This window comes from Strix aluco, chromosome 12 (assembly GCF_031877795.1).
Source record: "Strix aluco isolate bStrAlu1 chromosome 12, bStrAlu1.hap1, whole genome shotgun sequence".
Taxonomy (NCBI): Eukaryota; Metazoa; Chordata; class Aves; order Strigiformes; family Strigidae; genus Strix; species Strix aluco.
The window spans coordinates 12,610,122-12,662,474 of record NC_133942.1 but is presented as its reverse complement, the minus strand read 5'-3'; the positions used below and the strand labels follow the sequence as shown (position 1 = coordinate 12,662,474).

General features: G+C 51.5%; 1 protein-coding gene across 1 annotated transcript; it reads right to left on the bottom strand.

The window, feature by feature from the left end:
* Window positions 1–3,278: 3,278 nt before the first annotated feature.
* Window positions 3,279–51,466, bottom strand: ITGA11 (integrin subunit alpha 11). Its single transcript, XM_074837105.1, has 30 exons — window positions 51,328–51,466; window positions 43,912–44,023; window positions 30,440–30,549; window positions 27,895–27,986; window positions 27,486–27,600; window positions 25,819–25,946; window positions 24,971–25,119; window positions 24,140–24,284; window positions 23,539–23,704; window positions 22,415–22,485; window positions 21,481–21,625; window positions 19,580–19,728; window positions 19,200–19,340; window positions 18,008–18,211; window positions 17,414–17,544; window positions 16,552–16,718; window positions 15,088–15,230; window positions 13,852–13,962; window positions 13,552–13,637; window positions 12,001–12,208; window positions 10,216–10,314; window positions 8,810–8,886; window positions 8,070–8,159; window positions 6,701–6,791; window positions 6,475–6,588; window positions 5,920–6,006; window positions 5,583–5,693; window positions 5,063–5,158; window positions 4,568–4,681; window positions 3,279–4,282 (listed from the first exon to the last, which is right to left on the bottom strand). Exons 1-30 carry the CDS (start codon window positions 51,377–51,379, stop codon window positions 4,211–4,213), a joined length of 3,576 nt encoding a protein of 1,191 aa, XP_074693206.1. The 5' UTR covers window positions 51,380–51,466; the 3' UTR covers window positions 3,279–4,210.
* Window positions 51,467–52,353: the final 887 nt, after the last annotated feature.

Sequence of the window (52,353 nt, the reverse complement as noted above, 5' to 3'; positions counted from 1 at the left end):
CTGTAGATAATAATAAGGTGAAGAAAGCTGCTCCTCCCACAATTCTGCTTTTTTAATAAGAAAAAAATGTTACACCAAATGCTCGTGTGGAAAAGCTGCTGCTTCTTCCCTTCCTGTAGCTTTGTCCTGATCCTTTCCCACTTTTGGCTCCATTGCAGGATATTTGCTGACGTTCTGCTTTGTTCATTCTGTTCCTGGGATGATTTCAGTATGTGAAGACCTGAAGAGAGAGGATGCTGTTACCCAGAAGCAGCAATAAAACTTCCTGACAGTAGATTGCAAAGCACTTTTTATAAAAAGAGGGGAAGGTCTGTGCTACAGAAGGAGCAGCTCATGCTAAAGCCGCTCTGCTCTCAGGTGTGGTCCCTGGTCTTTGTCCCGGTTCCTGGGGAAGATGACGGGTTTCTGCTTGTCTGCAGCCCAGGAAGGTGGCGTCATGGATGTGCTGTTCTGCTGCCTTTGCTGCGGCAGTAAAAGCTCTTGGCCAAACTATAGGGGGGAAAAAAAAAAAAAAAAAAGTGGGTGCCTGTTTCTGCACGCCTGCGGACGCAGCAAAGTCCATCACGGCTCTTGCTGTCCCAGGACCTTCCCTCTCCTTAGTCTGGAAATTCCTTTTTCAAGCATTAAAAGCTGAAAGAGTGCGCTTGCTCTTTTTGTGGGAGTTATTTAAAGCTCTTGATAAAAATCTGTGTGAACCCCACAGGTGCTTCTTCCACTGGGAAAAGGGAGCGGTGTGACATCCCCCCTGCCAGGGCCAAGGCGTGTGTGTGCCCGTAGGTGGTGGTCTGTTATTTATAGAGCTGGCTCAGCACAGATTGCTGCTGTTGGAGAGCAGACTGGCTTTTAAAAATATACCTTCCCGAGGCCAGCCCACGCTCGGTGGGATGCAAACCCTTGGCAGATCCGGAGTCTCAGTCCCTCTGGCCTGAGGGATGCGCTTGGGGAGGTGAGCCCTGGCAGAAGGGCAGCGCCACGCACACGCAGGGAGCTGCAGCTGGCATTTCACGTGCTTGTTTTTGGGTCAGCTACGCTTCAGCCGTGGTCCTTGGGTGGTGCTGAGAGCCCTGGGTGCTCCCAGCATCGTGTAGCTGCGAGAAAAGCTGAGTTTTTTGCTTATTCCATAGGCTTCTGCATCTGCGGAGGCAAACACCGCTCAGCTCTACCCCAGAGCAGGAGCAAGCAGGGGAGAGTGCTCAGCCGAGTAAAGAAAACCTGTCATTTGAAAACGGGTCACTTTTTTTTTTTTTTTTTTTTTTTTTTTTTTTTCCAAATGACAGGACCCCAGTTTTGTCTTTGGCAGGGATTGCATGCTGTTTGCTCTGCTCCCCGCTGCGCTCACAGCAGGGTTTGCCGGGTCAGGCCCTGGCTGGGACTGCGCCGCTCTCTTCAGGATATGTCAGGGTGCAGAATTAATTTCTGAGTTTATCTGATACTGGTGAGAGCTGCTTGTCGATGCAGGTAGACTGGGCAGGTTAGGAGAGCTCGTTTTACCGTTTGTGAACCCAAGTACCCGTGCAGAGCAGCTCAACTGCTTTGTCTGTGCTGTTTGGAGTCATAAATTGATGAAAGCTGTCGGTGTAAGTAGCTTTTAACCAAGCTCTCCTCAGAAGCTGCAAACCCTCTTTACATTTTAACCCACAGACAGAGAAGCACTGATGCTTTGATGCCCGGTTTCAGTCAGAAGCAGCCCGTGGTGGGGAATGGGAATTTTGTTCCTGGAGTGTTTTGGCTGAATGGCAATAAAAATGCAGTTTTCCCTCCCGTGAGGCGGCTGCCACACCGAGGAACGGCCCCACACCTCAGCCGGGGACAGGCACTGGGTACCGGTGGGTGACGGCTGCAGCTCTGGGCCCTGGGACACTGCTGGGCACGGGTGTGTATACAGGGACAGTATAGAAATATATATATCTGTATATATCTACACACACATACATGTGCACACATATATATGCCTAAACATACATACAGACACACTTTTTTAATATATACACATATTTAAGCATATACAGACACATGTATACATACACATATTTGTATATATCCACACATATTTGTATATACACACCCACACTGGTCCCAGCTGGTGCACAGTGTCCCCTGTGACCACGGCTTCCCAAAGCTGGAGATGTTCCTTCTCTCTCAAGCACACACACACTGATTTTATTTATATATATATATATACACACACACACACACACCACACACACATATATATATTTATGCATGCATGTACACATAAATACACATTGATACACAAACACATACATGTACACACATACACACCCCCTGTGTGTGCACCATCTTTCCTGGGAGCATGGTTTCCCATGCATGGAGGATGTATGCAGACATATATATGTGTATATATAGAGAGAACACATAAAAATATATACACACATATATGTGTGCATGCTTATACATGGCTCTGGAGCCGGATGGCAGCGGGAGGGCCCCCCACCCTGCTCCCCATCCCTGGGGATGCCCCACTGAAGGGTCCTGCCCAGCCCTTGCCGACCTTCAGCTCTTTTCCTCGCACCCAGTGCCACAGGTATCTAAAGCGTGGGGAGGGAGGGAGCCGAGCAGCTGCTCTGTTCATAGCACCGAGCGCTGAGATGCTTTTGGGCAAATCTTTGAAAAGCAGTTATTTCTCTCCTAGCAATAAAAGGTTGGACAGATGCCATCCGTAGTCCTTATGCCTATGTGATTTCAGTGGCAGTAAGGAAAATTGGTTGAGCGTGAAGAGGGAGAACGAATAAATCTGCACACTTTGGTCTCTTTGGGGCCATGGGAGCGCAGGTAGTGCCAGCGTTGCCCTGGACTCACAGAGCCCCAAGCACCCACCCTGGTACCTGCAGGGGGATTTTGGCTCTCCAGGGTGGCCCTGCACACCAGCCGGGCCCCATGGGACAGCAGAGACCTAAATCAGCCAGAAATTCCAACATTAACAACTCCCATTCAAGGTGAGGATGCTAGCAATGAAAATCAGATTTCCCCCCCCCCCCCCCCCCCCCCCCCCCCCCCGTTTTATAGAATGAGCAGAGCTGATTCTGCAACATACCTGTCTCAGGGCTCGCGAAGACTGCACCCCCGGCTGCTTGTCCCACCTGGCAGCATCCCTTTAAAACCAGGCTGCAAAAAACTTGCATCCCACAATAAATAAGTGGAGGAAAAAAGTCTGAGCCCTGTCCTCCTCCGCTGCATCCCAGGGGGTGTGAGCAGCTCCCGCTTGTACCCAGCCAAGCCATGGAAGTGGGCTAGCACAGAAGGGGAGTAGAGGCTACTCGTTTTTAAAATACTGTATTTTTAATCCTTAAAAAATACTAGGACAGTATTTAACAAACTTCATTACACATCCGGCGACATATGCTTTCTTTTCATCCATAAAATTAATATTAGCATAAATAATTCTGTTATGCAAAAAGAAAGATTTTTGTCAAACAGCACCGATCCTCCGGTTTCGCGTGACACCGAGTATGTACAATTATAATACACGTGCGGACCCTTGCTGGACACAAGCTCTTCAAAACTGCTCAGTTTGTAGAAAACACTTCAAACTGGTTCATGATTTTTTTTGTACATTTTTTTGAAATTTTTTTTTCTCCTTTGCTTAAACAGGTAAGTATTTTTAGAATAACTATGTACAGCTGGACACTAGAGATTTGCATTAAGGTGCTTTAATTTGCTATCATTTGTATTTCAGTGCATTAAGAAGAAGGCAAATTAAAATCTCCACCCAATTGCTCCGGTTAACGAATGCAGTTTGAGAGCTGTGGCCAGCAAAGCCCAGGGGTTTGCTACAGCTCAGCCGCGGGAATGAGCAATCCTCATCTTTTTAAGGATATTATTTTTTACAGATTTTTGCAGCCCCGTAGTTTGCCCCAAGTTACGGGGCCCGTTGCTTCGGTGGCCCCTCTACCCTTGCGCTGCTGCCACCTCCTTGCAAACCCAGTTTGAAGCTCCTCTTGCCGTGGCACAGGGCCAGGAGTAGGGGTTGGGGATTTTTGCTATGTGTAGTGTTAATTTTTTTTTTTTTTTTTTTTTTGGCTTTTGGACCTGTTTAGGTGATTTCACACAAAGGGCTGTACTCTCATCTCGATGCAAACCCAAGTTCAGCACCCAAATCCCTCGGCATCGAGGTGAACCTCTGCTCCATAACCGGCGAGGGGCTGGGAGGGGGTGTGGGGAGGGGGGGACCCGACGACCCCCGGCAGCATCACTCCAGCCCCTGGGCGCTCCGCTCCCGCTCCGCCGCTCGCCTGCGGCTCCCGCTTTTAAAAAATCCAAGCTGTAGGGTTTAAAGAGAAACAAAAGAAAACCCCACCATTACTTCAGCGGATTGCTGGGAAGCGCCTTGCTTTTAACGGGATATTGCCGGGAGGTTTAGACCCTGAATATAAATAATACGTAAAGCAGAAAGAGGTCAGAGGAGCTTTTTGTGATGTCTGACGGTGCCGAGGGGCTCGTGGGGCTGTGGACATGGAGCTGGGGGGCCAGGGGGTCCCTCCACACATGGGGGGGTCTCCACCGAGCCGCAGCTGCCCCCAACGCGCGTGACTTAAGGGCTGCTCACCTTCCAGAGCACCAGGACAAGCAGGGCCAGGAGCAGGAGCCCTCCCAACGTGCTCCCCAGGATGATCCAGATGGGAATCTGTGACTCCTCCGGCTTGGAGATTTCAAATGTTATCTGCAAGGAAAGAGCATCAAAATACACTGCTGCTGCCAGGTGTGAGAGTGGGGTGGGTCGGAACGGAGGGGATGGGGGGGGTGGCGTGATGGTGGGGGTGCTGAGCACCCTTGGGAGGGTGCCAGAGCTGCTGGGGAGGATGCCTACGCCACGCACCAGCCATTTGGGTCGGGTTTTCCCTGTGGTGCCAGAACTGGAGCTGCCTGGCTCTGGCCACAACTGCACCGAGTTGCCCTGGGCTCTGCAGAGCCGGTTGCCTGGTGCTGGTCACTGCAGACCTTCTGCCGGCCACAGGGTTTTTCCCGCTGGGGTCATAGCAGGCTTTTGCAGCATCCTCAAAGCTGCCGGGTCCGTGTGTGACTGTCCTGCCCGGGGGCTCACCTGACGGCTGGGGTCCTCCTCACGGAAGATGAAGGGGCTCCCGAAGCGTCGCTGGAGAGCGGCGTTCATGGTGAGCTTCAGTGACTTGAACTTCAGCTGTGCAAAGAGATGCTGGACATGAGCACTGGCCATGGGAGAGGACCCAGCACCCAGACCAGGTACCCCCCAAAGCTTTAATCCCCCCTCCTCAGCTTTGCATCCATGCCAGGGATGCTGCGTGTTGCATCCAAGGGGGAGAACAATGCAGGTCATGTAGGGAGAAAGGTTAAATTGCAACAAAAAAGAATTCCTTGGGTTTAAATTCCCCACAATGAGGTGCTGTGCAGGATGTTGGATGTACACACAATGGGCTTTGAAAACAAAAATCACCCTACACGTGCCTGGGCTTCCTGGGGCGGGTGGGAGGTGGGGAAGGCAATTGCAGGAAAGTTAAAAAAAAAAATAACATGTTTTTGTGGTGTGAGGGCTCCTGCGGGCGATTTCTCCTCAAAAGCCGCATGCCTGCTTTGGGAGGACTTACTGCTTTCAGAGACTTCATCCACAGATTGCCACGCAAGTGCAAATTCATCTCCTCGTTGGGGGCTAATTTCACATTGCAGTCAATCGAAACGATGTCAGAGTTGCTGTGGTTCTGCAAGGGGAGAAGTTTGTGGTGTAGGAGCTGCTGAGAAGGGGATAAAAACCCCCTGGACTTCTCCCCCCGAGCGAGATCCAAATGCCGGTGGAGGGGCCACGCACCCGTCCTCCCATGTGGCCACGCGGCATCCCCATCCTAGGGGCTTGCTCTCTGATTTGGTGGCTGCCTGGGCTGGCAGGGCTCAGCCAGGGGCCAGGATCAGGCTCACGGAGGTGCATACCAGGTGGGGGGTGCGGGAGAGGTCCTCCTCGGCTGGCGTCCTCTGGTAGTCGGTGGTGTTTCCCCAGATGTTGCAGGTCGTGTTCTCCTATGGGAGAAGCCGATGGGCTCCGAGCATGGGGACAGGGACCACGGGGGCCACCTCTCCACATCCTGCCCCGTGCTCAGCACCCATCCTGGTGAGATCAGGGGGGACCCTGCACCCCCTGGGCTTTTCTGGTGCTGGTGACTGAGCCTCTTCTCCCCAGCATGCCTCCAGTTCACTCCAGGCACAGCTAACGCTTCCAAGACCCTCAAGAATTAATTGTGTGCTGTAGGGAGGTCTAGCTCGGAGAAATATTTGGACTAAACCCTTTGGCCACTACCATTTTCCGTGTTTCCAGCCAAGTGAATGCAAAAGGGAGAAGCACGGGCAGGAGCCAAGTCTGTCCATGCAGGTGTGAGCACGGCGGGGGTTTGCAAAGGGATGGGGTGACCCACTGCCCAGGGCTCCATCCCCACCCCCCGTGCAGAAGGGACCCACATGTGCTTAATGGGGGTGAAACCCCTTTCCTACCTGGTCCACCTCGAATTCGGTCAGGAGCAGGAGGCGGTTGCCCGCCCGGGTGGCCACGGGGACCGTGAGTTTGATGGTCACCCCCTCCACAGGGAAGAAGCCCAGGTTCTGCAGCTGCGAGGGCAGAGGACAGGGGCGTGCCTGGGGTGCCAGCATCCCGTGGGGCATCCCACCTCTGGGATGACGCTCAGGGGGTCCCTCAGCCAGTTTAAAACCCCCTCCTTACCTTGAAGGTGCAATGAAAGGGGGGGCCGATGCTGTCGTATCTCTCCAGGGAGCTGTTTGACCTGATTTCGTAATAGTCCAGGCTCGACGCCCTATCGTGACAAAGGAGGACAAGTTGTGAGGTGGGCTCGGCGCAAACAGAACACGAAGCAGCCCCGTGCCCAGCTGCCCCCAGCACCAGGCTGGGCAGCCCCAGCCCCACTGCAGGCAGATTCCCCAAGATTTGGTCTCTCTGGCCCCATTTTGGATGGAAACCATCGTCTGGCTCCACCTTGTGCAAAAAAAAAAGATGGGGGATTTTCAAGCTGTTCTGCTTTTGCAGTATTTTCCCTTTCTTTGTAGAAATTTTCTCGCCTTTTTAATATAACAGAGACATCCAAGGACCTGGTTGGCAGTTTGAATGTCATGTGTAAATCGGAGGAGGGAAATCACATCTCTGTTTCACAGCTGGAGAGGAGGGGAAGGAGCCAGAAGCATCTCACAGGTGCCTGGCCGGGATCGTCTGTGGTGGGACACACGCTCACCACTGTCACAACACAAAGTGCGTGGCCCAAAACCCCCCAAAACGCTCTGAAATGATTTCCTCTTTTTTTCTCCCCAACGTGCCCAGATTTGAATTTTTTGTGCTGGCACATTTCCTCCAAGCTCTCCCTTTTCCCATAAGGGCAATTCTGATATTTGTTAAAAGTGAGAATCCTCCTACTCCTCCAAAATTTTAAGTATTAAAATGGTTTTATTTTCAGTGCCCTACTGCTGCTAGTGTAAAAAAATTAAAATGACTGAAGGTCTTAAAAAATGTGCTAAGAATTACAGCAAGAGGTGCCAGGGAATGTGCTTCTAGGGTCCACATTTTTTCTTATGATCAGGTTAATAAATTATTATCTGTGCCTTAGCTCCCACTCTTCTTGGAGTGAGGACGCTCTCTGCTTTAGTTACTGTTGATGCCCAAACCCTTCCACACACATCCCTCAGCTGAGCTTCTGGTGAGAGGATTTTTTTAGTGGGATGGCTACCGGCCCAGACACTGGCTAGTAACACATGTTATGAACATTATTGTCTACAATAAGTACTTTTTTCCCTTAAAAAAATTGCCCTCACACCTATTTAATACCACTTGTGCATTTAACCATTATGAGAGCACAGCACCTTGCTGCTCCTTGATGTTGACTTTTATAAGGACCCACTGAGCAGGATGTCCCTGATTTTACGATTCCTTCAGCCACTTTTCTAAACAAATTGCCCAAATTAAAGCTCAGTTTGCACTGGGCTCTGTTTGAACGCAGCTCCCATGGGACCAGCGCTGGTTTCCCCAAAGGACACCCTGTAAACCATGTTCCTCTGAAAGCTGTGTCCCCTTCCCAAACACCCACCTGGTGAAGAGCAGGTCAGCTTCGTACTTCAGGTGAAAATTCAGGTGGGCGAAGTTGTCCTCCTTGGTGCTCTCCTTCTCCTCGCTGTCACTGAAACAGCAGCGGGGCAAGTGGGGAGTGAGGTGGGAGCTGGCTCCCCTCTGATTTTTTGGGGGGGATCATAGGAAGCAGGTGGAAAAAGGCTGAACTTTTGCTTTTTGGCCGAAGTGTAAAGAGAAGCAATTTTATTCTCTAACTTTTGTTAGCCCAAAGACATAACAGTAGATCATTTGGAGAGAGGTTTCGCACCCAGCAGCCTTAAAGGGGTGCAGCAGCCCCGGCAAAGTGAATCCTTGTCTGCTCTAATCATTGATGAAAATGGAAAAAAAAAAACCCTAGTGAGATTTCACTTGGCTTAAAAAAACTTTACCTGTGCAGGGCAAATGAGTGAGGAGAATTTTGCGAAGCTGTTAGGAGTACTTGCAGTTGTGAAGGCGGGTAAGAAAGCAGCAGTGGCTGGGGACCCTTCTTCAACTGCACAGCCACCACATGTACAGAAAAATGATGAATATAAATATATAAATAAATAAAAATAGCCTGGTTTGTGAATACAGGGCTGCACACTCTCTAATAACCCATGGCAACCAGGTTTTCTTGTGGTTATTCCCCGAGTAAGGCCTCGAGCATCACCTACGGCTATGGAAGAAGGCAACCCTCTGTTGACCTCGCAAACACGCTCAAGGGAGAAAGCAACCATTAACCTGTTGGCGATCAAGTAGATCTCCATGCTTTGAAGGAAAATCGACTTGCTGAACTCAAAATCCAGGCGAAAAGCTACCTGTGGAGGTTGGAAACAGATTGGAGACAACATTAGGGGAAAAAAAGCCCCGAGGGCCGGCCAGGCGTGGTGAGGGGGCTGTGTGGGTGAGAGCATCCCCCTGATCCCACGGGGAGATGCTGCCAGGCTTTGGGCAGAGCCTCGGCTTTCCAGGGAGAAAAGAGGCCTTGCTGGGGATTTGCAGGATTTGCTCTCAGCCCTGCACGCTGCATTTTTTTGCTGTGAGATTTGGAGAAGCGAGCAGCCCCCCTTTGGAAGAGAAACCCTCCGGGGGACCTGCAGCGAGAGGCCGCTCGCTCCCATCTGCGGCACGGGGTCGGCTGGCGGGGGAAGGCAGCCGGAGAGAGGCCAACAACAATAAAATGTGATAAATGTCACATCTGCGAGAGCTGTGGCAATGACCTCAAACTGTCTGGGACTGCACAGCTGAGTATAATATTAAAGCTCCTGCTGCTCTTGGGCCAAATTTCCATTTCCAGCTTGTCTTTGTTTTGGCAGGACCTGGACTACCTGATGCCACGCAGATGCATTCTCAGCCCCTGTAGGTCATGGGGAGTCGGGCTGCTGCGCGCTTTGTACAGCCACAGGCATCTGAGAGGACTTTTTTGGGAGCTTTCAAGCCTTGTGAGGTGCCTGGAGCTCATCCATCATTATCAAGCTTATGACAAGGAAAGGCTTCAGACAGATACGGGGGTTAGAAAGATTTTATCTTTAGATCCCGCTTGTATTGGCCCCTTTTCCCATGGGGATGCAGGACTGGCTTTTCCTTCCCCACCTTAGTGCTGTGTCTAGCATTAGCAAAGGGTTTTATGGCATATAAAAAAATGATGCCCACTAGACCTGGGCTTACCCCACGTGTTGGGAACTGCTGTAAGCTGCGGTTTGGAGGATGCCACCAACCCGAGGGGGCTTGGGCAGGCTCAGAGGATGGTCTGGAGGGACCTTGGCTGTTCAGAGCAAGGGAAATCGCTCAGGCACGGAAGGGTGCCTCATCCTGCGAGGAAGGAGCTCGAGGAAATTACCATCAGTGGTTTGAAGCCAACATTAAAATGCTCCAAAGGACTGGAGACAAATTCTTTGACTCAGAGGAGCTGGGTAGGATTTTGGTGCTCTCCTAGCACCAAGGCAGTGTCCTAGCCATCCCAGCTCCCCTAACGTGCCTTTCAAACACCAGCGATGGACAGGGAAAGGGAAGAAACCAAATGTTTATCTTTAAAAATCCTGTTCAAAACCCAAAGATGGATGGATGCGGCCCCGTGGCAATGCGCGGGGCAGCAGGCTCCTGTCCCATGGATGAAGCCTCACTTGGGCAGGAGGGAATAGCTTTACCTTGGCTTTGGCTCGGAAGAACGGGTAGCTCACGTTGCACACTTTCTTGTTGGGGTGCTTGTCTTCAGTCATGCAGTCAATGTTGATGTCCGTGTCGTCCTAAAATGGGACACGAAGTGTCCACGACACCGGGCATGAGCCCCATGTCCTGGCTCTTTATAAAAGCAGCAAACACACCCATGGGGCTCAAAACAGGCTTTAACTTTTGGAAAAAACAACCAAACCAACCAACCCCGCTTGTCACAGGCTGGGAATCCTTCCCATGCAGGCAAATTTCTAGGGCAGTTCCTGGAGAGGGGCATTTCTAATGAGCAGTTTCCAGCTTTCTGATTTAAATCCTTTTTAGAAATGTAACTACAGCAGTAAATGAATGAACTTGATTATTCTTGGCACTGTAATTGGGAAGAGGAATATTTTTCTGTGATGAGGAGTCACAGGGAAGCACCAAGAGATAACACGTGCTATTGTTCTACATGGCCGCTAGCTAAACAGTAATATTTAATTTCCTGTCTCAACAATTGCGTTTCTGCTGCTTGAACACCTTCCAACTCACCAGCCAGGCTGAGGAAGCTCCTGCCCACTGCAAAGCCCAAGCACAGGCTGTGGTGGGATGGGGTGCTGACCCTGCTCTGCTCCTCCTCTGCCAAGCTGTAGCAACCCTACAAGAGGTTGTAGCCTGGTTGTATGCAGGTGCCCATCCCCACCACGAGACAATGAGCTATTTCAGTTTTTGGCCCTGTGTTAGACCCCCACAAGGGTATCAGTTCGAGCTGCTGCCACCAGACAAGTCCTGCCCAGGAGCTGAAAGATCCCAGTACCAGCCACAGGGAAAATGCCTTAACAACTGCCAGCAACAGCCCAGAGCTTTCTCCCTGCTGAGATGATGGACTTTCTGGGGCTACAGCTAATTTTCATTTGGGTCTCTGTACAGCCTCCGACACAAACATCCATCCTCTCCAGTTGGCAATTTGCTTTTTTATAAGGACCGGCAGCCAGGAACCCATTAGCAGTGACGCTTCTATAACCAGCTACAAATATTTCCTGCAACCACTGCTGCACGGTGCTTTCTGTTACTGAGCAGCGTAGGGTTTTTCCCCCTCACTTAATTTGGAGTAATCTCTCAGAAAATACATTTTTCTTATTTTGTGGGCAACGTGCCCCACAATTTTCCCTTGGCATGGCTTGTAGAAAAACAAACACAGGACATGGGATCTGCAGGCGGGTATGAAGTCATTGGGGGGATGAGGGAGGGCTCAGCAGCATCAGCATATTTCCCAAACCTCGCTGGGAAAAAGGAGGACTTGCACTGAGACTGAGTGAGTGGTGGGGGTGAAATATTGGGGAGGTTGGGAGTGGATGGGGACGATGGGCTCATCCAGAGGACAGCCGTAGAGTGGCATCACCCGGCTCGGTGCTGAGCTGTGGCCACGTTCCCGTTATCAGCCCGTACTTCCAGGAGTTATATCTCAGCTGCAAAAATTCATCCCTGACAGGAACTTGGCCAAGTGCAGCAAGTATTTTTAAACTATTGGAGTAGAAAAATAAAGAGGGGAAATAATTTCATCTGCATTTGACCTTCTTTCAGGCTCTTAAAATTCAAACGTTTCTGTATTTCCAAAATAAAGACCTGAAAGGGCTGTAAGTGCTTAGAAACTAAGCCCATAAACATGTCTGATTTATGAGGGATGGAGACATTTTTGGGCTCTGGTTTAGGACACAGCTTTCTCATCCGGCCGGGATTAGAAGCACCTTTGGAAAGCCCTGGATCTCCCCCGGCGGCCTCACCTTGGGGATCAAGCTGGCGAACTGGAGGTTCCTGGAGAAGGAGATGTTGAGGACCGTGCTGTAGGCGTTTTCGCCTCGGTTCTCCAGCACCGCCTCCACGGCCACCCTCCTCCTGCTGCTCTCGATGATGAAGACGGAGGTGTCGAAAGAGAGGCTGAAGGCTGAGCAGTCCGGCGGTGCCCTCCGCAGAGCCCGCCGGCAGTACTCCCTGCAAGAGGAGGGCAGCGGTGCAGGCAAGGGCTGCCTGCAGCACCATGCCAAGACCCAGCTCCAGGATTTTTATGTGCACGGTGCATAGGATAGCGCAAGGAAATCCCTGCTCTGTTGTGCTGTGCTGCTATGGAAAGAGGAATCAGAAATTCCTCCCATGGATCATTGTTTTGTTTGTGATTTTTGACTAACGGTGCTTAGCTTTCTCAAAATCAGTTAGGAGCCCTTAGTACAGCTGGGATGTAAGGGAAAAAAAATAGATTCCATAGCATTAGCAAAGGGTAAAGCTGGTGTTTAGTTTCAGCCTGACTCAGATCTCTGTCCTGGCAAGTTTACCAACAGAGACTGCAATGGCAGCAGCATCTGCTTGTGCAGACTTGATGGGTGTTTGGCAATTTAATTTCTCTGTGAAAAATAGAAAAGGAAAGGAAAATGTATGACAGTGCCGTCTTCAGAGCCACCTTCTGCCTTTAATGACAGGGCAACCAGCGTGCCAGTTTGAAGGAATAACTCTATTCCAACAAGTCACCTCAAAAGTGGTTTTCTGGGCAGAAATCACCTCCATATCGGCTGCTTTTCTAGGGCATGATCCAGTCCCCGCTGATGCTGGCGGAAAAGCTCCACAGGCTTCAGGAGGAACCAAATTAGAGGTCTGGCACCTTGGTAGACCGCAGCATCTGCCCACAGTTATTTGTAAGACTCCAGCCACTAAGATCCATACATAATCCCTACCTACAGCTCACTTCAACCTCCCGCAGCCCAGCTGGGATTGCCGGGGGCCCCAGACCTCCTCCCGGCTGAGCCCTGGGTCACAGCCTCAGGACCAAGAGCTTTACAGGAGACACTGAGCAATAAATGCTGAATTACGGAATACAAGTAATCCCCAGGTAGCAGTGCTGGCCATGAGCTTGGTCCAGAGCCCACTGCCGTCAACAGGAGGTGGAGATTCAGGCTCCTGTGCTCCTAGATAACCTTTAAAAGCTCTTTAAGTGATGAAATGTATCATATAATTATTTCTGCTGCATGAGTCAAGCCTGTAATTGCCAAGTGGGTAATGCCAGCCTTGCATTTATTCCCCCCTGTTATTGACCGATTTGTCTCCCTGGGGATCATCACCATGGCATCAAATATTAGTTGTTCTGTGGATTCCCTGAAAAACCACCGATGGATTCCAGGCAGGGTGCAGGCAGAGGCTCAGAGAGTCGCTGCGAGCGGAGGCGCTGAGGAGCACCTTGTGGTGCTGTTGGATGAAGGACCAGTTGCATGCCAGAATTTATGGAGTGTGGGTTGGGGCTGGGCTTGTGGTACCAGTTGGGAGGATGCTCTGAGCGACCTACTCACATGGCACTGGGCACATCGCTTCTGGCATCCAGGACTAGATCAGGGACACAGTGCTCATCCTCATTGCACCCGTTCCAGAAAGGGACCTGAGGGAGACAAAAAGAGCATCTTGGTGACGATTTGTGCCCCAGGTTGTGCTCCAAGGAGAAGGGACACGGACGGTGATCCCAGTCTGGGCCCAACACATTGCTATTGCAGGAGGGTTCAAGGATTACAACCCCAAGATAAAGAAGCAAATGTTATATCCAGAGATAAATCTGCTGAGAAAAGGCACCCTGGGAGGTCAGTGCTGCTACCTACCGAGACCTTGAGAGAGGTGGGCCAGCCGTCGTCCAGCATGGGACCATTCTCGGGGTGCTCCAGCTCATAGTCAATGGAGAACGTCACTGGTTTCACATAGTCAGCTGTGTCCTGAGGTGCACAGAAAGCATTGTTGAGGACAGGGCTCCTGCTTGTGGAGGGGCAGCATCAGAGAACAAGGTAAGGCAGAGCTACAGGCATGCGTGGTTATTTTATGAAATAAAAGCTTTGCAATCGAGTGTACTTTGGTGTGAAACCATCCTGCCTCTCCAGCTAACCCTCACCTAGGGACAGGACAACCTGAGCTCAGCGGTGCTGCTCAGCAGCCATCCACACATACATGTCTGACGATGCTGGAAATGTTGCACCCTGGAGATGTTGGCTCCAAAAAGCGGGTGCTCGGGACTGGGGGCTGTCCCCACGGATGACAGAGCTGTCCTGCAACCCTCACCCTGGGCCCGTCCAGCTGGTAATGAAGCTGCACCTTTCCTGCAGCTCTGTGAGCTCTTCCCATGCATTGTCCCAGCTGCACGGGGTGCACTGAGATGCTCTGAAGCGAGATGCTTCTTGGGCTAAATCACAAGCTCCATCTTGAGCTACAGTCTCGAATTTCCCAGAAGTTCACGGCAGTTCAGGCCAGGGCTTGGGGCAGGGCCAGTCTGGCAGCTCAGCCCTCCCTGGCCTCTGCAATATTCTCATCATTCGCTGAGAATGTTTGATTTTGGCCAGGTTTGTGCATCAGCTGTTCCCTGCGAGCGACGCAGAGGGTTTCACCGGCTCCTGCACCCAGGGAAGGGGACCCTGATGGTTAGAGGGGTGCAGGGGGTGAAAGCACTGGGGACTTGCACGGAGGCATTTGGTTCCCAACGGGAAAAAAAGAGTTTTCACCAATTTTGGAGCAGGAGGATGAGCCTGACTGGGGCGTCAGGAGTGCACGCCCTCCCCGAGGGCACGGCTCATGGAAAGGAGCACAGAGCAAGCTGGGGCTGCGATGAAGTCAGTGCTCAGGGACCCAGCAGCTCCATTCCCAACCACATCAAACCCAGCACGAAGAAATCCAGGCGCGGTGGGGAGGAGGCTCATTTCCAGCCCCACGAAGCCATTGAGGCTCCTCCAACCACGTCCCAGCACATCACTGTTTTGTGCAAGGTGGAGAGCATCTTTGCTCAGGCGGCCGGCTCTCCCCCCTGGGCTGCCAGAGGAGGAGACCCCAGCCTCGGCCTCCTTCCCACTCACCAAGACGTGGAACTGGAGCCTGTCACAGTGCTCCTGCCCGGCGAGCAGCACCAGCCCCTTCTGCGTGTGCCGCTCTCCGCTCTCATCCAGGTGAGCCCGCGGCGTGTACCTGCGCTCGTCGATGGTGGCATTGTACCGCAGCGCTGGAAGGAGAGCAGCGCCGTCAGGGCTTCCCCCCCGTCGGGGTTACACTCACTATATAGTGACATTGGGTCAAAAATGTGGTTTTGGGGGCTCAAACCCCTATTGCCTCGCTGGGAGGAGTGTGGCGGGGAGCACACTGAGAGAAAATTGGGAAAATTAGGTTATAGTTAGCATTGCCTGTTTCTAACAGACATTTCTTCTGGGCAAAGCATCCACTCTCCAGGTCAAAGGAGGAACTTTAAAAGTGCATTATGATGAGACACTGCGTAAAATCTGTGCAGGGTATATAATTATTCGCCTCACATTCACATGTGGGCCTGTGCCAGTTCTGGAGGTATTGTACCCCAGAGTTCTCTTCTCTCCTAGATGCTTTACTGGAGATCATTTCCTTCCTGCAGTGCTGTCAGAAAGCAACAAGGTCCCCAACCCAACACCAAGCAGAGCAGGATTTGCACCCACTGCACCAGTGTGATGCAAACCCATCAGCCTCCAGCACACACTGTCTATGGGGTGGCTCTTCCGGGTAGAAATAAGTATAAAATTAAATAAATAAAGCAAGCCCTGCTCAGCTTTTTGTCCTGCATGCTCCACAGTTATAGCAGGCAGGAGGAAAGCACTGGATTTGGTAGTACCAATCAGAATTCTTGCTCTAGGGGGTGGGAGTTTTTCCTTTGGCTTTGCTCGGGACCCGATTTTCCTTTGACAGTGTTCGCTGCTGGGTTGCAAGGGGCTGAGCCACCATTGCTTCCCCCGGCTCCAGCTGAGTCACGGGCACCCGCCGGGTAGACTCAGGGTCACGGCAGCAGGCAAGGGTTTAATAGCAGAGCTGGCCAATAACTTCACAGAGATTCCCCGGGATATGAGGGAAACATGCACATATGGTCGGCAGATGTGTCCTGCCACTGCAGCGGGGAGGATGGACGAGTTCTGTGGGACGTGGTCTGGGCAAGTCCTCTCCTGTCCCGCTGGCCAGTGGTGTGGTGGGGACAACCCTGTCACACGTACCACGGCAAGAGGAGCTGCAGGAGAGCTTGGCCCCGGGGTGTAGGTGGGAGGAGAGGTTAAACATAGGCAAGGTTGTATCCTTGGGGTGTTTCTTGGCACTGCCTAATGGCAGATCCACCATCCCTGCTACATCAGCCAGGATAGGGACAAATTTGTGGGTAAAAAGGGATGCGGCGGGTGGCAATGTGCACGCCTCCAGACATGCCAAACTTCTGAATGGTTTCCCTTGGCAGAAGCCGGGTGCTCCCTCGGGGCTGGAGAGCTAAACAACTCATGAATTGGGGTTTTTGTCACGCGAGCAGCCGTGCCACTTACCCACGCTGGCCGTCTGGAAGTGAGCCGAGAGGAAGACAGCGGTGAAGCAGATGAAGGCCGACATGCAGGTGGCATCCTTCCCATTTCGCTTGCAGTCCTTGGTGAAGATATTGATTTTGGAGGGCTCGAAGCGGATGCTGGCATTGATCTGGACCACGCTGCGGGACCTGCGGGGCAAGCAAGGGTCACGAGATGTGTTTGCAGCGTGGGATGCCCACACATATCCGCAGCACCCTCCAAAAGTCTTCCACACCTCCAGATTCACCCTTCTCACACCTCTTCACCCATTTTCTCAACATCAGGAAGGTGCTGAGGAAGACCAAAGGCCACCACTGCATGCTGCTCTACTCTCAGCTCATATAAGTAGCATTTGAAGAATAGAATTTCTGGCACATATTTGCCTCCTGCTTATGCCAGTGAAGTAGCTCAGCACTGAGAGCTGGATTTGGCCCCTTGCATGCACATAACACATTTCAAGGCAGACCCCAGGGTGGCTCATCTCTGCTGGGCACAGCTACGCTCTGTCCTAACAGCTTCAAGGGACTTTTTAAACATCGATCAATATTTGAAAATCTTAAATTGTTCTTATTAAATAAGAACAGAGGGAGCCTGGGCAAATCACCATGAATCAATTAGCTGGTTTGAAACTCCCGGGAACTAATGATGAAATTCAATGCAAAATCAACTCTGACATCCTTCTAGGGCCCAACGGAATTGAAATCCCACGGCCCTGCTGGACAGGGGGATCGTTGTTGTGGAAAGATGCGTCAGATTGTTGGGAGATCAGTTTTCCCCCCAAAATATGTCAGCATATTGCAATGAGCTTCGGGCAGAGGAGAGTGCCAAAGGAGATACAGCTAACCACAACAGCACGGCGTTCCCCAGAGAGCCGACGGCCAAGTCTATGAGCCCGTCTTCGTTCAGGTCCAGCTGTCCATGAATGCTGCATCCAAAATACCTCAGGCCTGGCGCAAGGTCCGCAGCTGCTATCCGCTGAAAAGCAAAGGGGAGGATCCAGGCTGGTTTCCAGCAGGAGCATCCCTGCCTGCGAAGGAGGGGTTTGCCATGCCGACCTCCACCATGCTACTGAAGACACCTCTTTCCAAGCGACTGCACCAAACTTAATTTTCCAGGGAATGAGAGCAGTTTCTCTTTGGAGACACCATCCAGAGATTTCTGCTGAATTTACTCTGCATATTTACTATTTCTCACAAGTGTGAGAAACTTTTTATCTATAATAATCCATTGCACTGAGTGATAAGCATTGCCCCTAATTTCAAACACACCCTATGTTTGCTTTGTCTTCAACCCCTCACGAGAGAAAATATCTGGCAATAATAATTAACAGTGCAATACTGTGTGAGAATTTATTGTGCTCTATCAGTCCTTAAAATGGGCACAAATAGTGTCTATTCTGATGAAGGACAGGGACAACTGAAGCACCCAGGAGCTGTACCTGCTTGTACTTCTTCAGAATGGTCTCTTTGAGTCCGAGGAAGATGTATATTGCTCCTTGGTGCTCGTCCTCCAAAGGTGCCCCAACGACAAGGTCATTGTAGGAGTCCTGGTTGAGGTCGGGCACGGCGGCGATGCAGGAGCCAAAGCGGGAGTTCTGGTAGCTCTGCAGATCGACGAGGGCACCGCTGGAAACAAAGCGGTTCTACCGGGCCAGCCAAAGAGATAAAGCAGAAAAAAAACCCCAAAACCATCAGCAGCAAGCCTGGAAGGAGGAGAGAACCCTCAAAGGCAAGAAAAGAAGATGCAGTGATGTTTGAGTAATTTCTTTAAGGAAAGAGGTGAGAGCCCTCCCAGGGCTACGGGACTTTCTGTTGAGCACGTCCTTGGGGAGGGATGAGCCCTGCACCAGCCCCATGCCTGCTTTGTATAGCAACCTACGTAAATAATTGCATAAAAAGTTTAGATATGGGGACTCCCGCTGCTCCAGGCAGGCTCTGCAGCCTTGGATATAAAGCATGACCTACTTGCTGCCCTGCCCACCCCTGGACCTGATGGATTTGGCTCAGAAACTGCATTTTGAGCCAAATTTAAGGGCAGCAGGAAAGCTGGTCCTGCCCCAGAGCGCTGCTGGACGCCAGGGAAGGGGACAGCAATGACGCATGTCCCGTCTGTGACCTGAAATGATGGTGGAGGGACTGACCTTGCTGCTGCCCGTAACCCCATGCCTGGCCCAGCCTCTGGGCAGGAGGGTGCCCTTGGAGGGAATGATTTTGGGGGAGGCAGTGTGGATGGGGACTGTTTCTCTGGAGAGACACCCATGTTGCAAAGACGTCGCCTTGCACCCCGTGCATCACCTCCTCCAGGCTGGGAATCTCTCCTGGCCGGGAGCAGCAAAGCCTCGAGATGAGGCAGCTTCACTCCAGCACAGGCTGGACTCCCTTCACTGGCAGCGAGCAAACCCCCTGAGATTGTTTATAAACAAGGAAAACAGAGAAATCCTCCTCGAGTCTCGCAGCAGCCACAACAGCGAGGCGCTGCCAAGCTCTGTTGCCTTTGGACCGGGCTGCTTGTGCCCTGTGACGTTTGATGGAAGCTGGGGGGGTGCGTGCAGCCCAGAGCCACCCCAGGGAGGTGACATGGGGACACAGTTCCCCTACTAGTGCCCAAATGCCCCGGGCCCTGCCACGTACCTCCCGCAGGGTGTAGACATAGACCTTCCCCCTCTCCCTGCCCTCACTGAAGTACATGGGAGCTCCCACCAGCAACACGTCGGTGACGCCATCACCATTGACATCGAGGGAGTTGATCTCGCTGCCGTAGTAGGAGCCGATCTGGAGGAGGCAGAGGAGAGGATGGGAGCAATGCTCCTGGTGTGCGGGGGCACTGCCACCCTCCCCAGCAGGGACCGCGGGGACATTTCAAGCCCCATCCTTGCCACGGCCATGTGGTTTGGAGCTGCAGCATCCCCAGATGCCCATGGATGTGCTCCACTGCTGAGCCATTTAAACAGGAAGTGAAGGGGGAGGATTGATGCCACGTGGAAAAACCAGGACAGCATCCCTGGCGTTACCTGCTCTCCCTTCAGCGCCTGGTGGATGGTGAGGTTTCGGTTGTTGTGCATGCTGAAAATGATGACTTTCCCAGTATGGTTGAACCTGGGAGCTCCCGCAACATAAATCCGCTCGTGCTTGGTGGAGATGACGGAGGAGACGGTGTAACCTGGAAGGGGGGGCGGGTGGGGGTGAGCACGGCTGAGTGGCTCCCTGCCTGCTCCCAGTTGCTGCCCGGCAATCTGCTTTCCATTAGCCCCCAGCTGCTGACACAGCTCTGGCCACCTCCCAGATCAGGAAGCTAGAAACCCAGATTTCTTCAAAGATAAAGTCATTCAAATAAACCCCAGTGCCCTGACCCTGGGCTTCGAGCTGCCTGCTCAGATCCTACCTACAACCTGAGCAGCATAGTTGTGCCAAGAGTTTTGGCACCGTCTCACGCAGCCCGCAAACCCTGTGCAAAATCCTTCTTTCACCTCGAAGGCGAGTGCAATTCCTGGCCTGAGAAGTGTTTTACTTCACGGCTCACATCAAATTAAATGAACACTAGCAAGGTGCGTGCACAGCCGGAGGCTGCGGCGCCCACCGAGCTGCTCCTTCGAGACCTTGGCAACACCACGTCTGAAACCAGGCGTGAAGGACTTTGCTGATGCTTGATGTTAACACTCAGAGCCCAATAAAAGCCATGAATCCATCAAGACCCTTGCTCAGGAGTCCTTATGGGAATAACCCTGAACAATCCCTCTTTCCTACCCAGAGGGGTTATTTTCTGTGCCGGGATCGCTGACACCACACATCGGGCTGCAGCACTTGCCCATGGTTGCCGATGGGCTTATGTAGGAATATAATGCTGGGGCTGCAAAATCCTACTTTTTAAACCCAGCTCCGGGTTCTTGCACGTTCACAGTCAGTTTTAGATGCTACTTAAATGATTAGAAACTCAAAGCATGGCCAACCATGAAGCCGGATCAAATCACTCAGGGTCACATTCAGTTGAATTTTGAGTATCTCCAGGGATTATTTGGGTTTATGGACCCCTTTCCTTGGCATTGGCCTTACCTGGGGGTTCTATTTCCCTAAATATTCCCCTTGGGGGGGGGATATTCTTAAGTCAAGCATCAGCCTTGAAACCCCCAGGTCCCAGCACTGGGCGAGCTGGGCTGCTCTGCAGCAGGATGCACCAGTGTTTCCTTAATATTTCTGGATTTCTTACTCCAGGCAGTGGGAAAGGCAGAGCCCAGGCAAGCTCCCACGTACTGTCATGGGTGCCCCTTGCACAGCCACAGCTGTCCTCGCTCCAGGTGCTCACAGCTGAGCTGGGGGACACTCTGCTGTCACCCCAAGAGATGACCCACGTGTCCAGAGGCTGTTCATGTTCCCGGCTGAGGGAAGAGCCCCAATACACCGATGGGTGACCCCGCATCATCCCACCCCACTCCCTGCCCCGGGGCAGCTCAGCCTGGCACCTGCATCTCTGGAGAGAGGCTTCATTTTGCAAACCAGGCTGATATTTTTACTCCGGAGCTTCAACAGCCGCACATGGAAGGGATTAACCCAGCAGGTATTTCCTCCCTAGGCATGAAATTTCATCACTGCTATTTAAACCATTCCAGTAAGTGCTGTAGATGACTCTGGCTGGCTGTCGTCTGAGCTACTTCTGCATTTAAATCACTTTTGTGCTGCCTGCCGTGGTCGACAATGGACTCTTCCCAGGTGAGGATGCTCATGTACGCTGCGTCCCTGGGCAAGGGGCAACACAGGTCTCCCCCCAACAGGAGCCCACAGAGAGCCAGGCATGGTACCGCCTGTGCTGGAAGTGCTGGCTGCTATTAGTCATTTAAAAAATATGTTGTACTTCCTATTATTAAGCATAAAATCATGAATCCAGCCCTGGCAGCAGAGCCTCATTCAGCTTTCTTACCTAAATATGCTCCATGATTTTTCAGCTCCTCCGGGAACTCCTGGAGATAAGATTCCCGCAGGGGAATGACCTTCCCGCTGCTGGTTTCCTTCAGGACGGCTCCGTTCCAGTCGTAGGCACCCACTGCCCCCAGCAAGATCCCGTCCTGCAGGAGAGCAGGAGTAGTTTAGGGGTATTTCTTGCCAAGTGGAGACAATTCTGCACCTCACTGCCCATACAGGCAAAGCTGATTCATGCTGAGATGGATGAGGGGACCTGATGGGCTGGTTTTGTGTGAGAACACATATGGGCGTCCCTAAAAGCCCAGCTCCTAGACTATATACTTATTGGAGGCTGCAGAGTGCAGAAGAGAAAAACAGCAAATGGTCCCTCCCAGAAATTGCACATTTTACAGAAAAGGGGAGGAATCTCACAAATGGAAATAAATAAATAAATCAATCAATCTAGCAAACCATTCTCCAAAGCACACCTGGAAAGATGGAGATTTTTAAACATGCTGGAATGACATTTCCACTCCATCCATATCTTTCCAGCATGTTTTTCCTCCCCAGGAAAACCCCAAGCAGAAACCCTGCTGGCCTTTTGCTTGGCCAGCCCACAGAGCCCGAGGGTGGAAGGGGACTGACTGTCCTCTGCACCCCCAGCACCCACAAGTGCCTTCCTCCATGGCACATCCCAGCACGTCCTTCCCAAGAGGTTGTGGCATTGGGAGGAGCTGATGCAGCCTGGCCCTAAGGAAGGTCCCCTTCCCCATGGGATAAACCAGCAGCAACAGCATTTTCTTCCTTATGCTCGTGTTAGCAATTTAGTTTCATGATTAATAACTTGCCCCAAATACTTGTCTCCCCACTGGCAGCTGCCAGTGACGATAAAAAAGCACAGAGCACCTGCTTGCGCAGACAGGAGCAAAAAACCCCTGAGTTTACTCTCTTACTTCCACAACATGCGATGAAAATCCAGTCTGGGACATTTCCAGTCCAAAGGAGATTTCATTCTTGTTGGTTCCTAAAAAAAAAAAAAAAAAAAGTAATTTATATTTAATGTTATATTTAATGATGAGATTTGCTTTCCTGGAGGAGCTGAACAGTGCCTCAGTGGGTTGGGGTGGGATGAGCGTCCACCTCTACCCCCCCTGGAGCACAAAGGATCTCAGTTGCCAGAAATGAGCCTGTTTCTCCCTAAATCACCACAATTACACAAACTCGTGCTGCTAGTAGGTACTGGGAGCTCTGCCATGGCACGGGTTTCTCCTTTCCTAGCTGCAAGATCACACAAAATTGGGATTTTGCTTCATAATTACAATTGGGTGAAGCTTCTCACTCAGTGAAGCTTTCTTCCACAGAGAAGTGTTGCTGGACCAAGCTAACTGGCAAACTGGTGGGGAGTTTGTGAGCTGGTTTGACCAAAATTCCCTCAAACCCTGAGATGTTTAATTTTCAGTGAAAGCCCTCCATCTTCTGTTTTGTCCCAGGATGCACTTTTCCTATGAAATTTAGATAAATTTAGTTTTGGAGACTGACAAACTTGTCACAAGGCGGACAGAAACATCGTCATTTAGAACAAAAATATTTCCTGATATTTAATTTCAGCCAATAAACCATAAAACCCCACATTATTCCCATAACCCAGCAGTGTCTGCCACCCCAGGGAGTCCCTGGCAGTCAGTGGGTGGTTTTTGCCTGTTTATAACCCAGCTGGGTTTGAACGGAATTTGATGGATGAGAAAGATGCTGACACCCAGATGACCCCCACACCAAATTTCAGAGGTTTGCTGTCAATGCCAGAGTGGCAAATAGTGGTGGCCAGAATGAGGGGTGTCCTTTGGAGGAGAGGGGATCTGTGCTCATGACGCTTGAGGGGTACAAACCACTCAAAATAAAGACATTTCTTTGTATATGAAGATGTTCACAGCATGATTTTAGGTGCTGTGTCAAACAGATATTAGGGAAACTCTGGTGTGACCTGTTCAAATTGAACAGAACGTGGACCGACAGCACATCTGAAGCAACCTGCTGCAGCCTGGCTGGCCAGGACGTGTCAGGGAGAAGCATCACTCACCTTCCAAGCTAAATATCCTTTCCCCCAGCGCATCCACAATGTCTTTGAGCGCTGCTTCATCTGTGACATTAAAGAAATGCTTGTCATCTGGGTCACTCGCTATAAATTTTATCTCATTCAAAAAGGCTTCAGGATTGATTCCTCTTCTGTTATAATAACCCAGTACCTAGATTTGAAATAGAAATGCGAGGCTCAGGGGTTTTCACTCGATGGATAGAGCAGTCCCAAACCACCCAAGGGGTGTCCATAGGGAAGGAGCCCCACAGCCTTGGCATCTGACAGCCCATTGTGGGAGCAAACCGAGGAGCAAGGAGCTGCTGTAATTCCTCCAAGCAGCCCAGGCTGGACACCCTTCATGAAATTTGGATGCCCAGTGCAATGCAGGGTCTTGCTTGTCCCTGGCTATGGTGCCTGCTCCGGCAGCTGAATCCAGAGCCAGGCACCCCACCACCACCACCACCAAGGACCCCTGTGAACATGCTGGGGGTGGAGGAGGTGGGCTACTCTGCCAGCTCCATTGCATTGGGGTGCACTGGGCACTGCCGAGCTCTGCATAGCTTCTGCAGCTGTTTGCTGCCAAAAGGATCCCCCCTCCGCTTACCGCCACCGCGTATCTGGTGACGTTGTCCTTCTCGCTGTCCTCAATCACCTTCTCCAGGTCTGGGCTGTCATGCGACTCTCCATCTGTGATTACAATCATTACTCTCTTTGCCCCTTTCCGGCCACCTTTCTGAAATGCTTCCGAGCTGCAATTGAAGAGATGCCCTGGGCTGCTCAGCCTCGCCAGGCTCGCCGAAACCGCCAAGACGCGCGCCCCATCGCCCACATCGTACAGCGCCGAGCGGTGTTGGGTGGGCTGCTGGCCCCTGGGGAGGTGCGGGACTCTCAGGAAACATTTTACAACTTTAAAAGGGGATTTTTCCCACTGATGGAGCTGGCTTCTTGCAGGAGAGGAGCCTTTAGTTCAGCAAAATGGCCTAAATCTGCAGCAGGAATACTGGTCAGGCTGTGGCAATAAAGCACCACTTGTCCCAGATAACAGAGGAGCTGGAGCTGTGGGTCACAGCTGTACCGAGCTCCCGGGTAACTGATGGGGGTCTGCAGAAGGGCTACAGTGCCTGGGGCAGATGTGGGGTCACGTTTGGGGGCTGAGAGCTCAGCTCTGGGTGCTTTCAGAAAGAGGATACATTTTCAGAGTCTGCCTCTGCGCCCTCCTTCTGGTCCAGCTGCAACCAAGCATGGAGCAGTTTTGCAAAGCATGGCTTGTAAAACATCACTTAAAGACTGAGGGGTTTTGCAAAAGCATTTTTAGCTTGGAGGTATCCCCTGCTTTCTAAGCAGCAAGGAAAAGCAAAGGAGGAGAGAGGGAAGAAAAACAAACAGTGGTTTTAAACTTGTTATCAGGAGGAACAGGAAGGTGAGGGATTTTTACCGAGCAAACTCTATCCCATAGGCAGTCCTGGTTTCTGTACCTCCTCTTTGCTCTATGTGACTGGCAGCCGCTACCACATCTTTTACAGACCTGTAGTCATTTAAATGAAACTCATGGACGACATCTTCTCCGTACTGAACAACTCCGACCTAGGGATTAAAGGAATATCACAAAGGACGCCAACAACCCGCTGCGTGGCAAGGGGCGGCAACATAACGAGCACACTTTGTCAACCACACAAAATAACAGCCACCCTTAAAAATCAATCACTCTCTCCCCATTTGCTCCAGTTTTCCCTCTACAGGACCATTGATAATGCTTGATTTTACTTCTATTCTCTGCCAGCTCTCACCCATGTGCAGATACCCCTCCCCTGCTATAAAGGTTTGGGGTGATGCAGACGTGCTGTGCCCCAGCACAGACCCACAGCACCTCTAGATGGGACCAAATGGGGGTTATTTGTGCAAATTGTTGAGGATATCCCTGCACAAATCCCCAGCCAAATCAGCCCATGATTACTAATTAGAAAAGAATGGAGAGCTCTTCACAGCTGCACCAAGCTGCCTCAGTACAGGGCAGTACTTCTGTATTTTCATGCAATTTCATCCTCCCCATGCCCAGTCAGGATGCGGGGTGCTGCTCTCTCCATAGCTCACTCAGGGACATTAATGCGAGCATTATTTCCATGGGCTCAGCTTTAAAATCCATACATTGAAAGTTTATTTTGAAGAAGTGTAGTGCCAAATTACAGCATAGTGCCAGAAAAGGGATGTTGAAAAGGGCCCCGTGAGCGTGTCCAGGGGACTCGGCACGACATGTGGGGACACACAAGTTGTGCAGGGGCTTACTTGTATCTGGCCAGGGCCAATATAAAATTTTTTCAAGATGTTTATCAGGAAGTGCTGAACTTCAACCCAAGGATATATGCTGTTTGATCCATCCAGAACTATGATTATGTCCATGTACGTCTGGCATCCTGTGAAAAATACGCAGTGTGTTATTGAAAGACCTTGGCAACGCCTGCAGAGGGGAGATTTATGGCTTCATTCCTTGCAGTCAGGTACTTGCTCTTATGATTTGTTTGAAAAAAAAAATCTCATTTCAATCATTCATAAAGACCTTTGGGTTTCAATAAGGTAGAGAGAAGCCACAAGCATCCTCTCTGCCGAGAAAAGACTGGATAACTTTCTAAGAAAAACACTCAGCGGTATCTTTTCTGATTCAGATTTGGACCTTTATCCGGTCTCATATAGTTGCATACTTCAAAGAGTGGCCCGCTGCAGGCAGGATCCAGCCTCTGTTCCTCCCGCAGAGCAATGCTTTACCCCTGAGTCACTGCTCAGCCCTGCCTGTACTCGCCATATAACGCAAGTCGGGTATTTCCTCCCCTTCCCATTAAATCCTCAGCGACGAGGCAGCCAAAAACCCCAGTGAGGACCCCAGGGCTCAGCCCAGCAGTACGAGCCATGAAGGATTTAGGCAGTCGACTGGTTTTCAGTGGGGAAAATTGCTCAGCATCATCTCTCTATCTTGCTTATATTTTATAACATTATTTAGAAAAGTTGCAGAAAACCAGATGATGCTGAATTTTCCAGTGACAGATATTTATCGGCTGCCCTTTTCACCTACTGTAGGCACTTATGGGTTAGTGCATCCATGGACTGGAGTCACACACAGATCACTCCATCACTGTGGTCCTCAGCTGTGTGTCACCATCTCGATCCCCCACTCACCCCAGCACCCAGGGAGAGGAGCTGACCCTCTGCATCCCACTCACTAAATGATAATGTTCTGCTCGTTATAATTTTCTCTCTAAAAAAACCAATTACTCTTTGCAGCGAGGGCTAAAAGCATCTTCTGCCCATAAAGGGGTAAGTGACACTGAGAATTTGGTGGTGGGCTCTCCCTTTACTGCCTCTTCCCCCCAAAAGTCCCATTTTCCCCTGCTCTGCTCTACGCTGTGACAGTTAATCAACACCAAACAAGTGATGGAGCTGGGGCATCACACCCTGTGCCCAGCTGGGACAAGGAACTTCTGGGAGCCCTGATGGTGCAGGACAGGCTTCTGCAATTTCTTTTCCTACAGGAAAGCCAAGAAGCTTATTTAAAACCTCAAAATAAAATCACGTATCCAAATTTACAAATTTGGGCCAAAATATTTAGCTTTCAGTCAATGAGTGCTTTGTTTTGTGTGGCCAAGGTCTGAATTCTTTCCCTATTTTGCCTTCCTAGCTGTGCTGATAAAATATTCTGGATACTTTTATTTCTGGTTTTGGAAGAATAAGGTATTTTTTGTCTTCCCCGGGTGTCAGTCAAAAGCAAAATGTTTACCAGATGTCTATGTACGTAACCCCCTTTGAATCACTTCCCTGCAACCATTTCCTCTGCTCTCTTGCCTTCGCTTAAACACTGACATCGCTTTGTTTTCTCAATGGGACTGAAGCGATTAGAGAACAGAAATTCCCTCTGACTTCAAAGGTGGGGTTAGAGCCGCAGGGCAGATTGTTTCTCGTACTCTGCAGAGCCGGAGCCACTGTTTTGGAGAACCTGAAGTTAGAGTTGACCCGGGAGCACATGCCCGTGGTGTAGTAGGAGCTCCCGCACTCGTGGGACCAGAGAGGGCTGCAGGCCTGGATGGAAAAAATAAAGCATCAGGGATGGGTTTAAAATTGCCACTTTTTAATTGCTGCTTTGCAAGGCTGTCTTTTCCTTCGGCATCTTTTTTCCCCGTGCAAGGTGAGGTTTCTGAGCCCTGCGGCGCATGTAGCATATGTATAAACACGCAGAGAGGCGTATTTGCATGCCTGTACGTGCTGATGTACATGCATCTGGCTTCGCATGCCTTTACACGCTGCTGTGCATGCAGCCCGCAGAGCCCTCCCCGCGCAGGGAGGCCAGGCTGTGCCGAAGCCCCCGTTCCTCACCAGAAAGCTGTTGTCCTTGGGGTTGGTAGCCAGGCTGAGGCCGAGGCGCATGTTGTCCTTCCGCTCGGAGACATTGGAGAGCGTTACCCGTCCTTCGGAGAGAGGATGTGGTTAGGGACAGCTGCCGGGCACCCAGCCCACGTCCCCGTGGTGCTCCCCGGCATCTCTGGAGCAAGAGGGAACCCAGCAGAATGCTGGAGGAAAGCTGTCTCTGCCTGCTTACACTGCAGACTTTGCGTTTTGGTTTTTTTTGGACACAGTTGTCAAGATAAGAGTTGGTTTTTTTCTTAGATGCCACAACCAAGAAAGAGAAAAGTCTTCTAAGGAATGAAGCTGTGAGTCAGGGATGGCTCCTCTTAGGTAGTCAATCTTCAGGAAGAAACCCCTCTGAGCAGCTCTAAATCTCCTATTTTATTGTCAGGCCAGCAGGCATTTAGAGGCTGCTTTATCTTTGTGCATTGCTTTTGTTTCCCATGTCACAGCCCAGAAACTGGGAACAGCCCCCAGGGCAGCCCTGTCTTTCTGTGAACACTGATATCATTTCACTGTGACACAAATGCTGCCTGACCCAGCCATTGCTCCACTTCTGGGGGCAATGAGGCTCCCCGTGACCCAGGGTCCCCCCCTTCGCTCTTTTGCCCCTGAGAAGGAGGAAATTAGGCAATTAATGGTAAAACTGGGGGGTTGGTTTCATTGCCTGTGGCCTTTGGAAGCGTCTTCATAGAATCATAGACTCATAGAATGATCTGTATTGGAAGGGACCTTAAAGCCCACCCAGTCCCACCCCCCTGCCATGGGCAGGGGCACCTTCCACTAGCCCAGGTTCCCCAAATCCCCGTCCAACCTGGCCTTGAACCCTTCCAGGGACGGAACAGGGACTTCCAGGGACATTCTTGCTGAGGTTTAAATTGAGAGGAGGCTCAGAAACCAAGATCCACCACCCAGAGCTCATCCCGAAGCGGAGCATCCTCCAGCAACCCCTCACTTCATGCCTGCAGTCCTTGTGGCTCCATCCTTGGCTCTCACCGACGGAACCCGAGTTTGCTCCGACCCACTGTCTGCACACACACCACAGCAAAGCCAGAGAAGAAGGGGCTTTAGCCCACGTTATAAATCCTCCAGGATCGCAGCTGCAGATGCTGACACCCCACTGTCCTGCTCTGCTACCCAGGTACACTACAGCTCTGTGGTGGGGAGCAGGATGTTCCTCACCAGCCCCTGCCCCTTCTGCATGCTCGGCACAGAGCCCCGGTCCCACGTCACCTCCTGCTTCTCAGCACTATGGTCATCCCTGCTGCATGCTCGCTGTCAGCTTGGCAACCCCCCAGGGCAGCTCCGCGTCTGGTTTTACTCAAATGGCCTCAGTGGGTTATGCTAACTAGACAAGTTAATTGGGAAAAAAAATAAAATAGGATGTGCTCATGGAACTGATCTTTTCATCTGAAGCTCGTTCCCAATGGAAAAAAGATTGCTTTTTGGCAAGATTCAAATTTACACACACAACAGCTTTTTGAAGAATTTCAAGGATCTCATAGCTAATAACAAAAAAAAAGGAAAAAAGAAAACAATGTTTAAAAAACCCAAAAGATTTGGAGCCAATCAATCAAATATTGCAGATGATCCAAAGTTCCTCCTCTCTTATCAGCTGTGGTAGAAACCCAGGATAGTTCATATTCATAATGACGAAAAATAAAGTGAGAACAGCTGCTCCAGCTGCTCCAGTGTTAAAAAATCCCAGACCTTGTCCCTAAACCCCAGCAATGCTCCTCAGGACCATGAGAAAGTCCCCGACTCTCACATTTTCCACTAAGACAAAGATGTGCCCGTCCAGTGACTCACTTTGGGCAGCAAAGGGGACTTGTGCCCCCCTGCCTCCCACTGCCCCGGTCTGGGGTGGACATGTCCCAATATCATGATATTGTGCTGTCGGCACAGTTGGTGCTGGACCAGCCCGAGAAACCCTGAGGAAGAACTCGCTCTCTCCATCCGGGGAGATGGGATTGGGATGTCTGCAGGACCGGAGCACCCCCGGGGTCTCTCCTCCTACGACAGCAGTGATGGGGCCCAAGGGTGGTGGGGCTGGCTGAAAATTCCCCAAATACCAAAGCTGTGGGGTCAGGCTGGATGCCAGGAGCAAAACTTGCCTGCGCCCAGGGAACCTGCTGCAGTGGGCACGTTGTCCAATCACCCCCCAGAAAGGGAATACAGACACTGCCAAGTGCAGTCAGTGGGAGCATTATTCATCGATAAGTTTATCCTGATCATTTAATAAACCAGTTTAAGCTATATTAAATAAATAACTTTTTAACTTTATTCTGATTTGCTTGATTTTACCCCAACGTGGCTTAAAGCTCAGCACCAGGGTTAACGTGAACACCTGAAATAATTCCTTATCTAAAAATCCTCCTAAAACATGCAGTCCTCAAGCTTTTTGGGGACAATCTGGACAACTCAACAGGGCGCATCTTTACAGACCAAAGCCATGGTAAAAAACACCATGTTAAAAATGGCCAGTTCCCCTCGCTGCCCCAGGGGTGTGCGGTACCTAGGTTGAGTTTGGTGCAGTTGCTGTGGGTGTCACTGGTCACTGGGCACTTGTAGACATCTCCTGTCTTCTGCTGGCCGTTGGTTTCGTAGGGAGCTCCCACCACCAGCCTGCGGGAAAGAGGGGTCTGTTAGTGCGGGAACAAACCCACAGCCACCGCTGGAGGGGAACCCCCACGGGAAAAAGGATTCCCCAGCCCAAGTCCTCAGTTTGTGGTTCAGGAGGTGTCAGGAAAGGGTCCCTTGTTGGGGGGACACCATCGTTCCCCCACCCTGAGTCGGTGCAAGCAGCAAAAGCACTATTTTGACTTCCCCTTCCCATGACAGCAGGCAGAAATAAGCTGGGGACCATGACTCACTGCTGCTTGGAAGTAATGCCCATCAGATGCAATGGGGGCGAACAAATGTCTGGCAGTGAGTCTGCAAAACCATCTGGCAGCACTGGGAGGAGCAGGGGACCCCCATCACTACCCTGGCTCACGGCCAGCACTGGCACCGAGACCTTCAGCATCTGTCTGAGGTCCCGTAGTTGACACGGCTGACCCCAGGGAGGAGGGGATGGAGGTGTCCCTTCTCACCACTGCTTCAGGTAGCATTTTCATGCCAGGATCGTCTTCAGGACACGGATGTGTAGGAAGGAGTCCTGCCTAGCGGTACCTGACGGAATAGCAAGGAGCTGGTATAGCAGTGATGGCAACTCACACTGGGATCCACAAGGAATTTTCCCCACTGAAAAGCTGAAAAAGTGGATTTCCAGGAGTTTTGCTCCAACGTGGGATTGTTCACTTATGAGCAGTCCGGAGCGGTATGTTAGGATCCCCAGCTCAGCAGCTGGTGAGGACATTGGGCCTCAATCTGTTCTTTAAAATAAGAGGAGCTGATAAAACCACATACATCCAAGGATGCAGGCCACTAGTCAGGACGTATCTGGGACATTGCAAACATTTTTCTCACTTTTTCTTGTGGACTTGACCAGAATAGTACAAAAGAGCAAACCAAAGGAGGAGGAGAGCAGGACCTGAGGAATTTGACCATTCCTTCCAGGCTAGTTCAAAAATACTTCGAATCACGAGTTATTGGTGTCTTCTGCTCCCAATGTGTTAGCCCAGAATAAATCTGCTCCATTGCTTTTTTTTGCTTTCAAAATCCTATCGGTGGATGCAACCGTCCAAGTCCGGATCACCAGATAAACAGGGACCTCTTTTGTTCTGCGCCGCCCTACCCAGCAGCTGGCAAAGCGACTGTCCCCAGCACAGATGTTCCCTGTTAGACCAGAAACGGTCATTTTTTTAAAGTGCTGCTTCTACAAAGACACTAAACACTCATTCTTTTATTCCATCACTATAAAATGGAATTGCTCACCAAATTAAAAGCTCCAAAATCTAAGCGGCATTTAAGGATTCTCATGGAAATACTTCCTGTCTTACAACTTCATTGCTAATGAGGACATTAATTAGGGGGAAATAATAACCATCTGGAGCCATCCTCAGTAGCATCCAGAAGCCCAGGGAAGTCTGGTACCTTCTCCCTGACCTGCACAAGGAGTTTGCTCATGTCCCCCTGCTGCACTATCGATGTCTGTTTGCTCATGGTCAGAGAGGAGGAGAAGGTGAAAGATGTGAAATGTAGTGAAAGGACGTGGGAGGGGGAGAGAAAAAGACTTTGAAGATGAAAAGAAATAAAGGTTGAGACACCTCAGAAGATGATGTTCTCATTTTTAAATTTTAACTCCCAAAGAAGAATTTAACATAAATGGGATTTGACATGAACATCTCAGAGCAGCTCCACCTTAATGTGTCCCCCTCTCCAGCTGGAAATCCTATCTGGGACTTTCCCATTAATTAATATTCTGGTATTAATATTATCACATTACCCATTAATAAATATTCCTGAACACCAGTGGTTATTAGGTTGAAGCATCTCTTTCAAATGCAAGACGATGACGAGGGCAAACCACCCGCTCCCCCAGTTCCCCAGCCCTACGTCAGAGCTGGACGCTCAAAGAAAGCCCAAATATTTACAGATGCTGCCATGAATGCAAAGGGGTTGTGAAGCTCATGCAACCAGAATTTTTGTCTCCCAAAGACAATGGCATTGTTTTCCCTTTTCGGTTAAATTTAAATGATTGATTAACTGAAGCTGTCAAATTCTCATGGAAACTTGGCAGCTCAGGAAAAGGCTTTTCCAGCTGTTTGCAGGGATGCTGTAAGCGTTCCCCGAAGTTGGCTGTCAGAGATGCTGCTCTGCTCACCAGCTCACAGGTTGCTTACAAACCTCTTCCTTTACTTTGTGATTTGTAAGTCTGTGCTCTAAATGTTGTTTTTTTCTTAAAAAAAAAAAAAAAAAAGTCCCATTCCAAATCACCCAAATCCAATTGGAGCATCTTGCTGCAGCAGGGAGCCATCCCCTGCTCTGTGCCAGCTCTCCCCATCCTCACGCACCCTTGGGTCACCCCAAATCTCCCCCCTCGTGCTCCCTGGAGGGTTGCAATCCCCCCTGGCCTGATGTTAAACAAGCAAAGCCCTTTGCAAAGAGCGAAGTGGCTGGCCCTTGCGTCATGGCTTGGCTAATAAATGAAGCTTTAAAAGAAAATAAGAACCAAACAAGCCCGCCCTCGCCTTCCTTTTCATGCGCTCCTTATGGGGAAAACAAAAGCAAAAAAAAGGGATTAAATGTGAAAAGCGCAGACTGCTCAGAGCAACATGTCTGAGGACATATTTTTAACTTTCATCCTGGGAAAAAACAACAAAAAAAGGAAAACCAGGCTGTTGGTGGAAATACTCGAGGAGCCTCTGCTCTGTCTGTGCAGTGAGGGGAGTGGAAACCCAATTCCTGCTTTGCCAGCAAATCGCCCGTGCTGGGTCCTGCTTCCCGGTGTCCTGCCCGGGCTGGGGATGGGACGGCTGCGTCCATGGCTGCAGGCTGGGCGAGCCTCACATCAAACAGCAAAATGATGTGTCAAGCTCAATTTGCATTTTTTTGCACTGTTTTACATGATATCATTACATGAGCACATGAGCGGCGTGTGCAGGGATTCTAGCATGACAGGGCAACATAAAACATGAAACGCTGCCGTGCTTCAGTGTCTAAAACACTTAAGAGTCACAGCTGCTCAGTACTGATTGAATTATTGCGTTTTGTTTTTTTCCTCTTAGTCACAACATTATCTGGTGAAATTCCCTGTGTCACAGACGTTAATTGATGCCAGTTATCTCAGTACTGAACCCAATAAATTATGTTTGGCTGGAGCACATCTCCTGGAAAAACATCCGTCCCTGATTTGAAGGCATCAGGCGATGGAGAAGTCAGCATTTCCCTGGGAAACTTGTCCCAGAGTTCAGCACTTAAAAATTCGTGGCTGTTTGGATGCACCTCCAGACTCCCGCGCTGAGCCGAAGGGATGTGCCCGTCTCCAGCATCCCGAGCCAGAGGAGTGTACCAACACCATCAAACCACCTCTGACAGTCCTGGGTCTGGTCTGCTTCATTTTTTCAGTCCCTATTTATCTTCATTTATTATTCGCTATCTCATAAATTTCAAAATTCTGCCCATTGTCCCTAAAGTGCTGTTGTCTTTTCCCCACATTTTCTCCTATCAGGGCTGTATTAATCAGTACCTTTGCCCAGACATAGCTCAGCCCATACACATGGTGATCCCACACCCCAACATAAAGGTCCCCCCTCACTCAGCCTTTTTTCATCCAGCAAATTCCTGACTTTTTAAGGGAATATCCCCCCCTGGCACAGCAGGCTCCCTGGGTGCATTGCAGAGAGGTTGAAAAGCTCATTTTGAGCCTTAAGATATTTTGATTAAATGGAAAGAAATCAGGAAAGGAAGGTATGTCTAGCTGGTGATCCGGGAATGCAGGGATTAGGGAGGAATGGAGAAGCAACTATGCTTTTCACAGGATTTTTCAATCAATGGGACACTTAATCTCCTGCAAGGCAAATTCACTTGCAGTTAATTTATTCAAGATGGAACTGGATGAAGAAGTGATTAAGGAGGTGCAGGAAAGGGAGAGTTCAGCTGTGGAAAACTTTAAATCGGATCGGGGCTCCTTGGAAGAAGTGTGACAGAGGAATGGACTTTGAAATGTTTTTCTCCACATTGGCAACAGTGGAAAAAAATACCTAGTGGGGTTCCAAGGAGAGGGAGAAACGGCAGCGGAGTCAACGAGATGGTGGCACAGGAGGATGTGGGGCCTGAAAATGAGTCCTCAGTCTGACAGCAGCTTTCTGTGCAGCCTCTAGCAAATCATTTTATCAATCTCTGGTCATTTTTTCATCTTTAATTAGGAGACAGCTCTGCTGAAGAGCACAGGCAATGCTGATGGTGAGGATCCCACTGCCTTGCATGGGCAGCAACGGGCAGACTGCTGCTCCGGACACTTCTGAAAACTCGTGTGTTGGTGACCAAAGGCCACTGCAAAAACATGCTTGGGACAAACAGTTGTGGCCGAGCGCCAGGCGACCTCCAACACGGTCTCATAGAGGGAGCCTGAGTTGGTGGCTATTGCAATATTAAACCCAGATCCATCCCTTGGCAGTGCCCAAAGCCTGGGGAGGGGCAGCAGGGATATCAGAAGATGACAAAGTGATTCTTTGGGTCTCTCTACAGAGCAGTCCCAGGGGCCAGGAGCAGCCAGGGAGGGAGCTTGGGGCATCTGGGAGAGGAGCACAGGCTGGCAGCGAGAAGAGGCGCTGGCTCCGGGAACACCAACAAGCGTCCTGACGTGCGCTGTGTTAGTGGTGTGTTAAATAATATCAACTGGGTACATTCAGCAGGCAGTTGTGGAGAAGCACGTCGCACAAAGCCGGGAGTGATGCAAACCTTTGCTTTCCCACCTGGCAGCAACAAGGCATTTCACCCAGCCCGGACCTTGCGGCAGAGGAGGGGGAGGAAGAGGATGGTTACAGCGGGGAAGTATTTGCACCGTCTGTATCAGGTTTCCATTACCCTCAGCAAGGGACAATGCCCCCAGGCGCTGCCACCCAGGAGAGGATGCTCCTCCCAGCCACATCCACATCCTTCTCTCCTGCATGTAACATCACCTCATCCTCATCCCTCCCGGACCATCTCCAGCCCTAGGACAGCTTCTTCGATGACATCCTCCGCCCAGTACCCACCTTTGGGCTGACTCGTGACCAACGAGCCATTCGGGCTCGTTGTTTAGCGGTGGGTGCAGGGGAATGTCACACTCTTTGCAAGACCGTTTTGCCCATTGAATACCTGACAAATCATCCCTTGGCAGAAGCATTCCCGGTGGAGGCATTAGAGCCTCGTGCTCGCTCCCAAATATCCCTATGCTCCCTGTATTACCCCAATTAATAGACAACCTAGTAATGACAGAGCAGTTGCTGTGCTCCGTCCCCACATTTGGTGAGTTTTAGGGAATTTCTCTCCCAAGATGGAGCACATCCTTGCTTTGAGGTTTGGGTCCCACTGACCCTGCAGTGCCCAAGTGGATCCAGACCCCAACCCACTCCTGGCCGTGAGCTTTGTCCCCATCCCTGTCCCCTCCTGTCCCCTCCTGCTCCTGCACGGGGAGTGCCTGCAGGAGGCTGTCCATCTGCCACCGACGCACACAAGCAATTTTTTTAAAGGCTGATCAATGTTTTCTCTGCTTCATAACAAACCCTCTCATTGCAAAACGAAACATAAACACGACTGTAATTTACCCAGCTGTTCTGCACGCCGGGTCGAGCCGGGAATGGATGCTCCTAATTACACAGCCCGTTCCCACAGCACGTCTGCAATCCCTCCCGCGGCCGGGCAGGACCCAGCAGGCTATCTCCCCCCATGCTGAGTGGCCACGTCACAGGAACAGCCCCGAAGGGACCCAGCGCCAGGACATGGGACCGGAGACAGAGACAAGCCAGGTCCGAGCCCCGGGCGCTGCTGCAGCAATTACACAGACATCGCAGTAAGCAAAATCACCGGCACGCTCCTTAAAATAGCAGATGACGGGCGTGTTGCAAAACATGTCTGAGGAACTCGCAGAATATTGTGGTCAGCAGTAATGATACTTTCTTATTTTTCCTGGTGTAATTTTTTCCCTTTTACTTAGGGATATTGTAATAAAGAGGTGTTTACAGGCGAGGCCCGTCAGTGATTCTTGGCCCGGATGCGGGTTTCTACTGCGGTGTTTGGAGCTGCTGGTCGATGCTCTCTGTAAACTGCACGTGTCCGTCAGGACTCATGCGATCTCTGGTTTTCTTCTGGAGGTTTCCAAAGCAAACGCTGATCTGCGACTCCAGTTCTTACCAGCTGCCTCTTGCTTTCCCCAGTCACCCATTATCACCAGCTAATGGTATTTTTGGGGTTCCCCCACCCATGTATTTCTGCATTGGAGGCACTGTAGGGGCACCAACCCTGATATCACAGCTCTGTCCAGCTGCCCTTTGGCACCAGGACACCAAGCCCCAAACCCTAAATAATGAACTTCTGATTGCAAAGGCCTTTTTATGGGTGAAAAATATGGGCTGGAAAGGATCAAGACCCTCTTCCTTCATAGAGATCTTCATAAATGAAGCTACAGATATTTTGCAGCACATGTGTATTATGGTGGCACAGGCAGGACTTGGTGTCCATCCACCTCCAGCTTCCCCCGGTCTCACCCTGGCAGGGGTGCTGGGGTCTTAGGGCTGCGCCTGGGTGCTGATGTTATTGTGCAATGAGGATGCTTTAAAAAGCACCAAGGAGACAATTTTCCTCTGTGCACCAAGGGCCTGTCTGCTAAAGCTTGTGCTTGATGGGCCTCCTTCAGCTCTTCTTAAAACTGGTGCACCTCAGAGGGGCAAGCCCACCTGTGTGCCATGACAAGCAAAGGTACATTAGGGAATTCTGCTCTTGCCATGGTGGTTTGGAAAGCCTGGGGTAAACCCACAGGGTTGGGGCAGAGAAAATTTTCAGGCACCTTGGGGTGGGGAAGGCGAGATGGAGATGTTGGGATGCCTGGGAGCCCAGAACCTGTGAGGCAGCTGCTCTCCACTGGCTGGGTTTGTCGTGTAGCCCAAATCCCTATTTCTCCACATGCCTCCTGTTGGTTCCCTTGCTGAAAAAAATAGCCAGTGAAGTTTTGTTTTTTTGCTGGACAGGGTGGCAAACCTTTTTCTTCCTCTTCTTGGTTGGTAGCAGGCTGAAAGAGTGTGTCAGTGGAGTACAGCCTGGGTTTGAGGGAAGGGGACATCCTCCTGCAAGCCCCTCTCCTCTGCAAGCCCTACAGCAAGTAACATGAGACCACATCTATTTTTCCAATTAGACCAAATGCTTTCTAAAAAGAAAAAAATTTTAAAAAATGAAAGGGCCTAACCTTACAGCTGATGCAATCCGACCCCAGAATCTGTGATAACCATACAGCTTTACGGCAAGGAAGATCTGCCCCAGGGATGTCAGATGTCCTGTGTGCTCTGAGGCACCCCAGGAAGGTGCCAGGCCAACCTGTGGAACAGCCCTGAAGAGCCCAGCGATGCTAATAACAGAGCCTATGGGACTTTCTGGAAAAAAAACAGCCATACTGTGCCAAAAAAGGGACAACTGCTGAACACAGGAGATGGGGTGGGCTACTACAGTACCCTGCAGCCTGCGGCCAGCCCGTGCCTGCAGTCCCGGCGTGGTGGGAGGGAGAGCCGGGAGCAGACATTATCCCCGCGCCGGAGGAATGCTTTGCAGTTATGTACCCTTTCACCAAAATAATCCAAGCTCTCGGGTACCGGCCAAACCACAGGAGAATTACAGCCAAGAAAGCCTCTCGCAGTAGTAGGGAAATAGCAAACCCTTTGACTGTTTTTCCAGATCAGCACAATTATAGCTTTAAATCCACTGAGCAGATTTTTTCTCTCTTCTCCCTCCTCCTTTTCCCTTTGGCCGCGCTCAGACTGGAAACGTCATGTCTGTGCCTGGAGCAGCCGTGAGGATGGGGGGTCAGGGCTGCCCCCCTTCAGGCACCCTTGCAAGGAGGGGGGCTAGCTCTGGGGTGCTTGCAAGGATGAGCTCTTGCTGAGGGCAGGGGGGAACTGTGCACAGGGAGGGGTTCAAGGGGCCCAAACCCTGCACTGAGGCTTCACAGCACCCCTTTGCTTCAAAGTGGAGTCAGGACAGCACAAGACATGAGCTCAGGAGGGAGAGAGCAGCTAGAGAGCATCCAGCACCCCAAATGCCAGACCCACAGCCCTTGAAGCCCATCTGGTTGCCAACACGGCCAGGGACCCACTCCCTGGCCATGCCACCTTGCCAGCAGCATCAGCGCAGCCCTGCCCTCAGCCAGCTCGGGAATGCTGTATTTATTATTTTTACGGCTTCTGAAGGCCAATGGATGTTTATTCCCAGGGTTTTCCTTCCACAGCCAGTTTTTCTCAAGCTTCATTTTTTGCATAGCTGGAGACTTTCAATCCGCAGACGCAAGCCGGCGTGGGGCAGCAGTCCCAGCACTCGCTGCGTGGAGCATCACGGCTGCTGCCGTCTGCCCCGTGGAGGCACAGTCCGCCCCCCCAGCCCTCTCCCTCGCCTGCTTCTGTACTGGGGTGTCTGGTGGCAATGGAGAACCGAGGGCGGAGGTTAGTGTGTCCTCCCGTGCACATGTGGGAGGACGGAACAGGTCCTTTTGTCCTTCCTTAGGGAGTGGCACAGCTCCTGCTCATGGGATGATGGGGAGCAATCAAGAAAAGCAATAGGTAGAGGGGAGATGAAAGATGGAGGGAACTTTTTTCCCCTTTTTTTGCTGATCTTGGACGTCTATGAACATTTTTCCCCTGAACTCAATGCGATTCCTGTTTGTGTTTGCCACAAACATCCATGTGGATCACGAGAAGAGCACACATGGGGATGGGAGCTTCCATGTTTGAGGGACGTACGTCCCATGTGCATTTGTGGAAACTCTGCATGTTTGAACACACTTATTTTGCCCAAATAAATCCATCCACAGCAACAGACCTGCTTGGCCTCATGTGACTCGCATCTTAAATACCCCCAAAATGGCAGGAACCAAAGCGTGACTTGAGGCAGAGGAGCAGCTCTAAGCCAACTCACCACTTCAAGTCAACACCATGATCATCTCTGCCCTTACAGTAGCCCCATTTCCTACCAAAACTCCTGCCAGGCCACTTTGCCCCAAGCACCGCAGCATGGGGAGCTCCCATTCCCCCCAGATTTCCCCCAAGATGCCCAGCCCTGGGGACGGGGGATGCTCAGACCCTGTAACGCCAGCCACCGCTTGCCTTGCCTGCACTGGGATTGCTCCAGGGCAGGGCAGCTACTGCCTGGCTGCCGCTGTGCGAACCTACATTGCACGTTAGGATGAGTTTCAGTAGCCTCTTGTCATTTTTTCCATTCACATACTTGGAGGAGGCACCTCCAGCTTAATGAAAAAGGGAGAGAAAGTGTTGAGACGGAGGTCTGAAAGCCACTCGCTGCTCTGGAAGACGGTGAGCAGGGAAAAGCCACCCCATGAATTGATGAGCTTTTCAAGCAGTATATATCCAAGCATTTTTTCCCCTGGAGTTTAATAATCTGAATTCTTTCCTCCCAGATTTTCCACTATCAGGGTTGTAGTTACAGCCCCCATGTGCAATTTCTCTGGCTCCTTCCTTGAAAGGTTAGAAAAAGGGAAATACTCACAACTAAAAATACACCTAGAGAATATGATATATGTTTGTATACACTCAAATACACCTTTACACACATGTATATATATATGTAAAAAGCTGCTCTGAAACCCTTCTAAAACCATCCACACTAGCCAAAAGCAGCATTAAAAGACTCAGACTGAAGGATAGGTGCCAAAGTCCTCAGATTCCACATTTGGTATTTGGCAGCCGGGTTTCTGTACGTTGTTATAACCATCACTCCTATATGAACCATGCTTCTGAGATAACCATTTAGTTTCTCTGGGCTCTTCTGCGTTTCAGTGGATTTTGTTGAACTCCTCTGGGATGGTATTGAAGGACACTTCTGGCTTCTGCCGTACCAGCAACTGGGGTTTCATCTTAGCATCTCCATTTCTTCTGCCTCCTGCCAGTTCCAGGGGTTGGCCAAGGCTCAGCAGAATTATTATCCTGCTCTCTCTGTACATCTTTGGTTTGTACTATAGATGTTTTGTTTGTTCAGTCATTTATCCTTTAACCAGAGTGAGTCATGGTGGCTTCATTTTTTAACTGTGTACACATATTTAATAGACATTTTGTACTACATAATTGCATATTCAAATAGATGCTGTACTTATGTATATACATACACTCATTCTGTGCAGAGAATATCCTTTTTTTTTTTTTTTCATGCAGAGGAACCAACAGAAGAGAAAACTACAACTGTGTCTCACCTGATGTTGTCAGGAGAGACGTGAGAGGGGCCAAAATGAGCCAGAGCAGGTCTTTACTCCAGTGTCCTCCTGGGAAAGGAGGAAAAATCCTCCCTTTGCTAGTCCCCGGGGAAGCCAGCCCTTGACCACCCCATCAGTGATGGTGGCAGCTTGAAGGCATGAGCAAAAAAAACATAAGAGTCCCCAGATAGCAGGGGAATTGCAGTCCCTCTGCCAGGATCACGCCTAGAACAGCACCTATAGCTACTATTGGGCTGAAAATATTCAAAAAATAGGTGTTCTCCACCAACCTCTGCAGGGCCTCTCCCTCAGAGAGCTCACTTTGGGCAGAAATCTCTGCAGAGCAGCAAAACTGTCCCCACCTGGCTGGGACACCAGACCCTGAGGGGCAGGGGGGAATTGCAGGGGAACCCTCGTAAATGCCATGGCCAGGACTTGGGAAGATGGGCTGAGGGATGGAACAGGCTCGGCCGCACCCGTGTCCTGCATCCCCTGCCCAGGGGTGGGCGAAGACGGCCCTTTCTCAGGCGCAAGGCTCAACTGCAGTCCTGGGAGTGTTTCCCACCCACAGCACCTACGGATGTCATTTTGTCTTCTGAGGTGCATGGTGGCACACGAGCACCTTGGAGCAAGGTGTCTGTGTGCCATTCATATCCAGTTATGCTGCTCTGCTCCAAGGGGAGACTTTTGGCATATTTAGGGTGAAATGAGATATGGAAAAGAGATATTCTGCAGAAGCAGAGGTAGGGAGAAATGTGATGGCAAAGGCACTCGGTTCCTGCTCCTTATCTGCTTTGGAGAACCGCGATCTCTGAACAGCCTTTCCTGGTCTTAGCCCTGACCTGGAGGTGGCCAGTGCAAATACCACGACATTTTTTTGGGTTTTGGATCCATTCCCGATAGAAAATATTTCACAGCAGAGGTTTGTGCAAATGAAGAGCTTGCAGGCCCTGAAGCATCAGATCAACTTCCCTGGAGAGCACGGTCCCCATCCCATCATCTCGCAGACATGCCTGGGCTCTGCCCAGGAGCAGATGAGGGATGGAGACATCAGGCTGGGCTGAGATTCCTTTGGAAATTAAGCACACGATGCTGCCCAGATGTGCTTCAGCATCACGTGAAGGAAGATGAGAATGGAAGACTTCACACCAAGCAGAGCAACATCATCCGTTAACCACCCAGGTCTTGAGCAGGAGATGTCGCAGGAATTTGCTTTGTTTACTGGAACTACTCGACAGCCGTGTTTATGCCGTGCTCCTGTGGCTTTGGCCACAAGCAGTTGTGCTGTCAGGCTGCCCAAAATTCTTTACCCCCCCCAAAAACATTTCTTTGGGTAAATATCCACGTTCTCAAGCGAAGAAAGGGTGGAGGCCTGTGTCCCATGCCAGATGTTTCTGACTTAAGTGTAAGCTGGCTGGTTGGGAAACAGTCCCATAACACAGGTTCATGGACAGCGAGCATGAAAAGGATCCTGAGAGACCACCCAGTCCTTGACATGGCGCAAGGCAGGGCCAGCTCTAGGAGAAAGCTCCCAAACTGCTGCGTGCAAACCTGCTCAAGGACCACAGGGACATCCCCCTGCGAGGATGCTCTGGTACCTAGCACGGTCACGCTTTTGGGGAGACTCAGCCCGGCCACGAGCAGCCCTGCACTTGGTCTTGAGCTGAAGCAGTGGGAAAGCTCATCACCACGACGCAGATGGGAGCCTCTGAACTTCAGAGGGGGTACTGGGTGCTAAAATACCTGATCAGGACCCATCTCTGCAGTGGGGCAGAGGTAGCTTCACCAGCTGCACCCCAGGCAACCCCCTCCCCTCCCAGCCCATTCCAGCGCACTCGCTCCCAGTGGAAACCTGAACCTTATCCCACCATTCAAAGCTTTATGAATATTAACTCGGGTCTCTGCTGAACGGCGGAAGGAAACGGTGACCCGGAGAGCGCAAACATCAGCACAGATTTAATTGCAAATGGCTCCCCGGGATGCAGCTGGGAGCATCAGAGCCCGGACAGCCCCCGCAGCCCTGATGCAGCCCAGGGGCTGCAGCATCAGCGTCACCCCATTAGCTGGATGCACGGTACCGTTTGGGAAAAGCACACGATCCTTGCGGGAAACCGGGGCTCAGAGCCAGCCGAAGGGCTCGCTGCAGCGCGCCTGGGCGGCTGGCCCCGACCTTCCATTAAACAGAAGGGAAGCGGCGAGCGGGGAGGTTTCAGGCCGTGCTGACGGCAGCTGAGGAGACCAAGGTTAAAGCCAAACCTCGCTGCTTCTCCTTGCAGTGAAATATCAGCTCAGCTTGAGGGCACAGGACAGGGTCCAGCCCCATGCCCCCTGCCAGCACCAGCAAAGGTCGTGCAAAGGCAGCACAGGTCTGATTTCTGAATTTCAGGGGTACCTATGTGCATTAATTACATGTTTGCTTGCTGCCTTAAGCCTGGCTGTCATCCACCCCTGGGGCAGATCCTTCAGCTCTGCAGTACTTGAGTTGCAGGGAGTTTCAAGGGCTTTTGAGCTGCGCTCATCACTGCAGCATCCAAACGCGCTCCTGGAGAGCACCAAGGGTCTCTGCCAACATCTGTGCAGGATGCCCCAGGGGGGATCAGCCCTGGCAAGGAGCAAAACCTGCCACGAAACCCAAAACCTGAACAAAGCCCATCTGAGTCTCATCTTGCACTCCTGACAGACGCAGGCAGGTCTGAGCACTTCTGCAGACTGCGGCTCTTTGGTGGAAAGTCTATAAAATGGGATGGCCTTGACCCAAAACCTAGATGGGTTTTCAGCAAGTGTCAGAGGCCGAGGGGCCCCGGGGAACTGTGAACCTGCCTGGAGCAAAGCCCCGTACACAGCACCTGCCACCAAGATGCAGCCAAGCAGGAGCCAGAGCATGGCACCCTCCATACACATACACCCATCAAATACAAAATACACTGTTATCCCCCACATAAAACTCCTCTTTGTGAAAGAAAGAGGGTTTCCATTCTCTGCTTTGCCCAGACGGGCCTGGCACCAGCATCACCAAGAGCAAACCTCAGTTTCCCTTGGAGCTGCAGCACTGTCCACCCCAAACCAGTGGTTGGATGGAGCAGAAGGAGATATTCAGCATTTTGGGCAGGTTGTTTCAGATCCCCCCCTCTGCAGAGCCCAGCGCAGAGTTCACTTACCATTTCTTCCCCCCGATGTCATGCTGCTGCACCGTGTAGCCAAAATAGGCTTCCTTAGAGCCAGCTATGATTTTGGGCCTCCTGGTGTCAATGTTGAAGGTATCACTGAACCCTGGGTAGAGAAAAGAAGTCAGGTCACTGAGGTGGTAGGAGAAAACACTTTTTTACTGTGGTCAGAGACTGAACAGGTCACCTCAAGAGGTTATGCAGACTCCACCCATGGAGATATTCAAACCCCAACTGGCCACAGCCTTGGACAATCTGTTCCAGGTGACCCTACTTCAGCAGAGGTGGACTAGATAACCTCCAGAGGAGCCTCCAACCTCAACCATCCTGGGAATCCTGCTCCCCCACAGTGCCCCAGGAGAGTCCTACATGAAACAGGGGTGGTTTTACCCCATCACAGCAGCTCTGTGGCACAGGATTCCTGCAGCCAGCCATGATGGAGAGGAGACTGGAAGGTCCAAAACACACCAACCCCACCTCAGCTGCAGCCACCCAGCACTCCTCTCTCCAGCCCTGAGCCTCCAGGGAGTAGCTGCAGCTTTAGGCAAGTTCATTTAGGGTTTAGGGGCCCCAGCTGCACAAGTCCTAGAGGGCAGCCCCCTTCCCCAGCCCACCTGCAAAGGGGCTTCACCCTGGCAGGCACCAACATGCCCCTTCAGGGCTGCTCAGTCGGTGCCCACTGCTGATACCAAAGCAAAAGTATGTTTTTGGTTTATGATAAATGAAAAAGTATTTTTCCTCTAGGCTTCTGCAAAAGGGAATCAGCTCAAGCCAGGGCTGCCAGGACAGGCATGAGGAGGGGAGAGGAGATCACCCTCCTCCCCTTTGACGTCTCCTCAAGCCCCCTGCGACGGGTGATGCTCCTCCAGCTGTGGAACAGCAGCTGCTTGTGGTGGAGATGGCCACCACCATGTCCCCACACACCCCGGCAGGGACTGCGGTCTGGGGGGACACAGAAAATGCGTGGCCACAGCAGATGTGCCCAGTCTGGAGCCCATCACCCAGCATGGCTGTCCCTGAGGGTTTTGGAGCACCAAAGAGCCAAAGCTGGGATTCACTTTTCCCGTGCGAGCAAAAGCTGGTGCCGCTGGGGGGGTTTGCTATGGAGAGGTGGCTCAGGAGGAATATGTCCCTGAGGATGGATGCTCAGAGCCAGATAGGGCAATTTTCAGGCTTTTCTTCTCCCCAGGGCTGCTCTGAAGGATGCCTTTTCCCGCAGGAGAGCAGGAGCAGGATCCCTGGCCATGGCATCTCAACTCCGGGGAGCCCGGCGTTCACAGCCCACACGGATCAATCTTCAAGAGCAACTTGCTTGCCAGGGAGCAAATCTTGGGGGGGATCGGTCTGACAGGTCCCCCCTCTGCCAGGAGCCAGACCCAGCAGCAGGGTGTGCAGACAGGGGTGTCAAGTGAATCTCCCCAGGACTGGGGTCTTTTGGGGATACTGGAGATGGCCCTTTGCCTATCCATACGTGTAGGAGCTGCCCCAAATTGTGCCCACAACCCCCCTGGGTGCATTCAATGGAGAAATTGGCTGGGGGCAAAGACCACCTCCAGGAAGGGGGTAGAGCACTATCTGTGCTGGGGAGCTCCGGCACTGCGTTGCCTCTATTTTGGTGACTGCAAAATGCTGCAGCCACCCATGTCCCATAGTCCATGTCCCACAAGCCAGCAGGGATCAGCCCATCTTTGTCCAGAGACACACATACTTCAGCTCGGGCCAGCAGCATGCTCAAACCCTCCACGGGTGCTTCGCAGCTTCTATAAGGAGGTGTTTTTTTTCTTAACAATATTATTTTGCTTAAACCTAGAGGGCCATGGCCCAGCAAGGAGCAACCCCGTTGGAGATGGAGCTGCAGGGATGGATACTGATAGCCAGGATATCCTGGCTTTTTGTTTGCCTTTGGGCAGAGCATAGCTGCTGGATGGTTCTTGCTAATAAAAGATCTGGGCATCTTTATTAAGGATGTCTTTAAAGCAGCAGAAGGATCATGTTTGGTATTTATAGGAGTATAAAGGGATTGTCAACTGGAGAGGATGGGAATGCTACTTCCCAGGCAGAAAAATTCAGGATGGAAAGTGTTTTGATAGGTAGGAATGTTAGGGATAAACCTGATTTTTTGCAGTCATAGGAACAAATCTGCAACATTGGCTCCATAAGCAGAGAACCGCGGAGTCTCGCCAAGGAGAGCTGAGGTAAGGAGCTTTAAAATCATACAAAAAGAAATTCTAGAAAGCAGGGGCAAAAGAAAAAGGAGATGGGGGGATGAGAGCCAGCATATTTTGTGGTAGATTGACCTTATTTAACATTACAAAGCAAATTAAAACCTCCTCCGAGTTAACTGTTACCCAGTGGAGAAACAGAAGCCAGGACCCACCCTTGAGAGGAGTGATGGGCAAGGGGAGGGGGGCAGGTCGTGGGGAGCTGGGAGCACCCTGGGGTGTCCCATCGCTGCCACAAGCAAGGTGGGGTGACACCCTGGACCTGTCTGAAAGAGGGGGGTCTTTTGGGGAGGGGGCTTTGTATTTCAAGCAAGGTTCAGTTGCAGGTAATGCAGAGGCATCTTCATCACTTGGGTGCAGAGCAAATGTCAGAGAGGTTGTGGCAGGCCTTCTGATTTTTTGCATTCAGCAGAGTTTCTCTGATTTTGCACTGCAGAGCCCCAGGCAGAGTTTTCTGGGGAGTGGGAGCACTGGGACAAGTTGGGGACCCCCATCCCATGGCTCCTTGTTTTAGGACCCCATGGTGCAGCTGTAGCCTCCTGCAAAAGGCAGCCAGGATGGTTGTGAAAAGCAACATAAACCCCCCCAAAAATAGCAGGAATGCTTCATTAAGTGCAAATGTCTCTGAATTGGAGGGATCAGGGAAAAGTGCTGCTAGGGGCTCGTGTCACTCACTGTGCCAAAGCATCCTGCTCGCAGCAGGTAGCGGGGACCAGGCAGAGCGACAGGGCTGGAAAAGCAAAATGATCTGGAAGGAAGTTTCCAGGCACTGGATGGCAGAGGGGAGGAATTTCAGAAAGCCAACAGATGTGGGTGCATTCGAGGCAGAAAGAAAAAAGAAATAATCGGAGAATATTTAAACTGGCTTAAACTAATGGGAGCTTTTTGAGAGGTTGTCAAGGAGATTTAGCAACCCGAAGAACCGAGCCTCATTTTCTTGTCAGGGGTGACATCACTGTCATAAATAAATGGCCAGAAGCCACATGTTTTGCTTGTGATGCAGCCAAGGCAGGAAGCCTCAAATACCTCTTTTCCGAACTGGAGCTTCTGTCAAGTCCAAACTTTTGATTCTTGTCAGGTCAAATATTGAAAAGGAAAAAAAAAAAACCACATTTGGGAAACAATACTGGGAATAAAAGCCACCTTTCCTGCCAAAAAGAACAAAAATAAGTCCTCCCCATAAAGGAAACCTTTGGGAGAGGGATGGTCTCGGGGCCTCAGCACTGTCCTCCTGCCCATACCTCTGCCCATATCCTTCAGGCAGGCAATGGGATTCACTGCTGGCAACGGGACTCTGGGAAGGTGCTGTGCTGCACCAAGGCTGCTTCTGCTGCCGTGAGGGGTTTGGGGCTTTAGCTCGCTGCCTTTGCTCCAAACTTCTGCAATTTAAGGAGATGCAAGCTGGGCAGTGGAGCTGCCAGAAGAATTTCCTCCTTTTTTTTTTTTTTTTGACCACGAGGAAAATGTAGTCAATATTTTTGACTGCATCATGCAAACCCAGCCTGTTTCGGTGGCCTCCAGCACTTTCACAGCTCCAGGGCAGAGTTTCTGGAGAGAGGCTGAGTCGACACAGGACAGTGACACGGAGGGAAGAAGCATCCCAAAGGCTGTGGCTGAGTGTGGCCCATGAGAACCTACGTCTGGATCCACACGGGCTCTTCTGCTGAATTCTCCAGGGTAAAGGCAGCTTGTCGACTGCCAGGGTGCTGTGGGTCCCCAGAGGCAGCACTGGAGGACGTACGGGATCTGGGGGCACTACAGGTGACCCAAGGAAAAGGGTATGAACAGGACACGAGAAGTGCACGTGCCACGCCACGCTCTTGTTTTCTTGCAGGGATGAGAGAGCTGCTCGCTGGAGGAGCTCAGGAGCACGTGGCGGGGGGAAAGCTCACATCTGCCAAAAATCTGGAGCGTGCCGGGGTCAAGCAGTTCAGTCTGGCACTTTGAAACTCGCCTTGCTGTTCTCACTCCCACTTCCTTTCTTATTGTCCAAGCCCACGCAGGAGAGGAAACCTCTGCGATGGGGCAGTGGGTTCATGGACCCTGGCATTGCCGCTGTGACCCCTCCATCCTCAGCATCCCTGGGGATGAGCTGGCCTGGGCTCCTGTGATCCCCATCCCCACCACCACGTCAGCTTTGGTGGCATCGAATGCTCCTCTGCAACCCATCTGCCATGCACATTACTTTTTGTTTTCTTAGGATTGAAAAATTTGGCTTAACTAGAAAACATCTAAGCTTGATTCTTGGGCAAAACCTAGCAGGCCCCAAGAAGGAGCAGGGTGGGCCACGTGTCCCTGTGCTTCCCTCCAGCTTTAATTCCTACCAAGCCCTCTTTGCCGAATGAGATGCTGAAAGCACCAAATGCCTCTCCAGGTCGCTATCTCAAAGCCAGCATTTGTCATCAGCTATTAGGAAACAACCCAGGGTTTGGTGGCTGCTGCAGTGGTGGATGGAGAGCCAGGGAATACTGAGGATGAACAGAGGATCAGTCATCGCCGGCTCGTGTGTTGTAACATTCCTGGTTACCCACAAAATCTCTGACAAACAGCCCTGGGGCGTTAGCTACACAAGTACCTTGTGCTTCCATAATTCCAGCTTTCTGGACCCCCAAAAGCTGGGGAGGAGCTGTTTGATGGCCACGCTTTGCAGCCCTAAGGAATGTGCTGATTATTCATTTGCAGTGGATTCATTAGCGGTAACGCAAACAGCATCAGGAATAAACAGCAGCAGGTCTCTGACCACCCCTTTCCCAGGGAGACACCAGGAAAGTGATAGGTTGTGGGGGCCATGGTGGGGGGGGGTTGGCTTCTCAGAGCCCCACACACCTCAGGGGGTTTGTTTATCGGACCTTCCCTGGCCAAGCCTTGGCCAGTGGATGGACAACTGGTAGGCGAGGAGGTGGGGTCCCACTCAGCCCCACTGTTGGGGCTGTGCAGCCACCCAAAATTAAGTACCCACCATTAAAGCCTGGACTGGAGGGTCCCTTGGGAACCCACCTGGACAATCCCAAACATGCCCCATGGAGCAAACACGATGGTTTTTACCATTTAGTGACCCTTTAGAGGGGAAGGAACCAACTACCTTCTCTGGAAAACCAAACCAGCAAAGGAAAACAGATGCGTGGTCTGATACAAGGAAAGTTATCGCATCTCAGTGCATCTTCCCTGGATCCTTCTGGAAGTTGCAGCAGCAACTGGGCAGCAAGGAACTGGGTGATTTGCAGCCAACTGAATGCATTTATTTTAACAAGCCGTGGCTCAGCACCCCTTGACTGGGCTCTCCAGCTTCTGGCCCAGACCTGTGCCCTGCTTGCACCAGAGCCTCAGGGAAGAGGAGCTGGCCTGATCCAAAGTTTAGGGACACCCTGGATTGTCCCCAAGACGGGCTGCATGCAGAGGCATGGCACTGGGGTCCCCAGCCCTACAAGGTGCCTGATGGAAGGGGATGGGCTGCCAAGTGCTGGCATCACCTGCCTCCTCCCTTGGCACCAAGAAATCACCGGGCAATTGCCAGGAACACCACGGTGCCTCCAGGGACTCCCAGCCCCTGGGACGATGCAAGAGCAGGGACATAGAGGAGGTTCCCCCAGAACCGTTGGAGATAGCCAGGAGTGGGATTTCCCTGGGGCAAAGCACCCAAGGGTTTGCGCCAGAACAGGCAGCGCTGCCCGCACGGTGAAGGGATCATTCCAAGGATGCACGTCCCCGCCCGACACCCTCAGCTCAACCCCTGGTGGGTCCCACACATCGCACAAACTTGCTTTTAGTCTGGATGGCAAAACACCAGCATTAGTCCTCAGCAAAATATATCGACCAGTAGCCACAACACATCCTAGTCCAGAGACCACCACGGAGCGCTGGAAGCATTAACCCTTCTCGCTGGCACATGGCTCACGTTTGCTGCAGCAGCGCTGCTATCGCTGGCCACTCCAGGTGCAGGCAGAAACCCCCGTGGGCAGAAACACTCACGTGGAGGATTCCTGTTCAGCCCAAAGCAGAATTGTTGATTTGCCACATCCCCCAACGAGGCTCTGCAACACCCATCCTGCATCCCCGAGTAGCATCTCTTTAAGGGGAGCTCACCCCACGGGCTCGGTTGCCCACGTAAGCATGGCCAGGGCTGTGCCACCACCTCCATGCCGGAGCCATCGGCCTCAGCAGCTCCACGCAGGCAGTCCCGCGCCCCGCCACGCCGCCATGCAAGGCACACACACATGTTCCCTATTAAGCAAAGAAAGGCAGCTCCGCTGCGGCTGGCTTTAAAGGATCAAGCAACAGCACAATTAGAAAGGGGGAGGAAAAAAAAAAAATAAAAGAAGTGAAATAAAAACCACCCTAGTGCGCTTTTCCATCAGGATGTTTAGAAATGTTTGGAGTGGCAGAAGCACTGCAGGCTGGTGGGGAGGCGTGAGCCAGTGGCAGTGCTCCTGGTAGGGGGGAAAAGCTCTTTTTTCCCCTTTGCAGCACCGAGTGGTCCCAGTCAGGCTGCTCTGAGCCTGGGCTGTGTGCGGGAGGATGCCAGAAGTAATTGCAGCAAAAATGACCGCTGCTGGGGATCTCTTTCTGCAAGAAGAGAGCCCGAGTGTGCCAGAGAGGGGCCAGCAAGAAGCATAAACTTCCCCCCTCCCACCCCAGCCCCTGGCAGAGCTCATCCCGCACACACCGAGCTGTATGGGGGGAAGCTGCAGGCTCACCTCCTGAAAACAAATGCTTGCCTAAAACCTCTCTTAACTTATTTAACCCCAGACATTTTTCTTTTGCATAGCCCCCTCATGTGCAACAGGACAAACCACCTGTGGGTCACAAAAGTTAACTCTAGGTAAAAAGGTCTGGCTTTACTTTGGGGGGGAGCTTTTTTTTTCCCCCACCAGATGGGGGATGCTTCAGAAAAACACTAATCCCTCTCCAACTGCAGGCCGGCCGAGGAGGGGGGACCGGGAGGACGCGGCGCTGCCCGTTCATTCCTGGCGAGCCCATCAAAGATCTTCATCCCTTTCAACTCCCCTTTGCCTGCCTCAAAGGCGCCCGCCTCGCTCCCTCCCTCCTGCTCCCGGCGAGACTTTTCCAACAGCCTTATTAACCTTGGGCTTTCTCCAGCACCTTTCCCGAATAGGCAAAAGTTATTCCCGGTGGCTTTCCCATTGCCTGGGGAATTGGGGTGGGCACAGGAGGGGGAGTAGGCGCTTACCGGGCAGGAGGCAGAGGGAGCAGGCGAGGAGCATCCCGCTGGGGAGGTCCATGGGAGCACTGGCTGCCCTGTTCCCCGGCCCCGAGCATCAGCAGGAGGCAGCCAGCCAGACTGGTAGCCTTGCTCGCAGAGCCCTTTCCTTATCCCCAGCCTTTCCCGGCTCCCTGACAGAAGGCGAGCATTGGGAGGGAGTGGGAGGGACGAGCGAAACTTGTAGGAGGTACAGCAGGAGAGGACGAGAGAGGGGACAGCCTTCGCATGGCCGCTGCACCCTTTAGGGATCGGCTTCCCAGCAGAGCTGTGCCAGCTGGGAACCTCAACCCCACAGCAGCACCCTGGTCTTCTCCCCACAGCACCCCACTGGGCTCCCCTGGGGACCCCTTGACCCAGGTCATGGAAGATCTGCACAGGGTCACTGATGGTTGTGGGGTGCTGCTTCTGCTGGGTGCCACGTCCCCTCAGGTGTCACCTCTACTTCGGTGCCACCTCTACCTGGGCAGATGCCACCTAAGCTTGCATGCTACATCTGCTCAGAAGCCACCTTCACCGGGGTACCAGCTCTGCTCAGGTCACCTCCGCACAGATGCCACCCCCAGAGCAGAAGAGATCAGGGCCAGTGCCCACACTGCCAAGGAGCCCGCTGTGACACCACAGGGCACCACGTAGCACTGGGGCAACTGGTCACACCATTTAGTTCCCTCAGCACCTACCCAGGCACGAGCACATCTCTGGCACGGGCACCCAGGAGAGCCCGGCTGGGCAGCAAACTGCAAAGGAGCAAGAGGAAAACTGTTAATGAACATTTTCTTCCTCTCTGCCAGAGCCATCCTCGAGCATGATGGGGTCTCCCACTGCACATAGCTCTTGGGCCAGTATCCCCAGTGCCCCCACAACAGGCACTGCTGTCTTTTAGGGCCCCTTCACCTCTGGGCTGGGCTAAGCAACTCAAAATATGCAAAGTACATCAACATGCCCCAGGTGGGACTTTCTCTCTCCATCCTCTTCTTCCCCAGCGTGGGGACACCC

What these genes read in the sequence shown, in the direction of transcription:
- ITGA11 (XM_074837105.1), bottom strand. Translation starts at nt 51,379, where the DNA reads ATGGACCTCCCCAGCGGGATGCTCCTCGCCTGCTCCCTCTGCCTCCTG. An exon ending in CCTTTCATTGCACCTTCAAG is followed by an intron (nt 6,589 to 6,700) that starts GTAAGGAGGGGG and finishes CTGCCCTCGCAG; the next exon opens with CTGCAGAACCTGGGCTTCTT. An exon ending in TTGTCCTGGTGCTCTGGAAG is followed by an intron (nt 4,283 to 4,567) that starts GTGAGCAGCCCT and finishes TAAACCCTACAG; the next exon opens with CTTGGATTTTTTAAAAGCGG.